A 72,089-nucleotide genomic window follows, 5' to 3' on the forward strand; every position below is an offset into this window, starting at 1 on the left:
CTGTGGCACCACAAGTCTCAGCGCCATGCTGCCTTTTCAACAGGGGAGGCTTTGTAGGGGAGTGTGCAGGGGAAACAGCAGACCTCTTACCTCTATCCACTGGAGAGGGAGTTGACTGCTGCTGGTGATCCCCAGAGTCCTCCATAGCTGCTACAGATTTCTCACTCCGATCCAGAATTGTCTGAGAGGCCTGTGGCATGGGATCTCCGTCCCGGTCGGCGCCATCTTGCGCAAGGGTCCTTGCAGGCTGCATATAAAAGTTTATTAGCTTCCATGCTCCGTGTGTTCCCGCTCTGCCTCGGGTCATGTCCCCAAGAGTGTGGTGGGGGTCAGCGGGTGTAATTAGCGGCGGGGAGAGCAGGTTTTGGGCGCTGGATGCTGCGGGTTGCTGTGTGGATGAGCGGAGCTCCTCACTCAGGCGGCCATCTCCCGTGCGGCCAGGCCACGCCCACCGTGTTTCGACAATTTTTTAGTCCGCAGCCCCAGGTATGATCGGTTCCAGCAACCATCGCCAGCGTCTGATTTACATAGTGCAGGAATACCTAGGGGCAAGGTCAGACTTGGACACCTTTCCCACCGAAAATCCTCTGGGTTACTGGGTCTTGAGGATGAATCACTGGCCAGAGCTTGCACAGTATGCAATTGAGCTACTGGCCGATCCTGCATCCAGTGTTCTTTCGGAACGCACCTTCAGTGCTACTGGTGGCTTTGTAACCGATCACAGGTTGCGCCTGTCCACCGACTTGGTTGATTCATAAAGATGAATCAGTCCTGGATCACCACCAGCTACCAAGCACCTGAAGCTGATGTAACCGAATATTTTTTTTTTTTGAAATGTCACATCCCTTCAAGACTGCCTATGCTGATGCTGGGTGACTGTCCTGTTATGTTGACTGACTATCCGCTTCCTCCCCAATGATCCTGCTGATAGCTTAGAAGAACATTTTTGGTTCTGGGTGATGCCACCAGTGGCTAAGGACCGATTTTTAAGTGCCTGTTTAACAGGGGTGTGTAATTACAATTTTTGATGCAATGCTTTGCAGCAGGGCTCATTCCTGAACTCTAACTAGAGTATCTGGGAGAGGCTGCAGTGTCGTGGCACCAGCACCAGTGGCTAAGGCCCAATTTTTCAGACCCTGTTTAACAGGGGCATGCAATACAATTTTTGATGCAATGCTTTGCAGCAGGGCTCATTCCTGTACTCCAACTAGAGTATTTGGGAGAGGTTGCAGTGTCGTGGCACCAGCACCAGTGCCTAAGGCCCACTTTTTAAGCCCTGTTTAACAGGGGCATGTAATTACAATTTTTGATGCAATGCTTTGCAGCAGGGCTCATTCCTGTACTCCAACTAGAGTATCTGGGAGAGGTTGCAGTGTCGTGGCACCAGCACCAGTGCCTAAGGCCCATTTTTTCAGCCCTTGTTTAACAGGGGCATGTAATTACAATTCTTGATATAATATTTCACAGCAGGGCCCGTTCCTGCGCCCACCGAGAGTAACTGTCAGGACTTATAGTGTTGTGGCACCAGCACCACCACCAGAACTACCAAAGGCCCAATTTGTTTACCACTGTTCAACAATGGCATGTAATTAAAATTCTTGATATAATCGTTCACTTTGAGGGCTTACAGTGTTGTGGTAACCCCAACACCTTAGGCCCACATTTCTATAGAGCATATAGGGCAGGCTCCTACTTTCAAACATCCAACTTACAAACGTCTCCTAATTGCAAACGGAAGGAGACAACAGGAAGTCAGATGAAAAAAGACAAACGGCCAAAGAAATTATACAGGGGTGATAACCCTTCCCTATGTTTTCCAAAAAGCTTTAAAATAGATTTTTTGACTGGAGCTACACTTTAAAAATGTACCAGTTTAAAATTACAAACAGATTCTACTTAACACAACAAACCTACACAGTCCCTGTCTTGTTTGCACCATCTGTATACTGCTGTTCTGAGTATATAGGACCTCTGAGCCCCACGCCTTTCCTTTTTTTAATTTGGGTACGTGGTTCCCCTTAATATCCGTACAAGACCCAAAGGGGCTGGTAATGGGCAGGGGGGCTACCCATGCCATTTTTCTCAATGATTTTCATCTGTATTGCCAGGAACCAGACATTAAAATAAAACAGCAAGCAGTTTTAAATGACTTTTTTTCTGTTAAATGTCATTTTATGCAGGGATGGTTCTAAACATGGGAAACATGTGGTATTTCACAGGCATACTATAGACACACCCCAGGCATGATATTTAAAGGAATATTTCACTTTTTGTTCACTTTAATTGTCATTAAAATCAGTGCTCCCGAAAAAAATGCAGTTTTTAAAAACATTCTAGGCATTGACCCATGTCCCCTGGGGAAGGAGCCTGGTCCTCAAACCCTTTTTAGGACAAGATCTTGCATATTAGCCATTAAAAGTAGCACTTTTTATTTTAAACGTTCGAGTCCCATAGATTTTAATGGGGTTCTAAAGTTCGTACGAATTTTTGGGCCGTTCGAAAGTTCTGGTGCGAACCGAACCGGGGGGTGTTCGGCTCATCCCTAGTGGCTATAGCTGCTGGCAAAACTCAGCATTTATAAATTCGACATGCTGTTTGTACCCAAGTCGATTGATGGATCGATTTGTATACAATCAGCCTGCCCAGAGATTTTTTAATCTTGGCTGGTCCCTGCTGAACCGAATAAAATTCTAACATCTATGTTAAAGTAGAACACAGGTTCCTAGTCCTTATCAGTTACCTGCTATGCTCACCCAAAAGAAACAGGCACAGTATCACTATATATCCTTGTCTTTGGTGTCCGTTTATGAAGCAGTGATCAGTGGAGATCCAGAGGATCACCGCTGATCACAGCCCATAAACAGTTTATAAACCAGAGATAATCAGGGGGAGAAGTGTTTGAACTTGTTCTCCCGCCGATTATCTCCACACACTGAGAATCCTCATAGACCGACACAGCAATGGTCAGTTTATGAAGCTGGGATATCAGCGCTTCACTGGCGATCTGTGTCAGAATTCACACTCCCCGATTTACCAGCTCAGAGGTGGAGAATCTGGGAGTGAAGAGGGAATGTGGGGGGATCTGAGGAGGAAAGAGGAAGATAATTAACTTCCTTATGCCTCGTTCAGACCCCCCAACACTGTAACCATGTCCCCTTGTCATATTTCTGTGTATACATATATATATATATATATATAATGTGTATATGTATATATAATGTGTGTGTGTGTGTATACATGTATATATTATGTAGGGGGACTCTTTATTTTACTAACATTAATCACACCGTGTGTCAGTGTATTGAGCTGTGATAATTTATCACTGCTTAATAAATTGACATCTCTGTGTATCGGTGAAATTCTAGTACTGTAATCTCGTAAAGTCTCACGGGATTCCAGTATTGGGGGCCGTTCTCCAGTGTTAGAAGCGTTTGTAGATCGCTTCACTCCTCCAAGGGTGAAGCGATCTACTCCGCTTTATAAACTGGCATACAGAGGAGAAAGATCTCCTCTGTGAATGCCAGAGAATGAAGCAGTGAATAGATTTCACTGCTTCATAACAGGATACCTTTGTCCATAGTCCTTTTCTTTATTCCTTTATACTCATGATTGTACTGTCATTCATAGCTCTAATGCCCTAATCAAACTTGCAGGTAACACAGCGATAGTGGGGTCGATATCCAATGATATTTAGATAGTGACAAGATTCACTATCCTCTGCCCGATGCTCTGTGTGCCGGGCTCCGTTCCCTGCGAGCGTCACACAGCATGGGGGAGGAGCCCAGCGGCAAATTCAATAAGTATAAAAAACATAATACACTGTAATCTGCAAGATTACATTACTGTATCAAATCATTTCACATCCCTTTTGTCCCTAATGCTTTGTCCAGTGCCCTGCCTGCACTTTTATATTATATATATTGTTCTTTCTGACTGGAAACTTGAGATTGTCCATGGCAACCAAAAAGTGTCCCTTTACTTTAAAAGTGGTTTTAGACCAGCTTGAAAACAGTGATAGTAAATTAGAACACTTACAGAATTGAGCGATAGTGAATCATGGGGAAATTAATTGTATTATTATTATATATTTTTTTTTATAATTATTTAGTGTTATTTATTATATTATAACTTATGATTTCGTGCTTCAAACTTTATCATACCCAGGACGTCTACTAAACTCCTGTTTGGACAGATTTAAGAGAATTATTCCTAAGAATTACAGGCCTACAATATGAAACGCATGAAGCATCACTGGGCTCAGGCACAACAAACAAAAGGTCCAATCTGCTCACAGGTGAGTCGGCTCCAACAGCATGATCTCCTTGCTGCAGGGTGCTCGCACAGTCGCAGCTGAATAATGAAAGGGAAATTCTGATGGGTGCACACCAAACTGAGATCCAAATGCCTTTATTCACATAAAACCATGAAGAACATGAAGAGCACTACATGTACAAGCAAGGGAGGACCGGCTTACATTTTGCACACAAATTTCGCTTTATAGAAGTCCGTTGATAAAGCAGAATTTGCGTGCAAACATGTAAGCCGATCCAGTGGCGTAACTAGCACATCTGGCACCCGGGGCTGGGCATATTTTGCCCCCCCCCTTAATAAAAATGGTATGAATGAATGAATGAATGAAATATTTGTATAGCGCACAACGCGAACTAAATCGCCTCAAGGTGCTGTGACGAGCTTTGGTCGTCAGCTAGAAGAGGAAGGTCTTGAGTTTTTTCCTAAAAGCCAGGTGGTTTTCTTCCAGGCGGATGTTGATTTGTAGAGCATTCCATAGCCGAGGTCCTTGGACAGCGAATCTCCAATCCCCTTAGATTTGTACCGGGCTTTTGGCACGAGGAGGAGGTTTTTGTTCGCTGATCGAAGACTGCGGTTTGGTGTGTAAAGATGTATTTTCTCAGCTAGGTATTGCTCTATGCACGCATTTGTGGGTGAGGCAGAGGGTCTTGAATGTGATCCGATTTTTTAGGGTTAGCCAATGTAGGCTCCTCAGTGAAGGAGAGATTGGTTCCCAGGGTTTTTTTCCTGTTATTAGCCTTGCCGCCGTGTTTTGGATCAGTTATAATCGTGCAAGTTGACATTGTGGTAATCCTATGTAAAGCGAGTTTGCGTAGTCCTGTCGTGAATTAATGATTGTTCCAACTACCACTGCTTTATCATTCTTTGGGATAAAAGGGATGAGTCTGCGAAGCATGCGCAGCAGATGGTGAGATCCACTGACTACTGCTCCTATTTGTGCATCCATTGACATTTGTGAGTCTAAAATAACCCCGAGACTCTTAGCCTTGGTCTTTGGGGAGATGGTCTGCCCAAAGACGGTGGGTGGAGTCCAGGAGGTTTTGGTTACGGAATTATGATTTGGGTGTAAGATAACTACTGTTACTACTGTGGTAACAACAGTGGTAACAACAGTGTGCCAACACTGTGGGTGTGGTCAGATTGTATCAACAGTGAGAGGAGCTTAACGGGCCATATGCTTTAATGACTCTGCCACAAGTGAGTATGTAGCAGGCAGTACAAACCTCAGTACACTAATTTTAATAAAATAAAATCATTTTATTGTATATCCTTTACTACACAGAGCTAACATTAAAGTGATATTTTAAGTCTTGTTTTCTGTTTTTTCTAAATAATAAACATGTTATACTTACCTGCGCTCAGTGTAATGGTTTTGCACAGAGCAGCTTGGATCCTTCTTTTCTTGGTTCCCTCGCCTGCCCTCCTGGCCCCTCCCTCGCAGCTTGCTAAGGGGGCCCCCAAGCAAGCACGCTTCTGAGTTGCGGTTTTGTGTGTCCATTCACACACGTAGCCATGGCTCAATTCCTCTCCCTCCCTGAATAAAGAGAGAAAAAGCACTCACATTGCCTCATCCGCAAATATTGGGAACAAAAAAAAAGGAATTCAAAGAAAACCTGTGGTCGGACTTTAAAATCAACAAACACTAGGAGTACAAAAAACTATTTAACATTTATTGAAAAGTACATATAGTATCATGACCAGAGACATGAAAGAAATACTAAAAATCACATATACAAATAAGAAACATGATACATGATGTGAGCCCTAATGTGTCTACGCGTTTCGTTGTACACTTCTTCAGGACACATTTGGGGTTCAGAAATTGCAAAGAAGAGAAGGATCTCACTATCTTGCAGGAGGATCACGTAAATACATGTTAGTCAATCAGTGATTAGACAGAAAATGGTTTCCAATAAAGAAAAACATATGAAAAAACTCAGGGGCAATGCAGCTCAATACCGCCAAAACCTATAGAGGCCACCTGTGAGCTGATCTTATTGAACAGGGGATATTAGACAGGAGATGTTGTATGCCGTGGATCATGATGAATAGATCAAAAAAGTCATAAAAAAGACCATAGATAGAAGCCTAACTATTTATCCAATATGGTGGATCCAGATCCCAGCTAGTATCATCCCAAATAAGTATATAGTGGTATCACAAAAATCCCCTGGCGGACAGATTGTACACTTTTGGCACTGTTTTGGGACCATTCACATTGTTACAGTGAACACTGTGATTAAAAATGCATTAATTACTGTGTAAATGTGACTGGCAGTGAAGGGGTTAACCAGGAGGGGCGCTGCAGGGGTTAAGTGTGTCCTAGGGAGTGATTCTAACTGTGGGGGGAGGGGCTACAGACACAACAGTTATCACCGCTCCTGATCACAGGGAGCTGTGATCAGTGTCAGTGACTCTAGGCAGAACAGGGAAATGCTTGTTTACATCAGCATTTCCCCATTCTTTCTCTCCGTGAGACGATCGTGGGTATCCCCGCAGACATTGAGTGCGCAGGACCCACGATCACACTAACGGAGCTTGCAGCAGGGGCGCACACATGACCACATGGTGGCAAATTTAAAGAGACGTACCTGAAAATCTATTTGCCTGTCTGTGCCATTCTGCCAATGTAAATGTTTGTGAGGCGGTCGGCAAGCGGTTAAAAAATAATGTGATGAAATTGGAATGCAGTAGTCAGGACTAAGAAATGTAAAACAGAGTAAGGGGAATTTATCAAAATGTGTGTAGTCAGAATCTGAAACAGCTGCTCATGGCAACCCATCAGCTTCTATCTTCAGCTTGTTCAGCTTTAAAAATGAAAGCTATGAGCTGATTGGTTGCCATGCACAGATGTTCCAAATTCTGTCTGCTCTAGTTTTGATGAATTCCCCTAAGGGCTCATTCAGACAGGTGCTGAAACAGGTCCTGCATGCTGTGCGACTTTTTACTGCATCTGCATCTGCATCCACCAGAGAACTTCCCCTATAGAAGTGGTTGCACAGATTCGAATGCAGACACTGCATTTGGACACATGTAGCCCTTCCTGTCTGTATGTCAAATTTTGACATTCGGCTATGCCCATGCAGCTGCTGTGTCCCAATTCACTTTGACTGGACTACCTGCACAGGGATGCACAGGACACCATGCATCACCACGAGGTACACGGCCATCACACTGGGTATGGATATATATGCTCCATGTGAATGAGGCCTTATTGTCTTCATGTGGACCAAATAGCACAAAAGAGAAGATGTCTGGTAATTAAAAGAGAAGTATGGGAATTTTCTTTATGAATCATACTTACCTAGGTAGATGCTGCATCTGTCCGCCACCGGCTCTAAGGCTGAGAACCGAGTAATCAAACAACCGATCACTCAGTTCTCAGTGCTCCCTGAGCAGAGAGCTGCTGGCTGTCAGTCACTAGCTCTCTGTTTTGCCCCCAGGTGCTCACTGAAACACTGGGCTGAGGAGGGGGTGGGAGTGGCCAGCTCAGGCTCTTAGAGGCTTGCTGAGAGGCTGAGCTGGGTGCCAGTGTAGGCATGTAAGTGGATCCCAACCATATTGTTGTGATTTTTCCGCAGCCTGGACCGACTCTGTGACACCCCTTGACAGCAGGCTTAAGCTCGCTGTCAGCTGAAAATGAGTCACAGGAGTGCAAAACACTCTGCACTGCTGTGATCAACAGAAGTACAACCAAAGAGGGCATTGGCTGTACTTCTCCTTTAATAAATCTAGCACACAACTTGTCTCTCTGCTCCTGTTTTCCATTACATGTGACAATTAATAAATGTCCCCATTTATGTTGTGAACTTTAGATACAGGCTCTTTCTCCCGGAAGCTGAAAGGTCCTCCAGTCAACCACTTTCCTAGTCCAGAGGGCCTTTACGATCCCCCTCTCATAGTCCAGGGCCTCCAGACACCTGCTTCCCTAGTCCAGGGCCTCCAGACACCCCCCTCCTAATCCGGGATCTCCAGGGAACCCCTCACCTTGTCCAGTCTCTCCCTTGTACCCCCCTATCCTGGGGCCTTTGCCCCTCCAACCCCCATTTCCTAGTCAATGGCCAGAGTCTCCTTTGCACTCCTCTCCTAGTCCAAGGCCTCCTTTACAGCCTGCCCAAAGTTAAGAGCCTCCTCTGCGCCCTGCTCTCCAAATCCAGGTCCTTCATCAACCCCACTTTTCAAGTCTAGGGCCTCCTCTTCATACCCTAGTCCAGGGCCCTCAGTCTACTCCCCTCCTAGTCCAGGGTCTCCTCTGCACCCCCCCAGTCCAGGGCCTCCTCTGCACCCCTGGTCCAGGGCCTCCTCTGCACTCACCAAGTCCATGGCCTCCTCAGTGTCCCCCCCTGTTCAGGGCCTCCTCTGTACCCCCTCTTAGCCCAGGACCTCCTCTGCACCCCCCGAGTCCAGGGTCTCCTCTGTGCCACCACCAGGTCAGGGCCTCCTCCACACTCCCCAGCCCAAGGCCTCCTCCGCACCCCCTATCTGCCCAACCCTCCAGTCCAGGACCCCCTCTAATCCCCCCTCAACCCAGGGCCTCCTCTTCACCCCACCATCCAGTGCAGGGCCTTCTTTGAAGCCTCCCCTTTTCTGGGATGCCTCATGCAGAAAAGACATAGGCTGTTTGGGCACTGGGCTAGGAGGGAGACTTGTCCAATGCATTTGGTCGGGCAGCGCTGACACCCTGAGAGCAGCGGTTCGCAGTGCAGGTGGGGGCAGTACCCCTAGCGGTGCCCCCCTAGATGCATCACCCGAGGTAGGCGCCCCCTGTTTGGATCTAAGTTTGGTGTGCAGCCTTCTGGATTTTCTTTTCATTACTGGGCTCAGGCAGCTGGGGCTTCCCAATGTCTGAAGTCCTATGAAGCCTTTTACAGAGCATGTCACTCTAATGGTCAAAGCAGCTTGGGCCCTCCTTTGATATTTTGATTCTCATTAGTGTGTCACATACTGTAAGTTTATGTCATAATGTCACTGTCCTATCTGCATTTAAACTGTATGTTCGTGGCCCCAGTTATCATGTACTTCACTGTTTTCTCCAAGTAAATACATCATCAGTGCTACTGGTAAAACAGGGATTAAGATAACCTACACAAAATGCAAGTCTTTCTCCATCCTGAGAACCTGGCCTACATGTTGCTCCCTTTTACTCCCTCTAACAGGTCCTTTCATCTAATTTATCCTCGTAAAGCATCACAGGTTAGATAGCTTATCCATCTATAATTGAATACTCTGATGTTAGCAGTATGTAAACAGATCCACTAATTTGGCAACCATCAGAAAATAGTCAGATGTTCCTAGCCTGGTTTACTGCCTTTACAAAAATCCAATGTCCTACAAAAGAAGTGTTGACTTGCAAGTCTCTTCAGCTGACACAGAAAATTATGATCAAGGAAAGCTGATATCACACACATGAGAGGAGAAAAATGAATAAAACATAACAGACCTAGCAGATGAACTTGATTGGAATATGTACATTTTCACAAAGAAAAAGTTTTTGATTATTAATGACACAATGGATTACATAAAGACTGATAGCTAGTGCTGCACCAGAATTGCTCTAGTACAACTTATTACAGCAAAATATAATTTTGTCATATTGTTGATATGTTGTTATATTATATTATAGTTGTAGCACTTAAAGTAGAATTATGGTTAAACTATAAAATTAGTGATCACATACTGTATGTGATATATAGTGCCCATGCTAGCAAGACCAGGCTAACTAGTTTTTCTAAATACTGCAGCACTGTCACCCTTGTTACTGCCTTAGCTTTCTAGAGGCAAGCACCATTGATAGCCCTATCAGTGAATAGTCACACCTAGTTACACCCACAACTATTTAGAATGACAGCACATTGCTCTATCTGGAAGAGCTTAGGTAAATGATGTAAAACATCTGCACACTCCTTACGCCCCTCCCTCCCTTCCCTCTAAGAATGTCTTTTATTTAATACTTAATTTAAGGTATGCAACAAGATAATGTAGTATGAAATGACAGTCTGTTCTCAATGATAACCGTCAACAGCAACATATTAAGCGTAAACAAACAACGGATTTAAAGATAGCATTAAAGCAATAGACCAGACCAGAATAGACTTCTAATAACATACAATGCCTAAAGGCTTATGGCCGTGTCATCGACAGTAAGTATATCCTGTATTGTGATGGAGGTGACATAGGAGAACATGATGGACATGTGCATACGGAGAACATGGTACAGACTTGTAGGCACATAGCTATGAGGTGGGGGGTTAAACAGAAACCTCATATGGTATAGGACAATCACATCTGGGCCTCAAAGCAGTTGCGCCAAATGGTCGGCACATACCAGGTAGGCCCATGTCTTAGCCTCAATGCAGTTGCACCAAAATGTCAGCGCATACCAGGTACCGAATTTTGAGAGAGAGAACTTGACACACAGGGTGTCTAATAAAAGAGTAGTAGGGGGATAAGAAAAAAGGAATAGGGAAGGGAAGGTGGGGAGCACCAGCTGGGTCGACTGCTCAAGAAGTCTGAGTCCCAAAGGGGAGTAATTTCAGTTTAAATGTAGGTCAAATAGTCATCTGAGAAATAGAACAAATCCGAGTACAGCAACTGTGTGTTGTGTACCTCCAACTTGTCAATAAGGGCAGCGGTCAAGTGTTCCATCTGTTGGATATTGCTCACTCTGGCAAACCATTGAGACACAGTAGGAAGGGATTATTGTTTCTAAATGCTGGTGGCATTCAGAAGATGTTTCAACAAAGACTTACGGTATCTCTTACTGGACATAGGAACAAAGTTAGGGAGCACTGCAGCTGGGTTGTCAAAAAGAGAGATTTCTGTAAGTTTGTCTCGGCCATCCTATAGTACCTATAGAGTTCCAGCAATCTTGGTTTGATCAAGGGATGTGTAGATGAAAGTCAGAAACATCAAACTCCTCTACATGAAAGACCAACTATCACGATCGTGCGTCAGGCTCGAAGACCTGTTGCCAGAAAGGGTGGAGCTTTGGACAGTCCAAGAAGATATGGAGTAATGTGCCAGTCTGAGAACCACATTTAAACACAACAGGCTGTGTCTAAAAAAAAAAAGTGACACTATTACTTTCGGGGTCCGATACCAGCACGTCAAGATTTTAAATCTCAAAGTATTCACTGCAAAGGGAAGACTTGTGAGCAAATTGGAATATCCAGTGCTTTTGGTATTCTGAGAATGTAGTGTTAAGGTCTCTTTCCCATTTGTGTAAATATGGAGTAGGATACCGTAAGAGGAGAGCGCTTTCGGTAAGGGCTCATCTCCTGGAAAAAGGTCTTCAAATGAAGTAGGTTGTCTGCAGAAGCAGGTATGGTCTGAAAGGAAATGAGACAGAGCTCCTGATGGTGTAGATGGATTTAGCTGCATGTAGTACCAGGTCGTGATCCTCAGGATTGCCCCACCAGGAGGTGAGCAATCCGGGGTCCAGTAGCGGACAAGCAGATAAGGATCAAACAGAAGCATGGTCAGTAAACAAGCCAAAAGGTCGGTAGAGAGTAGTTGCAGGTTGGGATCAGGCAGATGTTTAGTCGAAGAACAAGTCATGGGTCAATAAAGAGTGGTAGCAAAATAACAGCAGCAGGGAAGACAAGAGCAAGGCACTGGCTGAGAAAGCACAATAACCTTGCAAAGAGGAAGTGCAGAGGCATGGCTTAAATCAGAAAGATCATGGGAGGAGCAAAGAGTTCAAGGTTCAGCAGAAGTCAAGGCACAAGGCAGGGTTGTCCAATGGATCAGCTTGGGTGCTGTCCAGCATCACAGGTAGCTCAGCCAGAAGATTTGTTGCCAGACACAGCCATGTTCCCAGGTTCAAGTCCAGGCACTGATACCGCGTTAGGGGACTGTTACAGATTACTGCTCCAGGGATACCCATAATGTGTCTTTACCAATTGAACACTCTGGTCATGTAAACCCTCTGAGCTTGGGTTGTTGTATGAGTGCATGTTTAATATGGGAAGGTTTACCCTGCCAAACTTATCTGATAAAAGTTGTCCGGAGCTTGTGAAAGAATACCTGGGATAACTTAACTGGCAAAAGATACAGGAGACGCAGTATAATTTGAGAATGTTGTATCTACCAAGCTAGGAGGTAGCCAGCATTTTCCATTTCTCTCAATCTGCAGAGAAGATGCTAAATAAAGGTTTAGCAAAGTTGGGAGCCTAGTCCCCAGCTAGGCTTCCACAAAAGTATAGGTGCAGTTGAACTATCGCGGTACAGTAAAAGCAATACAATTGAATAATATAACAAAATTATATGAAAATTACAGATGATTTTATTGATGTATTGTTCTAAACACTGGAAACATGCGCCCCTTTACAGGCATACTATAGACACTCCCAAGGTACGAAATTTAAAGGAATATTACACTTTTATTGTTTCACTTTAAGCATCATTAAAATCAATGCTCCCGAAAAAATGGCAGTTTTTAAACCTTTTTTTTGCATTGATACATGTCCCCTGGGGCAGGACCCAGGTCCCCAAACACTTTTTATGACAATACCAAGCATACAAGCCTTTAAAATGAGCACTTTTAATTATTCATGTTCGGGTTCCATAGATTTAACGTCTTTGCGCGTTCAAACAATTTTTTTGCCTGTTCTCATGTTCTCGATGCGAACCAAACAGAAGGGTGTTCGGCTCATCCCTACTCACCAGTAGGGATGAGCCGAACACCCCCCGGTTTGGTTCGCACCAGAACTTTCGAACGGACCCCGAATTCGTACGAACGTTAGAATCCCATTGAAGTCTATGGGACTCGAACGTTTGAAATTAAAAGTGCTAATTTTAACGGCTAATATGCAAGATACTGTCCATAAAAGGGTTTGGGGACCTGGCTCCTGCCCCAGGGGACATGGGTCAATGCAAAAAAAGTTTTAAAAACAGCCGTTTTGGCCGGAGCACTGATTTTAATGATGATTAAAGTGAAAAAAAAGTGAAATATTCCTTTAAATATCGTGCCTGGGGGGTGTCTATAGTATGCCTGTGAAGTGCCACGTGTTTCTCATGTTTAGAACAGTCCCTGCACAAAATGACATTTAACGGAAATAACGTCATTTCAAACTGCTTGCTGTTTTAATGTTATATCTGGTTCCTGCAATATGGTTGAAAATCATTGAGAAAAATGGCATGGGTAGCCCCCCCTGCCCATTACCAGCCCCTTCGGGTCTTGTATGGATATTAAGGGGAACCCCGTACCCATATTAAAAAAAGGAAATGCGTGTGGCCCCCAGGCCCTATATACTCAGAACAGCAGTATACAGGCGGTGCAAACAAGACAGGGACTGTGTAGATTTGTCGTGCTAAGTTGAATCTGTTTGTAATTTTCAACTGGTACATTTTTAAAGTGTAGCTCCAGTCAAAAAAACTATTTTTAAGCTTTTTAAAAAACATAGGGAAGGGTTATCACCCCTGTATAATTTGTTTTGCCGTCTGTCTTTTTTCATCTCACTTGCTGTGGTCTCCTTCTGTTTGCAAGTAGGAGATATTTGTAAGTTGGATGTTTGAAAGTAGGGGTCTGCCCTATATGCTCTGTAGAAATGGCGGAACAATGTGTTGGTTTTGCCACAACATTGTAAGCCCTCAAAGTGACTCTTTGTGGGGGCGCTGGAGCACCCTGCTGTGAACGATTATATCAAGAATTGTAATTACATGCCATTGTTGAACAGTGGTAGAAAAATTTACCTTTTGTGGTTGTGGTGCTGGTGCCACAACACCTTTAAGTCCTCACAGTTACTCTGGGTGGGCACAGGAACGGCCCCTCCTGTGAAATATTATATCAAGAATTGTAATTACATGTCCCTGTTGAAAAATTGGGCTGCTGGCACTGGTGCTGGTGCCACGATACTGCAACCTCTCCCATATATAGTTTTAGTGCAGGAATTAGCCCTGCCACAAAGCATTGCATCAAAAGTTGTAATTAAACGCCCCTGTTAAACGGGGCAGAAAAATTGGGCTGATGGCATCACCCAGAACCAAAAAATGTTCTTCCAACATATCAGCGGAGGAGGAAGAGGATAGACAATCAACATAACAGGACAGTCATTCAGCATCAGCATAGGCAGTCTTGAAGGGATGTGATATTTAAAAAAAAATTATTCGGTTACATCAGCTTCAGGTGCTTGGTAGCTGTGGGTGATCCAAGACTGATTCATCTTGATGAAGGTCAGTCGATCAACTGATTCGGTGGACAGGCGCACCCTGTGATCGGTAACAAAGCCACCAGCAGCACTGAAGGTGCATTCCGAAAGAACGCTGGATGCAGGACAGGCCAGTAGCTCAATTGCATACTGTGCAAGCTCTGGCCAGTGATCCATCCTCAAGACCCAGTAAGCTAGATGATTTTCGGTGGGAAAGGTGTCCAAGTCTGACCTTGCCCCTAGGTATTCCTGCACCATGTAAATCAGACGCTGACGATGGTTGCTGGAGCCGATCATACCTTGGGGCTGCGGACTAAAAAATTGTCTGAAAGCATCGGTCAGACAGCCACCTTCTGACCGATGCCTCAGCAACACGTTGTCCAGGACCAGGAGTTTGTAACCTCCCAGTCTCTGGGAACGCGTTGCACAGACCTTTCTGCAAGGCCTCCCGGAGATGTCTCATCCTCTGCTCCCTCTGCGATGGCAAGATAAGGTCGGCAACCTTACCCTTGTACCGTGGATCAAGGAGAGTGGCCAGCCAGTAATGGTCCCTCTCCTTGATCCGAAGAATACGAGGATCCTTCCGCAGGCTTTGCAGGATCAGGGAGGCCATGCAGCGTAGATTAGCTGAGGCATTCGGTCCGGAGTCCTCTGGGTCACTAAGGACAGCATGATCTGCAGCTACCTCCTCCCAGCCACGTACAAGTCCACGGGTTTCTTGGGATTGTAAATCATCCCTACAAGACTGCTGCTGCTGCTGATGCTGAGTGCCAGCCTCCACCTCCATGCTGATACAATCATCCTCCTCCTCCTCCTCCTCCTCCTCCTCATCCTCTTCCTGTGTTATGGGTGGCACAGCAGGAACACTGTCTGGATAAAGGGGGCCTTGAGAGGCAAGGAAGTCCTCCTCTTCCTGCCTCTGTTCTGCCTCAAGTGCCCTGTCCATTATTCCACGCAGGATATGCTCCAAGAGGTGGACAAGAGGTACAGTGTCACTGATGCATGCACTGTCACTGCTCACCATCCTTGTGGCCTCCTCAAACGGTGGCAGGACAGTGCATGCATCCATGATCATGCCCCACTGGCGTGGTGAGAAAAAACCGAGCTCTCCTGACCCTGTCCTGGTGCCATAGTCGCACAGGTACTCATTGATGGCCCTCTGCTGCATGTGCAGCCGCTGCAGCATGGCCAACGTTGAGTTCCACCTGGTGGGCATGTCAAATATAAGGCGGTTCTTGGGCAGGTTCAACTCCTTTTGGAGCTCAGCCAGCCGAGCACAGGCATTAAATGATCGGCGGAAATTCACACAGACTTTCCTGGGCTGCTTCAGGACATCCTGTAAGCTCGGGTACCTGCCCAAGAACCGCTGCACCACCAGGTTAAGGACGTGAGAGACACAGGGCACATGGGTCAGTTGTCCCTGTCTGAGGGCGGAGAGGAGGTTGGTGCCATTGTCGCAAACCACCATTCCTGGCTTAAGCTGGCGTAGCGTCAACAACCTCTTGGCCTGCCCCTGCAGAGCTGACAAAACATCCACCCCAGTGTGGCTCCTGTCCCCCAAACAAACCAGCACAAGCACGGCATGGCATCGTTTTGCTTGGGTACTTGCGTAGCCCCTGGAACGCCTACGGTTCTGAGGACAGAGCACTGGAAGAGGCCATGGAGGAAGAAGAAGAGGAGGGGGTGGAGGAGAGAGGTATGTCACAACCAATAGTAGCATTTTGGAGGCGTGGTGGCGGAACAACCTCCAACACTACTGCACCTTGTCCTGCATCCTTCCCAGCTGCCAGTAGAGTAACCCAATGGGCCGTGAAAGACAGGTAACGTCCCTGTCCATGCCTGCTGGACCATGAGTCAGCGGTAATATGCACCTTACCGCTGACCGCCCTGTCCAGCGAGGCAAGGACATTGCCTTCCACATGCCGGTAGAGAGCCGGAATCGCCTTCCGTGAGAAAAAGTGGCATTTAGGGACCTGCCACTGAGGAACTGCACATAGTACAAACTCACAGAAGGGGGCCGAGTCTACCAACTCAAAAGGCAGCATGGTCACGTGCTGATGATGACGATGCACCGCGTCCATGACCAGCACTGTTGTCTCTAGACACAGAGCCTGCTTGCCCTCTTTTATCGGCTCGCGCCTGTCTGCCTCTCCTTGCTGGCCTTCCAGACATGGTAATGGCCTGAAGGGAGTTGGGAAAACCAGCAATTGGGTAGTGTATATTGTGCTGGAGGCACACACAACTTCCACTAACTCCTGCAGATGGGCGATGGCTCAAATAGAGAAGAGCTATGTAGGTGGATATTGCGGTGTATACTGGGTTCAGAGCACACAGACAGCACGCACAATCTCCTACTACTGACTGCAAGCTCTATTTAAAACGAGCAAGATAGCTAGCTATATAGATGGATATAGCGGTGTATACTGGGTTCAGAGCACGCAGACAGCATGCACAATCTCCTACCACTGACTGCAAGCTCTATTTAAAACAAGCAAGATAGCTAGCTATATAGGTGGATATTGCGGTGTATACTGGGTTCAGAGCACGCAGACAGCACGCATAATCTCCTACCACTGACTGCAAGCTCTATTTAAAACGAGCAAGATAGTTAGTTATATAGGTGGATATAGCGGTGTATACTGGGTTCAGAGCACGCAGACAGCACGCACAATTTCCTACCACTGACTGCAAGCTTTATTTAAAACGAGCAAGATAGCTAGCTATATAGATGGATATAGTGGTGTATACTGGGTTCAGAGCACGCAGACAGCACGCACAATCTCCTACCACTGACTGCAAGCTCTATTAAAAAAGAGAAATATAGCTAGCTATATAGGTGAATATAGCGGTGTATACTGCGGTCAGGGCACGCAGACAACAACCACTACAGAAGAGCAAGAACGAAAAATCGGCTGATAACGATCGGTGTATACTGTGTTGAAGGTACACAGAGCACCCACTAACTCCTACAGACGCCAACACACTACACAAGGCCGCCGCGCTGGCGGCCTTATATAGTGTGGGGCGTGTACTACACAGCCTGAGCTATGATTGGCCACAGGCATCCTGTGAGCGCCACACGAATTTGGCGCGAACGGCCCATAACGTTCGGAATTCGCCGAACGGGCGAAGAGCCTATGTTCGAGTCGAACGTATGTTCGACTCGAACATGAAGCTCATCCCTACTCACCAGCCTATTTAGGGTAGGTGTTGTCAGGGGTCCACTCTAAGTGTAGTGCTTTAAGGAAACCATCACTCACTTTTATCCGTTTCAGGGCTAGTTTTGCCCACTTTTATTTAAAAGAAAGTTTAAAACAAACACAGAAGTTTCCCTCGCAGGGGTATTCAGTATTTCAGTCCTGCTGCCAAAGTAAACAATTTTCAGCCCTCTTGGTTTGTAAACGCAGCTTTCCAGCTCAGGCCTTACACTTTAGGGCCTTGGTCTGTCTCCCACAGAGTGGACACTCAGCACCTCCATACGTACAGCAAGTAGCCTCCTTCTAAACTGGATCCCACCTCTCTGTCTTAGGTGAAGCCCTACTGACTCCCATGTCGAGACCTCCTGTCTGCAGGGTGGGGTTGTCTCCAACTGGGAGCCTAGAGCCTTGATCTGGTGATTACTTAAAGCCCAGAACACAGCTGATTCATTAGGGAACTGGCTGTTTATTAGACCTGGATCTTAGCTAGGTACCGCCCTGCTACAGTGTTAGCTCATACACTTTAATGTGCAACTAAACTTTCCTGTATAACAGTCTAAACAGGTCACAATGTGAGGCGCAGGCCTAAAAAAAAAGAAGTTTATTTTACCCTCTCTGCCTGAGCCAAATCATCCTTCCTTCATTTGGGTCTCATATGCGCCCCCTCCCAGGCACTGTAGATCAGAGTGCGTAGGATTCAACAACAGCCTTGGTACTCTATTCATCCAGAAAGCAGTGGGCAGAATTGGACATGACCAGGTGTAAAATAACAAGCTACAGACTTGTGAATTAGCAGTAACAATGCTGATATCCATAGTAATAATGGGGGATTTTTGGGACTTTAAATGAAGCACATACAATTATACGTCTCCATCCCTATATCTGGAAATAAAAGAAAGAATAAGTACATATAGTATGCATGAATTTCAGTATGCTTTTTTGTGTGTGTACATAAACTGTACAACACAGACCAGTTAGCCTAACATCAATAGAATGAAAGCTCTTGGAGGGGCACTATATACCTGATTTTAGTAATGAAAATGGTATCATTAGCTGTAATCAGCATGGATTCATGAAGAATCATTGTCAAACCAATCTACTAACCAATCTATTAACTTTCTATGAGGAGGTGAGCTGCCATGTAGATAAAGAAAGGCCCAAAGATGTGGTGTATCTGCATTTTGCAAAGGCATTCGATACTGTTCCCCAAAAATGTTTATTGTACAAAGTAAGGTCTGTTGGCATGGCAAGGGTGAGCACTTGGATAGAAAACTGGCTATGGGGCAAGTTCAGAGGGTAGTGATAAACGGGAGTACTCGGAATGGTCTGGTGTGGAAAGTGGGGTCCCCCAGGGGTCTGTCATGGGACCAATCCTATTTGATCTATTCATAAATGATCTGGAGGATGGTATAAACAGCTCAATCTCAGTATTTTCAGACGATACTAAGTTAAACAGGGCAATAGCTCCTCCACAGGATGTGGAAACCTTACAGGAGGATCTAAACGAATTAATGTGGTGGGCAACCACATGGTAAATTAGGTTTAATGCAGGAAAATGTAAAATAATGCATTTAGGTGTCAAAAACATGAATGCAATCTACTCACTAGGGGGAGAACCTCTGGGGGAATCTAGGATGGAAAAGGACCTGGGGGTCCTAGTAGATGACAGGCTCAGCAATGGCATGCAATGCCAAGCTGCTGCAAGCAAAGCCAATAGAATATTGGCATGCATTAAAAATTGGATTAACTCCAGAGATAAAACGATAATTCTCCCACTCTATAAGACTCTAGTCCGGCCACACCTGGAGTATGCTGTCCAGTTCTGGACTCCAGTCCTCAGGAAGGATGTGCTGGAACTGGAGAGACTCCAGAGAAGGGCAACAAAGTTAATAAAGGGACTGGAAGACCTTAGTTATGATGAAAGAATACAAGCACTTATTCTCTCTAGAGAAGAGATGCTTGAGATGGAATACCATTTCAATGTACAAATACCGTACTGGTGACCCCACAATAGGGATAAAACTTTTCAGAGAAAGGGAATTTAAAAAGATACACTGCTATACACTAAAACTAGAAGAAAAGCAGTTTAACCTAAAACTAGAGTGTTCCTCACTGTAAGAGCCACAATAATGTGGAAATCTCTTCCACAAGCAGTGGTTTCAGCAGGGAGCATAGATGATTTAAAAAAAAATATTATAAAGGCACCTAAACGACCACAACGTATAGGGATATATAATGTAATATTGACATAAAAGCACGCACACACATAGGTTGGACTTCATGGACTTGTGTCTTTTTCAACCTTACCAACTATGTAACTATGTATCTAATATAATCAATATCCATGTATGCACATATTGAAATGTGCTATGTTGTTTGTAAATAATTATGTCATTACAGATTGACGATATACTTAGATGTATGTCACGTGCCTCATATAAAGTCCCAAACTCGTTCTTTCTTTTATTTCCAATGGTGATATCCATACCCCATTTCCACATTTTTTACTTTAACTGTAGTACAGGCAGTCACAGCTTATATAAGAGAGGCAACTCTGCTCTGAATTTAGAGCAGTGCAGCATCATTGAGACATTATCACAGTGGATTTCACTGGCAGGTTTAACAGTTATTTGTGTGAATTTGTAGAGGGAATAAAAGAAAACTGTAAGGGCTCGTGCACCTGGGCATGCAAGATCCTGCTTAGTAGTTTCACACGATCACAGAATATATTTTTAAGAGCATAGTTCTACTTTAGAGTAAACCTGTCATAATCCTGGGAAATCTATAGAGCTGATATTATATGAATATGAATAGCTGGCTTTTCCTGTAGTAGCTCCTTTCAGTGCTTAAAGACATTTTAAAACTTAAAATCTAAAATCACACCCCACTCTGTACTGAAATATTGCCCTATAACAAATCTATAAATATCCTAATAGAAAAAATGTGGAATACTCTCAAAAAGTTATTTTAAACAAATCACATTGCTACTGCAATAAATCCTACAGGTAACCTACAACAATGAATTCAGTGATTACTTAATCCTAATGCAGTGCGGTGTAATAAATAGCAAAAACCAAATATAAAAACAATGAAAATAATAAAACATATAATCCACCCTGTGAAACACCTAAACAATAATCATAAAATGTCAATCAAACCCACAAAGGGAAAACAAAATTACCATAGCACCCAGTGAAGTAAAAATCATTATTACAATACAAGTCCAAATGAAATATTTTTATTTCAGTGCTCGAAGTGCCTCCCCCCTAAATTAGACCATCACTCATCATAATAGAATGTCTCTCTGATTAAAGATAGGCATGTAACTCTATGGATTAAAACTGTTAGTCCGCGTACATACGCGGGGACTGTTCGCCCAACTTTGTCCGCTGAACAGTGTTTCGGCGGACAGTCCGCTCGTGTGTGGGCTTCAGCGGACAGTTTCAGCGGACAGTCTGACGAACAAAGTTTTTCGGAAATTCCGTAAAACTGTCCGCTGAAACTTGGTTTGAGCGGACAGTCCGCCCGTGTGTAGGCTTGTTCGTCAAACTAAGTTCATGCTCAGAAAGGATTTACACGGCGAAGGTTGCATTGCAGTGTATAGGACGTCGTATTTCTAGTCCCGTCGTACGTGCCGTTCACGTCATCGCGCAAGTTTCAGCGGACTGTTCGTTCGTCGTGTGTGGCCAAGTCCGTCCATGCTAATTTTGAGCGGACTGTCCGCTCAAACTGTTTGACGAACAAAGTTGGGCGAACAGTCCCCGCGTGTGTACGCGGCCTTAGATTCTGCAGACCCACTTTGCCCTAGATAAGCTAAAGAGCTTCTTATTCTCCTCAACAACTCCCACAACAAAACATGAAGAAACTCAATTGTATGATAAGCTCAAAACTAGTGTTTTAACAAAAAAGAGATGCAGTCTCAATGAGAAGCACACAATCGGCATTAACATGTAGCTGCCGGTGGTATACCAGCGCCTCCCCCACGTGAGAGACAAAGCAACTCAGTTTACAGACAGTTGCACTGCTAGCCCCACATTGCTAATAGCACCTTGTGTATTTCACCTGCATTAGATGTACCTTAATCATACAGTTTCATGATAACATTTGTTGCCCTGTATGCACAGGCTATTGTAGAGTAAACTTCACATTTCTGTGTCAACAGTTTCTGTTTATGTTGAAACATGATGTATGGTCTGCATAGGTTAATGAATGCCCTCTGGGAGAAAAGCAAGGTGCTCCAAAAAGTGCAGCAGAATAAGTGACGAATGGTATATTTCATTAAAATCAGCCAAATGATAGACATGTGCAGAGTAAAATATTTCGTTTCGGAATTTCGTTTTCGTCTGAAAACTTAATTTATTTAGTTACTCCCGAAATTCGTTTTTATTTATTTCATTTTTCGTTCAAAAATTGCATTCGTCCGAAAATCCACATGAATCACGGTCGAATCTGTCTTTGAAGGCTTATGGTGTCTGTCGAATGTATAAAGAAGATTCGACGGAGCTAGTATATAGCATACTTTAGAACCCTATTAAAGTCTATGGGACTCCAACGTTCAAAATCTAAAGTGCTCATTTTAAAGGCTAATTTGCAAGTTACTGTCCTAAAAAGTGTTTGGGGACCCGGGTCCTGCCCCAGGGGACATGGATCAATGCAAAAAAAAGTTTTAAAAACGGCCGTTTTTTCAGGAGCAGTGATTTTAATAATGATTAAAGTGAAACAATAAAAGTGTAATATTCCTTTAAATTTCGTAGGGGGGGGGTTGTCTATAGTATGCCTGTGAAGGGGCGCATGTTTCTGGTGCTTAGAATTGTCCCTGCACAAAGTGTCATTTATGCAGGAAAAAAAGTCCTTTAAAATCACTCGCAGCTATAATGAATTGTCGGCTCCCGTAATACAGAGAACACTCATTGAAAGTCATTGATAAAAAAATAAATAAAAAAAAAAGCGTGGGGGTCCCCCAAATTCAATTACCAGGCCCTTCAGGTCTGGTATGGATATTAAGGGGAACCCTGCCTCAAATTTAAGAAAAAATTTGACGTGGGGTTCCCCCTAAATATCCATAACCAGACCCTTCAGGTCTGGTATGGATATTAAGGGGAACCCCGCGTCAAATTTAAAAAAAAATTGACGTGGGGTTCCCCCTAAAAATCCATACCAGACCCTTTATCCGAGCACGCAACCTGGCAGGCCGCAGGAAAAGAGGGGGGGACGAGAGAGCGGCCCCCCCTCCCTCCTGAACCGTACCAGGCCACATGCCCTCAACATTGGGAGGATGCTTTGGGGGTCTGTGACCCCTCAAAGCACCTTGTCCCCATGTTGATGAGGACAAGGGCCTCATCCCCACAACCCTGGCCGGTGGTTGTGGAGGTCTGCGGGCGGGGGGCTTATCAGAATCTGGAAGCCCCCTTTAACAAGGGGACCCCCAGATCCCGGCCCCCCCCCTGTTTGAAATGGTAAGGGGGTACAAAAGTACCCCTACCATTTCACAAAGAAAGTGTAAAAAATGTTTAAATAAAACAAACACACTTTTGAAAAATTCCTTTATTAAAAATAAAAAAATAAAAAAAAGATTCCAGCGGCGGTAATCCACTCTTGCTATCCATCGACGGACGGTCATATCTCCAGCGATGTCTCATCTCATCCAGCGCAGCGCAGCATCCTTCTTCTGTCTCCGTGGAGGAGACACTACAGACATTCCGGCGGCTGACGTTTGTTATATACGGAGGGCGGGGCCACCCGTCACCTGACCCCGCCCCCCTCTGACGCAAGGGGAAACCCGGGGTTCCCCGTGACGTAGGGGTGACCCCGCCCCCCTCTGATGTAACGGAAACCTGCCTGTGTTACATCAGAGGGGTGCGGGTCACCCCTACGTCACAGGGAACCCCGGGTTTCCCCTTGCGTCAGAGGGGGGCGGGGTCAGGTGACGGGTGGCCCCGCCCTCCGTATATAACAAACGTCAGCCGCCGGAATGCCTGTAGTGTCTCCTCCACGGAGACAGAAGAAGGATGCTGCGCTGCGCTGGATGATATTAGACATCGCTGGAGATATGACCGTCCGTCGATGGATAGCAAGAGTGGATTACCGCCGCTGGAATCTTTTTTTTATTTTTTTATTTTTAATAAAGGAATTTTTCAAAAGTGTGTTTGTTTTATTTAAACATTTTTTACACTTTCTTTGTGAAATGGTAGGGGTACTTTTGTACCCCCTTACCATTTCAAACAGGGGGGGGGCCGGGATCTGGGGGTCCCCTTATTAAAGGGGGCTTCCAGATTCTGATAAGCCCCCCGCCCGCAGACCTCCACAACCACTGGCCAGGGTTGTGGGGATGAGGCCCTTGTCCTCATCAACATGGGGACAAGGTGCTTTGAGGGGTCACAGACCCCCAAAGCATCCTCCCAATGTTGAGGGCATGTGGCCTGGTACGGTTCAGGAGGGAGGGGGGGCCGCTCTCTCGTCCCCCCCTCTTTTCCTGCGGCCTGCCAGGTTGCGTGCTCGGATAAAGGGTCTGGTATGGATTTTTAGGGGGAACCCCACGTCAATTTTTTTTTAAATTTGACGCGGGGTTCCCCTTAATATCCATACCAGACCTGAAGGGTCTGGTTATGGATATTTAGGGGGAACCCCACGTCAAATTTTTTCTTAAATTTGAGGCAGGGTTCCCCTTAATATCCATACCAGACCTGAAGGGCCTGGTAATTGAATTTGGGGGACCCCCACACTTTTTTTTTTTATTATTTATTTATTTATTTTTTTATCAATGACTTTCAATGAGTGTTCTCTGTATTACGGGAGCCGACAATTCATAATAGCTGCGAGTGATTTTAAAGGACTTTTTTTCCTGCATAAATGACACTTTGTGCAGGGACAATTCTAAGCACGGGAAACATGCGCCCCTTCACAGGCATACTATAGACAACCCCCCCCTACGAAATTTAAAGGAATATTACACTTTTATTGTTTCACTTTAATCATTATTAAAATCACTGCTCCCGAAAAAACGGCCGTTTTTAAAACTTTTTTTTGCATTGATACATGTCCCCTGGGGCAGGACCCGGGTCCCCAAACACTTTTTAGGACAGTATCTTGCAGAATCTTTTCTCTCTGTCAAATCTTTTTTCTCTGTCGAATATTTTCTCTATATAATCTTGGACTAATAGAGGTAAGGTTAGGCACATTCGAACACAGGTTCTATAGACACAGATTGTTGTCAGAGTCATGTCGAATCTCCTATTCTATATCGAACTGTTGTAACAATGAAAACGAAAATAAAGCATTTATTTATGTCGGATCTTTCGTTTTTCGGATTTTGTGCTTTCGTTATCGTTTGTCAAAACGAAAACGAAAATAGCTGAAATTCGGACGAAAATGCATTCGGACGAAAACGAATGCACATGTCTACCAAATGACTACTCACACTTATATAAAGATGAATAGGCATATAACAGTACAGTACAACACAGTATTGTATTCGTATATGCCTATTGATCTTTATACAAGTGAGGGTGACCATTTGGCTGATATTAATTAAATATACAATTTGTTGCATCTTCTGCTGCACTTGACGCACCTTGCTTTTCTCCCATTGTTCTTCAAGAGACTGCTTTGCTCTCAAGGGAGCTGCCACTAATGCTGTATATGTATACTCCCTGGACTTTATAGACTTTTAGTTGTTTTATCAGTGTTTTTTGGTACCCTCTTGTGTGCCATTCTGTTTTGTCCTAATGCATGACCGCTGTTTGCAGTCTAAGCCCTTGTACACACGGTCGGACATTCCGACAACCAAATCCGACGGATTTTGTCCAAAACTGTTGCATACACACGGTCGGACAAAGTTGTCGGAAAATCCGATCGTTCAGAACGTGGTGACATTATTTCATTACGACGGGACTACGTTCAGGCTAGTAGCCAATAGCTTTGGTGTAGGAATTTGATCTGAGCATGCGTGGCACTTTGTGCGATCGGAATTCTGTACTCATGATCGGACAAGGTCCGATCAGATCATGTTGTCGGAAAATTTTATAGACAAGTTGGAAAACTTGGTCCGTCGGATACTCCGACAGAAACAGTGCGATGGAGACCACACACAGTCGGATTATCCGACAACACGGTCTGATCGGACACCTTCCATCGGTCCGACCGTGTGTACAAGGGCTAAGAACTGATACTTCCTATGAAGGATCTGCATATCCCACAACCCATTTGTCTCATAACAAGCCCACAATTGTGATGTAACACAAAAGGAGGAAATAGTGAGGCATGGATTGAACACTGTGGGGGTTATTTATGAAAGGCAAATCCACTTTGCACTACAAGTGCAGTGCAAGTGCACTTGGAAGTGAAGTAGCTGTAAATCTGAGGGTAAGATCGTAAATGAGGGGAAGATCTGCTGATTTTATCATCCAATCATGTGCAAGCTAAAATGCTGTTTTTTATTTTCCTTGCATGTCCCCCTCGGATTTACAGTGACTGCACTTCCAAGTGCACTTGCAGTTCAAAGTGGATTTTCCTTTTTGTAAATAACCCCGTGTGTCCCTGAACAAGAAGCTGCCTGTCCCTGATGAATAGGAACAAGCAAGCTGAAGCACAAGAAAGAAACAACTTCTCCTGCGCTCTGGTGCCAAGGTCCTCAATATGTGGTGTGGGCAGCTTCACAAGGTAGTGTCTAACGTCTTTTCTGTTTTGTTTCCCCAAGTAAGCTGAAGCAACATGTGGACAGAGGGGAATCAATCAGCTATACCACTACAAACTTCAACCACAACATGGGAGCCCATCATTACAAGGTACGGCAAACAAGCAGCACAAGAAATATAACTATGCTAATACCTAGTTAAAACAACAAAAACTTTTGAAAGTGTGCAATGACTTTAAATTCAAATATTTTAACAGTCCCTTTAAGAAAGAATTAAAGACAAGGCAACTGCATATTGTTGTTTGCAGATCCAGATATGCAAAGTATATAGGTGTGACCTGCCCTAAAAGGAACACTTGTTCTAAATTTGCTTTGCATTGAGTCCTGCAATAGCCCTCGCAATAATAAAGTATTGCCCTTTTCTGGGTAGAATTGTGTTCCCTGTATTCACAATTAAGTATAAGCATCTTCTTCAAAACATGTCATACTTATTCTATGTATTTGGATTTTACAACTGACTTCGAAACCCACAAAATATATTAATAATCCAATTCCAAAAGGTGGGAAGCATTTAGCACTGTTGGCATGGCAACATAAGTTATGGAAAATGTGAGTTCCAAATTTAGAACACACCAAATCAATCATGATGCACAATGGAAAATGTCAGGAGTACAAACTGCCTGTCACTGGGCAGGAAATGCCCGTAAGGAAATATATTTAAATAATGTTTAAAAAGAAAAATTATAATGAGCCAGAACTTTTCAGGACTGGCTGTTTGACATTTCTAGAACATGAAATATGTTATAGAAGTGCATGATGTGTGATTTTTGAAAGGTTTAGAGATAATTAAGTAAAGATGATCTCGTATTATGTATGACATTACTGATCTGTGTAGTGTTTGACATGTGCTGATATGATTCCTTTGCAAAATTCTAATATTTTCAAAGGGCACGTCTAAGGATTTACAAAACTATGATTAAGTTGTGTTTCCCGTTAAAAGTTGACGTCCCGAGTCTGTAAAATAAATCGTATTGCAAGCACAGCATTTTTATATACCTGAGTATGTTGTGAACTGGAATATGCCCAATCTTACCAGAATCTATTTAAGGAAATTGCACTCCACTACAGGCTGTGCAGGTTGTGGAAGCTGGCTTTCCGAGGTTGTGAGCTGCTGAACATCCAACGTATAATTCCTTCAGAAAGGGAAATGAGAGCCGGTCACCATAAAAGCAAATATACATTTATTGAAATCAAACGGCTGCTGTTACAAAGTCTATCTGGTGCAGTAGCTACCCTTAGGGTCTATCATTATCTTATTGGTACATTGGCTGCTTTATAACTGAAATAGAACCAACAGAGGTTAAGCCAGGGCCCTGATGGAAAATCTAAACTAAAATATCTAAACTATCTATTCCCTGTCATAATATAGCATCCAATAGCCTTGTTTAGCCTTTTAGCTGCTGATTTGTGCTATAATGTCATATAGAGTTAGAGTCTGGTAAATCCAACATATAAGTCCTTCAAAAAGAAAAAAAAATAGCCACTCACCATAAAAGCAGAAATGTATTTTATTGAAATCAAATGGATGCAGTTGCTTAGGCTAGTTTAGGCCACCTACTGCACCATGTGGACTTTGTAACTGCCTCCATTTGATTTCAATAAATGTACACTATATTATCAAAAGTACTGGAATGGCTTCCCAATCTTAGTCCATAAGGTTCAAAACTGAGTTGGCCCACTCTTTGCAGCTATAACAGCTTCAACTCTTCTGGGAAGGCTGTCCACAAGGTTTAGGAGTGTGTCTATGGGAATGTTTGACCATTCTTCCAGAAGCACATTTGTGAGGTCAGGTACTGATTTTGAACGTGAAGGCCTGGCTCACAGTCTCCTCTTTAATACATCCCACAGGTGTTAAATTCTCTGGGTTGAGGTCAGTATTCTGTGTAGAACAGTCAAGTTCCTTCACCCCAAACTCACTCATCTACAATATATTTCCAAAAGTATTGGGCTACACCTCCAAACCATTTGGTGGAGGGAGGGGGTTATGGTGTGGGGTTGTTTTTCAAGGGTTGGGCTTAGCCCCTTAGCTTTAGTGAAGGGAAGAGTTCCAACCTGTCCCAACATGACTGCACACCAGTGCACAAAGCAAGGTCCATAAAGACATGGATGAGTGAGTTTGGGGTGGAGGAACTTGACTGGCCTGCCCTCAGTCCCATAGAGCACCTTTAGGGAGACTGCGAGCCAGGCATTCTCATCCAACATCAGTGCCTGACCTCACAAATGCGCTTCTGGAGGAATGGTCAAACATTCCCATAGAGACACTCCAAAACCATTGCACCTGGCTTTGTGCACTGGTGCACAGTCATGTTAGGATATGAAGGGGTCATCCCCAAACTGTTCCCACAAAGTTGGGGGCATGAATTTGTCCAAAATGTCTTGGTATGCTGATGCTGAGTTTATGAAGAGTTGAAGCTGTTATATCTGCAAAGGGTGCGCAAACTTAAAATTGAACCCTGCGGCCTAAGACTGGGATGCCACAAGTTCATGTGTGTGTAAAGGCAGGCTTCCCAATACAATATATGTATATCAGCTTGTAAGGCTCTCCCTTGCCTTTTTTAAGGACTAATATGTTGTATTTACTAGAATCTAACTCAATATGACATTATAGCACAGATCAGCAGCTATAAGGGTAAACCATGCTATTGGAGGTTGTTGTGTGAGAGGGAATAAAAGTTCAGAATCTGCACCAGGGCCCTGGCTCAGCCTCTGCTGGTTGTATTTTATTGAGTTGTAAAGCAACCAATGTATCAATAATGAAATGATAGTCTCTTTTAATACACATAGAAAAAAATTGGTATAATCTGAGCCGCTCAATTTAAATAACCTTATTAGCATGGGTTGATGTCTTAAAGTAACCCTGACACCACATGGCTACCATTAGCCAGAGGGTCAAGGAAGCATTTATATATATACCTTTTCCTGCAGCTTGTGCATTGAAAAGCCACAGGTTCCCCACTCTTCAGCCCCTGAAAGTATTCAACCACTGAATAAGTAAAATATGTGGTCTGCCACCGGGCATTGTGATTCCTCCTGCTTATTCCTACATTGCTGCAAGAGCCACAGTGGCCGGAGTGGAAGCAAGTATTTACAGGTGTGGAAGCATGCAATACTTGTAGTGACTGGGAAGCACAGAAGCAGCAGCCTGCAACAAAGGTAAGTATAGCCACGTTTTCTTTACAGATGATCTCTTGCGTAAAAGTGAGTCAGTTTAAAGCAAAATATGTCACTATAATTAAAACACCTTATACCTTTTGCACATTCTAGTTTCCACACCTACTGATACTGGCAAAGGCTGATCCTCCCTTTCACATAGTTGCCAACATTGTAAAAAAAAAAATCGGGACACTTTTTTGGCAGTAGGCGGAGTTGTATTATAATTAGCGGGCGGGGGCATGCGGTTATAGGTGTGGTATATAAAAAAGTGAAAATGTGGCGCGCTCCGCGCACCACGGCAAAATGCGGGCGTGGTTTATGTAAGACAGTGGGCGTGACTTACATGGGGGCGTGGCTCTAAGGGGTGTGGTTAGAATCTGATATGAATGCGGGGGGAGAGGGAAAGGAGGGGGAGAGGGAAAGGAGGGACAGCAGCCCCCCGATCCTACACCACAATAACAATATGTGTTTGCCAGAGTTTGACAATCAGCAGATAACGATACTCCAAATACCTGGTGTTAGCGCTTCAATCATCCCGGCGCCATGATTGTTATGGTGTCAGGATGATTGAAGTGCATTATTTCTATTATTACATTGTAATATGAAATGAAATCATTCAACTCACCATAATGCAGAATCAGTGGGAGCCATGAGTGTGTCACTAGCCACGTTGCCTGCCACCCAATGCCATCAGGTGTCCCAAGCGGAGTCTGTCCTTACATCAGGTACCCTATCAAAGGTACCTTCCTCACATCTGTGTCCATCAGCGGAGCCCCTCCTTACATCTGGTGCCCCTCTGACATCCAGACTGCCCCCCCCACATCTCCAGACCGGCCCCCACATCTCCACCGACTGGCCCCCACATCTCCATGGATTGGCCCCCACATCTCCACAGACTGGGCCCCACATCCACAGACTGGCCCCCACATCCACAGACTAGCCCCCACAAACACAGACTGGCCCCCACATCCACAGACTAGCCCCCACATCCACAGACTGGCCCCCACATACACAGACTGGCCCCCACATCCACAGACGGGCCCCCACATCCCCAGATTGGCCCCCACATACACAGACTGGCCCCCACATACCCAGACTGGCACCCACATACTCACTGCATAGACTCCCCCAACAGGACATTACATCTCCTGGCCTCCAAGCGGCAGCCGTCGTTGCTGCACTGACTTTCAACTGTGGCGCCACAGGTTCTCTATTGAAGACCAGCTTCTGGTCTTCTTAAAAATGACGGCCGGCGGAGACATTGTCTCCGCTGGCCGCGGACCTCTAACGGCCAGTGGCAAAAAACAGGAAATTCAATTTCCCGGGACAAACCGAATTTCCTGGGACATTTCCCAGGACAAAATGTCCTAATCCCGGGAATGTCCCGGGAAATTCGGGACAGTTGGCAACTATGCTTTTATCGCTTGTCTGTTCCTATTGGCAAGTAAAGCCACCAAAATAGTAATAGGCTAAAGAACATCAGAACACATGCATAGCTAGGAAAACCCCTTGCCTAACATTATTATTTATTATTATTATACAGAATTTATATAGCGCCGACAGTTTTTACGCAGCGATTTACAACATTAGGGCAGGCAGTACAATTACAATACAATACAAAAGTCGAAAAGTGGAAACCTAGCCTTACAGTGCATCAGATGGGAAGTCTAAAACCTACGTGCCCTTCACAGCTGACAGAGGTTCCAACCACTGCTATAGGATAGCTATAGGACTTTATCAGCAGAGAAAAGGTGCAGGTACTTCCCTTATCAATCACCCCGATCTCAGAGGGAGACAAGTAAGGTGATAGACTGCCCACCTCCCCGGTACAGAGCTCCCCCCAAAATTATTGAGACCCCCCTACAATACAGATCTCCCCCTCTCAGAACTGAACTCCCCACACGGCACAGAGCCCCCCACACAGTACAGATCTGCCCCCACACAGTACAGAGCTGCCCCCACACAGTACAGATTGCTACCACCACTGACAATGCCAGGGAGAAATTCTGAGGAGCAGCAGAGCTGCTGGCTCAGTAACACCTCGGAGCTGCTGGAAGAGGCACAAGGGTTGATTTACTAAAGGCAAATAGGCTGTGCACTCTGCAAAGTGCAGTTGCTCCAGAGCTTTGCAAAGAATAGCCAATTACGTGCAAAAAAAACAGCATTTTTGCTTGCACATGACTGGATGATGGAAGTCAGCAGAGCTTCTGCTCATTTACTAAGCTCTGGAGCAACTTGCAGTGTTTTTGTCTTTAGTAAATCCACCCTATATACTGACACTATAAACATGAAAGCCAGTACAAGTCAGTAGTGCAAAAGACTTTCTCTACCAGCTTCCGTCACATCCTGGTTGAAAAAAAAAGCCCTGGGTATGCTTTATGGTGTACATGTGAGTCTAGTAGGAGAGACTTTTGGATGTGTGATTATTTACTACTGTGTAACTCCTATGTCTGATTTTACTTGATATGGTCGCTATTACTGGGATGCATATAGACAAATGCGTAGCACAATATGCAGAATTGTTTCAGTGGGCACACACACTCAGTCAATCATTCTCTTCAAGCTGCCCCCATTTGAAATATTAATGGTCTATATTAATGCTACCACCTGTACTGTATTATGGTTCTATGGCACCCGGTGGGTGGCCAGGGTTTCTCTCTTCAGCAGTTCCACTGACTTAGGCCGCGTACACACGGGCGGATTGTCTGCCCAACTAAGTTCGGCAGACAATCCGACAGACAGTCCGTTCAAAATTTGCATGAACGGACTTGACCACACACGATGAGCAGACAGTCCGCTGAAAGCGTGCGTGATGACGTGTACAGCACGTACGACGGGACTAGAAAAACGACGTCTTATACACTGCAATGCAACCTTCGGCCGTGTAAACCCTTTCTGAGCATGCGCCATACTTAGTCCGTCCAACTTGCCTACACACGAGCGGACTGTCCGCTGAAACCAAGTTTGGACGGACAAAACCAAGTTTGAACGGACTGTCTTACAGAAATTCCGTAAGACTTTGTTCGTCAGACTGTCCGCTGAAAAAGTCCGCTGAAGCCCACACACGAGCGGATTGTCCGCTGAAACACTGTTCAGCGGACTAAGTTGGACAGACAATCCGCCCGTGTGTACGCGGCCTTAGTCTTATTACAGGTGTAAACTTACTGTGAAATAATACAATGTAAAAAAAAGTTTATAATTCTAACTTATTTGTTGATTTTCCTTCCTCTTTAATTGTTATCAATCATTATTGAATGTTAAAATCTTGACTTTTTGCTGTAAGATGTATTCCTAGAAGAAACTGTTGTTGGCATTAAAAGATAATGATTTTATGTCATTAGCAGATTGATACTGATTGAGCATAGGTGCTATGCATTCCCCCAAACCATTAGCAAATTTAATCAACTTATCTCAGCAGTCGATTGGGAAATAGTACAGCACGAACATGTTGTCTTATGATATATTGATAAGAAATTAACCAATGGACTGAATTGCTACTGTGTCTGGCGAAACATTTCACTTTTGCTTTCCTAAATTGTGGCATATCTGTGAGATATAAACATTAAAGTGTCCCTACTTTTTTTCATTTTTGGATAGAGTAAGGGAGAGTCATAACCTCTGTCTGTTTTTTGCCATCTGTGTCCCATTAGGGAGATTTTCCTCTACTTCCTGTTTCAAAGTGATAGAATATCCCTCCAAATTGAGGGAATCCCAGTGTGTCAAACAAGCATTCTCCTGAATTCCTTCTTAACGCTGATGGCCTTGCTGCCCTCTCAGGACAATGGGTATCCTGAGACTGAAAAACAACAATAAAAAGAAAAGGGTGCACGACCTAGCGCATTACCTCAATAAAGTTTAATAAAGGATAAAAACAGCAATAAATATACTTACAATATGGATATTGTATAGACGCATATAATAGCAAGTTGGACCACCTGCCTGAAGGTCTAATAAAGTCCATCGGTACTACAGGAAGTCCAGGCGGCATCCAAAATTACTGACGCGTTTCAAGGGTGAACCCTCTTCATCAGAGCCAAGGTAGTGAATGACCCACTGGCATCTTCAATGTTCATATATACATATCCAGCCACAATGTCCACGCACCCGCAGTTAATTAGGATTGTGTTATTCCTCATGGTTATGCAAGAGCATTTACCAGTATTAATGGGGCCAGGGCTCATTTCATACAAAGCGATGATGAATAACAAGATCATCCCTTCATAGTAAGCAATATCAGGTATGGCACTTATGCTGGCATTTTTCCCTTTTAATAATGTGCTATGTTTTATCTACTTTCTACCATAAATTATGTATGTGTATGGGATTATTTCTATTTATCAATCATTTATTGTTTGTGTATCATTTACATCTGTGGTATGCGTATAAGCTAGATCCCACTTCCTAATTAATTGGGGGATGGGGATATTGTGGCTGGATATTTATATATAAATATTGAAGATGACAGTGGGTCATTCAATACTTTTGCTCTGATAAAGAGGGTTCGCCCTTGAAACGTGTCAGCCATTTTGGAGGCTGCCTGGACTTCCTGCAGTACCGATGGACTTTATTAGACCTTCAAGCAGTTGGTCCCACTTGCTATGATATGCATTTATACAATATGTGTTTTGTGAGTATATTTATTGCTGTTTTATCCTATATTAAAGTTTATTGACATAAAGCGCTAGGTCGTGCACAATCCCAGGTTGTCACCAGAATTAGTGCCCCATTGGAAGACCTTTATAACTCACCTGATCTTAATCCAAAATGTGAGATTTTATTTTACTTTCAATTATAACAATAAACATAGACAGCAATAAAACCTGACGGAGGTTCTAATCCCTCTCCACTCTATCCAAATCTAAAAAAAAAAAAAAAGAAAGAAAAAAAGATTTTCCTTTAGAGATACTTCGAAAAAAAAATGTATGGTTTCACCTTTTCCTTAGATTGATTGTAAATAGAACATTCCATTACCATTGACCTTGTCCCCTATGTTCTACTGCCCCTGTGGATAGATTCCAAAACTTTCAGCATCTCTACTGATCTAAAGTTTGTAGAATTTTACAGACCTGGCCTTCACAGCTACTATCATGATCTGGTTGGAGTAATCCTAAGGAAAATTCCTGTTAGAATGGCTGATAAAACAGGAACACAGTACTCATGGCTACACTCTCCACTGCAGTCACTGCATGTTGGCAAATCTTAAGACACAGTTAATTAGTAAAATGAAGGCCACACTCTGCTCTCTCCACTGTTTACCCAGCCAGACTCCCTCCGTTATGTGTTTCACCCTGAAACAGAGTAATGTAAAATGCATAAGAGTAAGGAGTTTTGCAGGACTTCTTCGAACAATGGGCAGACTGATTGACTACATTTTTCTAATATTGATTTGGACTTTAAAATGCTTAAGACTCTAAAGCGGTAGTGTTGATTAAGATCCATAGGCAAAACCGGATAGATAAAGGTTTAACATTATATTTTATTTGAAAAAACATTAAAGGTTAATTATGATCACATTAACTCCTCCTCTTTAACATAAGGGGACTTTTGTCTTTCTGAAGCACCAGGATGCTGAGATACAGGCTCACAATCCAGGCACCAGGTAACCATGGGGCATGGGACATTTCCCCTTTATTAAAAAAGGGACCTGACCACAGTTTCGACACTGTTACTAATGCTTACTAACAAAGTATAAAATACTTAGAACATCCTTTGTTCCATTTGCTCCTACATTAGCCTTTACCTAATTGCCATCATAGTAGGATAAATCAGAGTGACAAGCCCTCTTTCTTTTTATATGCCCAGCTAAGTGTTTGACTCATTGCTTAGAAGCTGCCTACATGTCTTTAAATGAGCTTTTTCATATTTTGCCGCATACATTACAGAATGGCATAGCTTCCATATAGAGGTCTTCCCTGCATCATGCACAAGGATGTCTCATTTATTATAGCCATATCCAGGACTAGATAATGTAGTATTTAATGTCTACATTTCCTTCCCAGTATGAATTCTGCAGGAGCCCTTTAATATGAACGGTTTCTATGGAATATCTGCATATTATGAGCAAGTGACAGACAAATGGATTTCTGATTAATTTTCTGCATTGATTTGGTGAAAGAAGCACCTACTTTTTAATTAATTTGTCTTGTCCAGGACTGCAGTACTGTTTTCAGAACTGTACTTCATAAAATAAAATTGAAACTGTATTTGTGTCTCATAATAGGCTAGGAGCTACACAAATGCCATTATTATATGTACATAATTATATTTACATTGTCCTTTTTCTTAATTTTTCGGCAGCTAAAGGGAATTTATACTTGTTTAGTGTAAATTGTACTTTTTCTTAAATTCTTAAAATTTTTTACATCTGATTTTTTTTCTATACTGTATCTTTGTTGTACAAATAAACATCTAATATAGAGTGCCCCGTGATAAAAAAATGTACAGGACATTGTAGGTCTACCAAAGAGGTGCACAGCAGAAGATGTTTCATTTTAGACACACAGGGGTTTATTTACTAAAGCTGAAGAGCACAAAATCAGCCTCACTTCTCCATATAATCCAATCAGCTTCCAGGTTTTATGGCCAAAGCTTAATTGAACAAGCTGTGGTTAGAAGCTTATTGGTTTCTACACATAAGCGAACCTGATTTTGCACTCTCCATGTTTAGTAAATAGACCCCACAGTCTCTGATTGAATCCCAAATGGTGTTATATGAAAGTGGGAGGGGGTGCATGGGTGGTTAAAGTCATTGTAAACCCTTACAACACACTTTGACCTACAGGTAAGCCTAGATTAAGACTTACCTGTAGGTCCAAGAAATATCTCCTAAATATATACGGTTTAGGAGATATTTGCCCGAAGACAGGCACCGCTGTCTACGGCGCATGCGCTGTAGACAGCGGCGCGCAGGCGCACTGAGCGCGGCATCGTCAACGATAAAGATGCCGCACGTGTCGGCCCCCCGATGCGCATGCGCGGGAGTGACGTAATCGCGGCTTCACCGAATGACAGCGGCGGAGCTAGGGGACCCCACCGAAAAGATGGATGCGCCGGACTACAGGGGACAGCGGTGACTTTGCTGACTCCTGTGTCAGGTAAGTGACACATAATGGACTACTATGCGATGCATAGTAGTCCATTATGCTTTGCCTTTGCAGGGAATGAAAGAGGAAGTAAACTCATCAGGGTTTACTTCCTCTTTAAAAGAAAAGTATCACTATCTAAACAAAAGTTTTACAGGAGGAAAGGATAAAATGGAAGATATGTAAAAGTATATTTGAGAGCTTCAGTTGCTAGATTAATATGAAAATACAAAAATATTAATTTACAATATGTTTTACATTTTTATTTTAGTTAGCCCTGACCATAATAAATACAGAATACATAAGAGTCCATTCACACAGGGGCAACACGGCTTCCAGCGTGACTTTGGGAGGCAACTTGGACACGGCTTGAGTATGAATCACAGCGCGATTTGGGGCAACTTACAATGCAACTTGAAGTTGCCTCCAGGACAGGGGACTTTTCCAGTGGCCAATCACATAATAATCAGCTCTGTGGGAGGGAGGGATTTGCCTAGAAAACTAGTTTTACTTCCTGGAAAGTTGCTTCAGTTAAGACAGGGGGTCCAACTTGGAGGCGACTTCCATTGAAATCAATGGGTACAAGTCACTTAGAAGTCGGATTAAAGTAGTACAGGAACCTTTTCTGAAGTTGGAGTGACTTCAGTAGTGTGCATTAAGATGGCTCTCATTCACATTGATTTTATCATGTCTGGCGGCTTGAGGCGACTAGAGGCTACATCAAGACGGATCCAAAGTCGCCACTGTGTGAATGAACTCTAAACCATTCAATATTTATCTGCCATTATATATCTTTATCATTATTATTCTTTGTAATTCCATAGTGTGAGGCTCTATTTTCCACTTGAACTTGAATCCTTTTAGAACACTGTTACAAGTGACATGTCACCAAGCAAAAAATGGGAAATACTAATTAAAATTTCCAATCTTATTTCAAAACAGATTGGATTTTTGGACCTTATTACTATGGCCTGGAATCTACATAGCCAGTATAGGCCATAACTTTGTCATGACATCATGCCAAGTGTGGTATCCAGTCAACCAAACATCTTGATGCCAACTATTCCTTTTAATAATGTAAGGTTCAAGACTGCCATTCTGCCTTTTGTTAAGTTGTTGCTGTACTGGACAGTTTTGCATTTTATTTAATGGAATAGTGTACTCCTGTAGTAGTGTAAAAATCAACCGTGGTAGGATGGGTGCATCATAAGGCAGTTGGCCTAGTGGGCAGTAATGTAAATCTAGTCTTGGTTGTTACACAACAGGAAATCCTAACTCTTTTTACTGTAGCCAGTATATTATATAGTCTCAGCACTGAAGCTTTCATTTGTGTATTTTTTTTGTTTATTTTACCTTTAAAAGAAGATGTAATTGGTTGCTGTTTATCTGTATCCAAAGAACCTCAAAAGCAGACCTCGTCTATGCAAATCTCAATTGTAACCAATCGTAAACTTTATATAGGACGCTGGTGTTTGGCCTTAATGGGCCAAAAGCCAACTTCTTCAATATAAAATGGAGTTAATTGAAAACACAGAATTGCAAAATACTGTTCCATGGGGTTCCCAGTATTCCATGAAAAAAACAATCCCTACTATTTTCTGGGCATCAATCACCCCGAAGATGAGCAGTGCTGGACCTCAAAAAAAATATTTTGCCCAGAAAAGCACAAAGAAGGAGGTGACTATCGGTATTACAGCAAAAGCTTTTTCTTTTTAAATTATTAATCAAATTGGGCATTTTAATTAACATGTTGAAGTATAAGCTGGCTTTGCACTTTGAACACACAGTCTGATTACTTTTTGTTTTTCGCTATTCCTGATGTTTCTATTATTAATGCTTAGGAAACACTGGCATATTATAATAAGAAGATAAGAAATAATGTACAGCAATTTTCAATGATTTCTTGTTCCGAGTGGTGAGGATGTACAAGTAGTCCAGACTGGGTCACTCTGTTGCCCACTGCATGCAGCAACATGGCAGCGAGTGCAAAGCTTTTGACAGGTAGGCAGGGGAGGGATGGGGGTTCAAGAATGTACCTATTTAAAAGAAAATATGCAACTATAGAAAAAACATGCTTAAGGGGAAAAACAGCTATAGGCTCAATTAAATTATTTATTTCTTTCATGCTGAGAACAAAAAACTCTCTTTAAAGACAGCTTTAACTTAGCAAAGTGTGCATATCTCCCAATCTGGTTATTCTGCAGATACTACAAAACTCCTTTCGCTGCCATTTCATAAATCAAAGGAAACTTTCAATAAAAAGATAAACATTTTACAGTGAATTTCTCAACATGAGCATTGCTCGAAGTAGCATTTAAAACTTGTCATTAACGTCTCCCAGCTGGGATATTTCATTTATAATTGTTATCGTAAAATGGCCCAATTCTTACAAAGTGCCATTGCATATTTCTAAATGTTGTTTACTATATAATTGGTTTATATATTGTCTTGGCACTTTGCAGTTTAATGGGAGTTCATGAATCTTAGTAATGTGCATTTATAAACATTAATTGTCTCCTATCAAGAAGACAGGTCAGGTAAAGTTACTAAATGGAACCAAATAAATGTAACAAAGGCACATAATAAATAAAAATAGTATCATTAATATAAAATCTCCAGACGATAAGAAATGGCAAAAGCCATGTGTGTGATTGATTGCGCAGTGTTATCCTTGAAAGTAATGAATGTGCTCGCTACTTATTTATTTAAATATTGTACACAACAGGAAAACACATTACTTTTTATAGAACAGCTATGCAAATGAAACATTTTAGTGCATTCTAATGTTAATGTGCAGCATATTGACTAGATAATATTGGCATTATCTACTGTGTGGTTTAAAATAATTGCACATTCAGAACAGATCCTTCTGTTTTCTCAATATAGACCTGTTACAATACTCTGTATGTTTTCTGTATGTGGAGTGGAGTGCCTTTTGGAGTGCCTGGAACACTTTTTGAAGTTCACATTTCAGAATTATATGGGTACTGTCCCAACTTTCTTTCAGACATTCTGTCAGCCACAGAAGCATATATATAAAAAAAAAAAAAAGAAAAAAAAAAGGAAATATGTTAAATAAACGAGTAACAACAAAAATGTTTTTATCTAAAAAGAAGGTAATGGAACTCTAAAAATAATGACATTATATTGCTAACTTGTCACATGAACAATTACCTCTGGGTGAGCAGTGTACATTGCAAGGATTTTAACAAACTTTGTTGAAGATTCCTACCTGCTTCTGCTCTGAAGGATAAGGCCACTTTCACACGGGCTTGTTAGCTGATCCCCGCTGAGCAGGCGGATGACAGGTCCGTCTCCAATCACTGTGCAGAGATGGACCTGTCAAAGCCCCGCTGTCCTCTATGGAGATCAGATAAAAATGGACCGCCTGTCTGTTTTCATCTGATCCTATTCGATTCTCCAGACGGATGGAAAATAGGGTTTCCATCCGTCTGGATTTCACAGACCCAAAAAACTGGCGGACCTGATCGGAAAACCTATGTGAAAGGGGCCTTAGCCTTTTGTTAGACAATGTCCTGTGCAGAGTAATTCCAAATGGGAATGACTAAATAATTTCAATCAGCTGATGCACTTTGTGTGCTCTCATGAGAAAAGCTGTAGTGTCTACTTCCTTTAGAAGTGATTAACCAATAGGGAGTATCTTACCAAAAATTAAATTTTTGTTGCAGAAGATGCCTAAAACCTAGCTAATCTTAGTGCAGAGTTTTTTTACCCAAGTAGAAAATTACATTATCAGAGGCGTTCTGTACACCATCAGTGTTCAGAATGCCTCCGGGTTGCAATAGCACATTGAAGTTTACAGAAATTTACTCCATTGCAGTCTTAAAAGGCAAGGTAATTGTATTACATTCAATTACAATATGGCTTGTGTAAAAATGGTAAATGCTATATTATTTTTATTATTTATTTACTATTTTTTTCACAAAAGCGAAGTTACCCTTAAAGTCTTCAACAAGTCTACAGCAGATTTTTAAAAGAAATACCTTAAAATCTTGACATTTTAAATGCAATATGTAGCATCAATATTAGTTTTGTCTATTCAGTGTACTACATGTCTTTGTATTACAAACTATCCTGGACCTGGAGTATGCAGTCCAGCATAGTGAGCAATGGGGAGGCAAAGCAACCATTCAGAAAGTACATACTCTGCAAGGAGCTGACAGAGGCACAGAAATGTACTATCCTGTACATGGCCCACATCCCTTCCACGGCCTCTAAAACGGCGGAAGTGAATTATAAGCTGTTGACGAGATGGCATTACACCCCAGCGATACTACACAAGATGTTTCCACAAATATCACCCCTATGCTGGCGGGGATGTGGAGAACAAGCCACACATGCCCACATTTGGTGGTATTGCCCGCTCATCCGCCCCTACTGGCTAACTATTCTATACTGGGTAAAAGAGATCCTAGGCTATGAGATACCCAATGACCCATGGGTCATACTCTTCCATTGTACAGGCTCACCAGCAGGAACTTATAAAAAATCAATAATACCACATTTACTTAACGCAGCAAAAGCACTTATCCCACGTTATTGGAAACAAGCAACCATACCCTCTTTACATCATTGGTTGTCAGAGGTAGACCGCACATATCATTTGGAAGATCTCACTTACTCCCTTCGGAATAAGTCAGACCTGGTGAAGAAGATGTGGTCCTGCTGGTTCGCCTTTAAATGTACATCTGTATATACGGACATTATGTATCAAACTGGGTGAGATATGGTTCTCGTGGCACTCATAAAGCACTAAAACTGGACCGAGGCAGAAATCAACCCCCTTCTCCTCCCCTCTACCTCCCCAAGCATACCCTCATCCCTTGTCCTCCCTCTCTCTTTCTCTCTTCTACTCCCCCACTTGTCCTCTATTCTATGGTTTTATAAATGTTAACCGTTTTTATGAGAGACCTTGTAATAGCACCTTTGCCGACTGAACTTCACGTTGGCGAACGGCCTTAATGGTCCAGGTTCCTATGATGGGATTCTTAATAGATAGTTTGTGTTAAGTTAATGGCGGATATGTCCTCCACGCCTTGTGAACCGATAGCTGATGTTTTTGTCTCTCACTTTATACTCTGTAAACTATGTTCTGCTTTTTTTTCAATAAAAACTAATTAAACAAAAAAAGAAAGTACATACTGCAGATTTCTTACCCCTTAAGGGGAATGGATGTTCTTTCAAGGATTACTGAGGTTCACATTTTGGAGAAGAAGACCACTGTTTTGCAGGAGGTGTGATAGAGGGCATCTATATCAAGCCGGAACATGCATTCCTAAATAGTGATGGACGAACTTCCGACGGGACGTTTCGCGAACGTCAATGGGAGCGAACTTTGCAAACCTACAGGTCAAATTTGCAGCCACAAAATAATTAATAGCTGTGCAAACATAGTCCCACCACATGGCCAATGACATAACACATGTATGAGGTGAATCTGGGATCGACAACTACAAGCATTCTTTTTTTATATGGGGAATTGTTGTGACAATTCAGGACTGTGGAGCGCATGAAGGCAATGGAGGAGAGAGAAGGTCAGGGACCAGGGTAGGCAAAGAAGAGGGTGTAGGAGATGATCACCAGCAGCGTGACATACAGCAATGACACCTGCACCATGATAGAGTCATCTGACAACAGCACTGTGATAGAGAGCACTGACATCAGCAGCGTGACATACAGCAATGACACCTGCACCGTGATAGAGTGATCTTACAACAGCACCATGATAGAGAGCACTGACATCAGCAGCGTGACATACAACAATGACACCGGCACCGTGATAGAGTCACCTGACAACAGCACCATGATAGAGAGCACTGACATCAGCAGCGTGCCATAAAGCACTAACACCAGCACCGTGATATACAGCACTGACAGCAGCATCGTGATAGAGAGTACTGACATCAGCACCGTGATATACAGCACTGACACCTGCACTGTAAGCAGCCCCAGGAGGAAGTCAGCATAGCCCCTCATATTGGGAGCCCCTCATAATGAGCATAGCACAGGGATGGTGGGAGCCCTTCATAATGAGCATAGCACAGGGATGGCGGGAGCCCCTCATAATGAGCATAGCACAGGGATGGTGGGAGCCCCTCATAATACGCAGCCCCAGGAGGATGTCAGCATAGCACAGGGATGGTGTGAGCCCCTCATAATAAGCAGCCCCAGGAGGATGTCAGCATAGCACAGGGATGGTGGGAGCACCTAATAATAAGCAGCCCCAGGAGGAAGTCAGCACAGCACAGGGATGGTGGGAGCCCCTCATAATGAGCATAGCACAGGGATGGTGGGAGCACCTCAAAATATGCACAGCAGAGGTACAGCCCCAGGAGGAAGTCAACACAGCACAGGGATGGTGGGAGCCCCTCATAATATGCACATCGGAGGTACAGCCCCAGGAGGAAGTCAGCACAGCACAGGGATGGTGGGAGCCCCTCATAATATGCACAGCAGAGGTACAGCCCCAGGAGGATGTCAGCACAGCACAGGGATGGTGGGAGCCCCTCATAATAAGCAGCCCAAGTAGAAATATGACACCGCTCAACCTCTTCAAAGAGGAGGGTACGGGCATATAGTACGGTGTGCTTTTTTTGGACAAGGGAGTGAGCCAAATGAAGAAAGAAGGTCTGTGTACTCGATTTAAAAAATTGTTTATAGACATATACATGGTCTACTGGTCACATGTGTTGAATTCCTCCGAGATCCATGCCTCATTCATTTTTAGAAATGTGAGGTAGTTAACACTGTCGTGAGCTAGGCGAGTACGCTTATCGGTCACGATCCCCCCTGCTGCGCTGAACGTCCTTTCGGACAGGACACTGGATGAGGGGCAAGCCAACAGTTCAATTGCAAATTGGGCAAGCTCTGGCCAGAGGTCAAGCCTGCCCACCCAGTAGTCCAGGGGTTCATCACTCCTCAGAGTGTCCACATCGGCCGTTTACCCGATGTAGTCGGACACCTGACGGTCTAGGCGTTCCCTGATGCTGGATCCGGGTGACACCTGTCGATGGGTCGGCTGAAACAATGACCTCATATCCGAAGTCACCAACACATCTTCAAACCGGCCTCTTCTTGCAGGCGCTGTTGGATTGGTACCCGCAACTCCTTCTCTGGGAGTGGGAATTGCTCCTCTGCCAGCGCACGCAAAGGCAGAATGCAGCATTTCTCGAAGCAAGGCCTGGAAGTGCTCCATTCTGCCAGCCCTCTGTGACGGCGGTAACATTTCCGCTATTTTGTGTTTGTACCGGGGGTCTAAGTACATTGCCACCCAGTACTGGTCCTTGACCCTTATGCTTTTTATACGGGGGTCCCTATTAAAACACTGGAGCATGAAGGCCCCCATTTGCACTAAACTGGAAGTGGTGTGGTGGCCTGGCTCCTGCTCATCATCCAGGATAATGCAGTCCTCTTCATTCTCCTCTCCCCATCCACGCACAACAGGGATCCCAGCAAGGTTTAAAGCATGCTCTTCTTGCTCCTCCTCATCCGCCCCGGCACCATCCTCCTCTGACTCCTCTTCAGACTCCTGTTGTTGACTTGTCTCAGATAGAGTACCCCCCCCCCTGGGAATTCATCCAGCATTGCGACTTCCTCATCTTCCTGCTCCTGCTCCTCCACAGCTTGATCAATGACACGACGCAATGCACACTCCATAAGGAAGGCATAAGGTACCATGTCACTGATGGCGCCATGGCTGCGACTAACCAGTTTGGTGATCTCCTCAAATGGGCGCAGAAGTCTGCATGTGTCGCGCATGAGCAGCCACTGGCGCAGTGAAAAAAAAAACAGCTCCCCAGAACCTGTTCTGATGCAGAGTTCATACAGGTAGACGTTAACTGCACATTTCTGCTGGAGCAGCCTATCAAGCATATAGAAAGTTGAGTTCCATCGCGTCGGGCAATCGCAAATAAGATGTCTGACCGGCAGATTGTGTCGCCGCTGAATGTCAGCAAGGCGAGCCATGGCCGTGTAAGATCTTCTGAAATGGGACGAGATTTTCCTTGCCTGCCGCAAGATGTCCTGGACCCCAGGGTATTTGACAACGAATCGCTGCACGACCAAGTTTAAGACATGTGCCATGCATGGCACGTGCGTGATTTTGCCCTGTTTCAATGCGCTAAGCAGATTGGCACCATTGTCACACACCACTTTACCAACTGTTAAATTGAGCGGTGTTAGCCACTGATCTGCCTGTGAACGCAAAGCTGAAAGGAGTGCCGGGCCAGTGTGGCTCTTGCCTTCCAGGCACAACAGACGCAGCACGGCATGGCAACGTCTCACCTGGCATGTCGAATAGGTTCTGGGGAGCTTGGGCAGCGCAGCGGAAGAGACGCTAGCAGCGGAAAAGGAGGAGTCAGCCAAGGAGGAGAGGGAGGAGGATGGAGTAGAAGGAGGAAGAGGAGAAGAAGAGCCAGGCCTGCATGCAATCCGTGGCGGTAAAACCAAATCTACACGGGTGCCACGGGTTACATGCTTGACGGCCGTCAGAAGGTTCACCCAGTGGGCAGTAAAAGTGATATACCTTCCTTGCCCGTGTTTGCTAGACCACGTGTCTGTGGTCAGATGTATCTTGGCACCGACACTGTTTGCCAGAGATACATTCACTTGCCGCTGAACATGGCCATATAGCTCTGGGATGCCCTTCTCTGAGAAATACTTCCTTCCTGGGACCTTCCATTGTGGTGTTCCAATGGCCACAAATTTGCGAAAGGCCTCCGAGTCCACCAGTTTATATGGCAGTAGTTGGCGGGCTATGAGTTCTGACAAGCCAGCCGTCAACCGTTGGGCAAGAGGGTTAACCCGGCGTCATCATTTTTTTACGCTCGAACATTAGGCTCACGGAAGCCTGCCTTTTTGCAGAAAAACGTGAGCTTGGCGTGATGGAAGGTGGAGTGGAGGACAATTGTGAGGAGAGAGGAGAAGGAGAAGTAGAAGACGAGGCTGGACGGTGAGAGCCTGGAGTGTGGCTTTGTGTGTTCCGTTGCTCCTACTGGGCTCGGTGATGGCTGCTCATGTGCCTTCTTAAGGCGGTCGTCCCTAGGTGAGTGTTGGGCTTACCGCGTCAATGCGTTGACTGCAAAGATTGCAGATGGCAACGCTATTGTCAGCAGCGGACACGTTAAAAAAAGCCCACACTGCGGAGCCATGTGCCGGTGTCCTGGGAGCGCCAGATTTGACCGTACATGGTCGATGACTCGCTCCTGATACATTTGCAGTCTGCTTTGTCCCTCCTGTGCAATGTAAGTTATTCCTGCTTCTCCTCCCTATCTGCTGGTCCATATCTCCCTCTGAACTCCCCTCTTCTTCCTCTCTTGTGGGCACCCACGTGACATCGCTAGACACGTCATCATCGAGGTCACCTTCCCCACCGCTATAAGTAGAGATCTCGGAGTAGGCAGCAACACCGGAGACCAACCTCCTCCTTGGGCTGATCTGGGTACTGTCGTCAGACTGCTGAGTAGCGGTTGTTGCTACCTCCTCTTCCTGATCCAATACCAGAAATGTCTTGATATGGATCGGAAAATAATTCCTGTGATTCAAGTGGAAGGTATGTGGTGGTGGTGGTGTTGTTGGTGGTAGTGTCTTTGGGGGTGCACATAGCAGAGAGTGAAGAAGAGGGTGCAGACCGAGAGGATGAGGAGGGTGCAGAAGAGTAAGGCTGAGTGAGCCACTCAACCAAGTCTGGTGTGTCCTTTAAAGTAATTGAACGCACCTTCTGCAACTTCCCACTTTGGCTCAAGCCTGTTGCTCCTGCCCTACCACCCCTGCGGAAGGGCCTGCCTCTTCCTCTGCCTGTCATTTTTTAAATGACCCTGTGCCAAAACTCTCAGTCCCTATACCGATAAAGGATAGGGCAGAGGTCAGCAGTACTGCACTTCAACCCTATGTATTGTGGACCTATACCAGTCCTTATAGAATGTCAGACTGTACCTCACTCAACCCTATGTACTGTAGTACCCTATACCTTACCAGTCCTTATAAGGACCTTTGTGGAACAAGTAGGTTGTGAATGATTAGCAGACTGTACCTCAGTCCCTATACTGATAAAGGACTACTGCAGCAGTAGGGCAGCAGTCAGCAGTAGTGCACCTCAACCCTATGTATTGTGGACCTATACCAGTCCTTAAGGAATAGCAGACTGTACCTCACTCAACCCTATGTACTGTAGTACCCTAGACCTTACCAGTCCTTATAAGGACCTTTGTGGAACAAGTAGGTTGTGAATGATTAGCAGACTGTACCTCAGTCCCTATACTGATAAAGGACTACTGCAGCAGTAGGGCAGCAGTCAGCAGTAGTGCACCTCAACCCTATGTATTGTGGACCTATACCAGTCCTTAAGGAATAGCAGACTGTACCTCACTCAACCCTATGTACTGTAGTACCCTAGACCTTACCAGTCCTTATAAGGACCTTTGTGGAACAAGTAGGTTGTGAATGATTAGCAGACTGTACCTCAGTCCCTATACTGATAAAGGACTACTGCGGCAATAGGGCAGCAGTCAGCAGTAGTGCACCTCAACCCTATGTATTGTGGACCTATACCAGTCGTTATAGAATGGCAGACTGTACCTCACTCAACCTTATGTACTGTAGCACGCTACACCAGGTTACCAGTCCTTATAAGGACCTTTGTGGAACAAGTAGGTTGTGTGTGACTGATTAGCAGACTGTACATCAGTCCCTATACCAATGAAGGACTGCTGCAGTATAGGGCAGCGGTCAGCAGTAGTGCACCTCAACCCTATGTATTGTGGACCTATACCAGTCCTTATAGAATAGCAGACTGTACCTCACTCAACCCTATGTACTGTATTACCCTATACCTTACCAGTCCTTATAATGACCTTTGTGGAACAAGTAGGTTGTGTGTGACTGATTAGCAGACTGTACGTCAGTCCCTATACCGATGAAGGACTGCTCCAGTATAGGGCAGCGGTCAGCAGTAGTGCACCTCAACCCTATGTATTGTGGACCTATATCAGTCCTTATAGAATGGCAGACTGTACCTCACTCAACCCTATGTACTGTAGTACCCTATACCTTACCAGTCCTTATAAGGACCTTTGTGGAATAAGTAGGTTGTGTGTGACTGATTAGCAGACTGTACGTCAGTCCCTATACTGATGAAGGACTGCTGCAGTATAGGGCAGTGGTCAGCAGTAGTGCACCTCAACCCTATGTATTGTGGACCTATATCAGTCCTTATAGAATAGCAGACTGTACCTCACTCAACCCTATGTACTATAGCACCCTACACCAGGTTATTACCAGTCCTTATAATGACCTTTGTGGAACAAGTAGGTTGTGAATGATTAGCAGACTGCAGCAGAAGGGCAGCAGTCAAGTATAATATTCTTTCTATATTTGGAAGAAAGAATATTATACGTGTACAAGCCTATTACCATACCACTGATACCAGTCCTGAAAAGAACCTTTGTGGACCTAATATAGTAACAGCTACTGATTAAACTGACCCTCACTGCCTCACACACTGCTTCCTACCTGTCCCTATATAAACTGACAAAACAGAGGCTACTGGAACAATAACTGGAATAGCACTTTTGTGGACCTGATAGTAACAGCTAATGACTAAACTGACTGTCCCTACAGCAGACACACCGCCCTGTCCCTTTCTCTAAACTGACAAAAGACACTCAGGTTGCTGCAACAATCAGTAGCACAGCAAACCTATATACACCTAACATCTATACCAGTCCTGAAAAGAACTTTTGCGTACCAAATAGCTAGCGATTTGGGTCACTGCAATCTCTCCCTGCTCCACACAGCAACCTCTCCCTATAGTGACAGAAGAAAGAATGTAAAATGGCCGCCGGATCGGGTGTATTTATAAGTTAGGGGGAATGTCCAAGTGTCCATGTGCTGTAATATCTCAATTAGCTGTCCTGTACCCCATGATGGATGTGTCATCATAGGTCAAAGTTATTTTACACAGAAAACACGGAAGTCCGCCGGGCGAACGGCGCCAATAGTCCGCCGAACGGGCGGAATGTGAACAGCCGAAATTTGCCGCGAAACGACCGCCGGGCGAACCGTTCGGCCATCACTATTCCTAAACACAAATGGGAGCCTTTAACACATATGTCACCTACATGTAATGTTTTAAAGGAAAAGTATAGCCAAAGCTCATTTGGCTGTACTTCTCCTATGGATCACAGGAGTGCAATTCGTTTTGCACTCCTGTAACCCCCATTTTCACCAGAGAGCGGGCATCATCCCTCTACCTCTGACTGATCCCACCCCTCCACCTCTGACTGATCCCACCCCTCCAACCCCACCATCATCCTCCTGCCTTGAATGTTTGAATAAAAACCAAAGACATTAATCATAATGCATTGTGGAATCAAGTCAAATCATTGAAAGGATAATTGTAATCAAATCGAATCATGAGGCCAGTGAAGATGTGCACCCCTAACGAGAATTGGATTAGAGTGGCTGAATATCCCCTGTAGGTATAAATATTAGGGTATGTTCCCAACACCCCTTTGAGCTGAGGAAGCCACTTTGATGAGTGGTGAAATATCTTTAACATTACAGTACAGGTCCAGTTGATGTGACTTATTTGTGCTGTGCTCAAAGTGTTACTAAACCCCCAACAGTAAAATCAGTCTGTATATGCAGTAAAGCATGCTTGTTATACTCACTGTGAAACCTAAGGTGTTAATCCTCCACATTGTGTAAAAGGGCTGTTTGATCCTCCCCTTCTTCCACGATCCCCAATCCATCTGCTGAAATAACAGAGCCTTTTGGGCACTCTGCACATGCTCAGTTTGGTGTGTATTGCTAGAGAGTATTTTTTTATTGGGAAGGTGCATGTGATCGGCACAGGGCAAATCATCACTGTCCAGACAGGAGGTCAGGGGTCCTGCAGCCTCATAGGAAAGTGAGGGGAGAATGAAAAATGAAAAATCGCCCTACAAGCTTTAACTAGATAGAAGTCATACGACTGTTATATAAAGCTGATGAGGAAAGGTATTTAGTAGTTTATATTTACTAAAATAATTGCATTTCCATGTTCTGTGTACTGTAGAAGACCAGATATAGCGAATTGCAGCGTCCTGGGTTTAGTAACAATTTAACTACTACTGGGAAAGCTGTCCACAAGGTTTAGGAGTGTGTCTATGGGAATGCTTGACCATTCTTCCAGAAGGCATTTGTGAGGTCATTCACTGATGTGGCCAAGAAGTCCTGGCTCGTAGTCTCCATTCTAATTCATCCCAAAGGTGTTCTATTGGGTTGAGTTCAGGACTCTGTGCAGGCCGGTTAAGTTCCTCCATCTCAATCTCGCTCATCCATACTATATTGCTAAAAGTATATGAGACACCCCTCCAAATCATTTGGTAGAGGGGGGATTATGGTGTGAGGTTGTTTTTTCTGAGTTTTATCTTGGTCTCTTAGTTCCAGTGAACGGAACTCATAAGGTGTCAGCATACCAAGACATTTTGGACAATTTCATGCTCCTAACTTTGTGGGAACAGTTTGGGGGTGGCCCCTTCCTGTTCCAACATGACTGTGCACCAGTGAACAAAGTAAGGTCAATAAATACATGGATGAGTGAGTTTGGGGTAGAGAAAATTGACTGGCCTGCACAGAGTCCAGACCTCAACCCAAAAGAGCACCTTTGGGATGAATTAGAGGGGAGACTGCGAGCCAGGCCTTCTTGTCCACATCAGTGCCTGACCTCACAAATGCACTTCTGGAAGAATGGTTAAACATTCCCATAGACACACTCCTAAACCTTGTGGACAGCCTTCCCAGAAAAGTTGAAGTTGTTATAGCTGCAAAGGGTGGGCCAACTCAATATTAAACCCTACGGACTTATGCCGCAAACACACGATCGGAATTTCGGCCAGCAAAAGACAGATGAGAGCTTTTCATTGGGAAATGCATGTATATGCTCCATTGGAATTTAGCTGGCTGAATTCACACCAGCAAAAATTTGAGATCATGTTCTCAATTTTTCTGCAGAAAATCTTTCTATCATAAATTCTGATTGTGTGTAGGGATGAGCTTCGAGTTCGAGTCGAACTCATGTTCTACTCGAACATTGCCTGTTCGCCTGTTCTGCGAACAGTGAACAATTTGGGCTGTTCGCAGAAAATTCGAAAAGCCGGAACACACTATACAAGTCTATGGGAGAAATCTAAAGTGCTCATTTTAAAGGGTAATATGCAGGTTACTGTCCTAAAAAGTGTTTGGGGACCCGGGTCCTGCCCCAGGGGACATGGATCAATGCAAAAAAAAGTTTTAAAAACGGCAGTTTTTTCAGGAGCAGTGATTTTAATAAGGATTAAAGTGAAACAATAAAAGTGTAATATTCCTTTAAATTTCGTAGCTGGGGGGTATCTATAGTATGCCTGTGAAGGGGCGCATGTTTCTGGTGCTTAGAACTGTCGCTGCACAAAGTGTCATTTGTGCAGGAAAAAAAGTCTTTTAAAATCACTTGCGGCTAAATTGTCGGGTCTCCGTAATACAGAGAACACTCAATGAGTGTTCTCTGTATTAGCCGACAATTCATTCATTCATTGATAAAAAAAAAAAAAAAAAAAAAAAAAAAAGCGTGGGGGTTCCCCTAAATTCAATCAAAAGGCCCTTCAGGTCTGACATGGATATTAAGGGGAACCCCGTGTCAAATTTTAAAAAAAAATTGACGTGGGGGTCCCCCCAAATATCCATACCAGACCCTTCAGGTCTGATATGGATATTAAGGGGAACCCCGCATCAAATTAAAAAAAAAAATTGACGTGGGGGTCCCCCTAAATATCCATACCAGACCCTTTATCCGAGCACGCAACCTGGCAGGCCGCAGGAAAAGAGGGGGGGACGAGAGAGCGGCCCCCCCTCCCTCCTGAACCGTACCAGGCCACATACCCTCAACATTGGGAGGATGCTTTGGGGGTCTGTGACCCCTCAAAGCACCTTGTCCCCATGTTGATAAGGACAAGGGCCTCATCCTCACAACCCTGGCCGTTGGTTGTGAGGGTCTGCGGGCGGGGGGCTTATCAGAATCTGGAAGCCCCCTTTAACAAGGGGACCCCCAGATCCCGGCCCCCCCCCCCTGTTTGAAATGGTAAGGGGGTACAAAAGTACCCCTACCATTTCACAAAGAAAGTGTCAAAATGGTTAAATAAGACAAACACACTTTTGAAAAATCCCTTTATTAAAAATAAAAAAAATAAAAAAAAAATTCCAGCGGTGCTAATCCACTCTTGCTATCCAGCGACGGGTCTCCGGGGTCCAGCGATGGATGATCATATCCAGCGACGGGGGATCTCTCAGTCCAGCGCTGTCCATACATGCTTCTTCTGTCTCCGCTCCGGAGACACTGCAGAGACCCGAGCGCTGACATTTCTTATATTGGGAGGGCGGGGCCACCCGTCACCTGACCCCGCCCCTCTGACGCAGGAGAGGGAAGCCAGGGGTTCCCCAGTGACGTGTGGGTGACCCCGCCCCCTCTGATGTAACGCAGGTTTCCGTTACATCAGAGGGGGCGGGGTCACCCACACGTCACTGGGGAACCCCTGGCTTCCCTCTCCTGCGTCAGAGGGGCGGGGTCAGGTGACGGGTGGCCCCGTCCCCCCAATATAAGAAATGTCAGCGCTCGGCTCTCTGCAGTGTCTCCGCAGTGGAGCCAGAAGAAGGAGGTATGGACAGCGCTGGACTGAGAGATCCCCCGTCGCTGGATATGATCATCCATCGCTGGACCCCGGAGACCCGTCGCTGGATAGCAAGAGTGGATTAGCACCGCTGGAATTTTTTTTTTATTTTTTTTATTTTTAATAAAGGAATTTTTCAAAAGTGTGTTTGTCTTATTTAACCATTTTGACACTTTCTTTGTGAAATGGTAGGGGTACTTTTGTACCCCCTTACCATTTCAAACAGGGGGGGGGGCCGGGATCTGGGGGTCCCCTTGTTAAAGGGGGCTTCCAGATTCTGATAAGCCCCCCGCCCGCAGACCCTCACAACCAACGGCCAGGGTTGTGAGGATGAGGCCCTTGTCCTTATCAACATGGGGACAAGGTGCTTTGAGGGGTCACAGACCCCCAAAACATCCTCCCAATGTTGAGGGTATGTGGCCTGGTACGGTTCAGGAGGGAGGGGGGGCCGCTCTCTCGTCCCCCCCTCTTTTCCTGCGGCCTGCCAGGTTGCGTGCTCGGATAAAGGGTCTGGTATGGATATTTAGGGGGACCCCCACGTCAATTTTTTTTTTTAATTTGATGCGGGGTTCCCCTTAATATCCATATCAGACCTGAAGGGTCTGGTATGGATATTTGGGGGGACCCCCACGTCAATTTTTTTTTAAAATTTGACACGGGGTTCCCCTTAATATCCATGTCAGACCTGAAGGGCCTTTTGATTGAATTTAGGGGAACCCCCACGCTTTTTTTTTTTTTAATCAATGAATGAATGAATTGTCGGCTAATACAGAGAACACTCATTGAGTGTTCTCTGTATTACGGAGACCCGACAATTTAGCCGCAAGTGATTTTAAAAGACTTTTTTTCCTGCACAAATGACACTTTGTGCAGCGACAGTTCTAAGCACCAGAAACATGCGCCCCTTCACAGGCATACTATAGATACCCCCCAGCTACGAAATTTAAAGGAATATTACACTTTTATTGTTTCACTTTAATCATTATTAAAATCACTGCTCCTGAAAAAACGGCCGTTTTTAAAACTTTTTTTTGCATTGATCCATGTCCCCTGGGGCAGGACCCAGGTCCCCAAACACTTTTTAGGACAGTAACTTTCATATTACCCTTTAAAATGAGCACTTTAGATTGTGAACGTTCGAGTCCCATAGACTTTAATAGGGTTCTAAAGTTCACACGAAGTTTAGGTCTGTTCGCAGGTTCTGGTGCGAACCGAACAGGGGGGTGTTCGGCTCATCCCTAATTGTGTGTATGCAAAAACTACGAGATGGAAGCTATTAGCTATTGGGTATTGAACTTCCTTTTTCTAGTCCTGTCGTAAGTGTTGTACGTCACCGCATTCTTGACGGTCAGGATTTGGTGTGATCATGTGTTTGCAAGACAGCTTGAGTGAAATCCCATCGGAATTCCATAAGGAAAACCATCAGAGCTTTTTCCTACCAAAATTCAGTTTGTGTGTACGCGGCATAAGACTGGGAAGCCATTAAAGTTCATGTGCGTGTAAAAACAGGTGTCCCAATACTTTTGGTAATATAGTGTATGTTCTTCTAGCCTTTAAAACACAAACATCCTTTGCTAAACGTTGACTTGTGAAGTTTTAGTTTGATGCACACAGATCCACAGATACAGATCTGAAAACAGGTAGCTTTATCGGCTGCATGTGGTCACAAGGTATTGCTTTCTGCATGGTTATTCAAGGCTAATTGCAACTACACACAACCTTACTATAAAAGTCAATTGCCACATTGTAAGTTATTCAAAGCAGGATTCAGAGATCAATTTGGGGTGATTAATAGTCGCACAAGCTGAATAATTAAAATGCCTGTGGTATGGCCCACCTTAAATAAGGCCGTTAAATTCAAGTTACTAATAACTTGTATTTGAAGTGTTAACTATTCTGAATCAAAGCAAGTGTACAGTGTAATTCTCTTTTACTGCTAGATAAATATTTAATGCTAATTTCAATACTCATTAGATAGCAATTTCAGTAAATGTGCCCTCACTGCTATTGTGGATTGCAGCAGTAATCTGCTTACAGATAAGTGAATTATTAGTATTTGTATCCAGTAAATAGTTTTAGCTGATATTTAAGACACCTTCATTGAATGTTGCCCTAAATTGTTTTTGCTAGGTCTTTTACACAAATTCTGAACATTCCAAACTGATGATTTCAGTGTCAGTAAGCGTATTGGTATTTATAAATTTAGATGCATGACATATCTGCTTGAAAATAAGAACCTTTTTTTGTGGCATAGATCTGTTAACTTTAAAAAATGTCTGGTTTGTAGATTTTGCAGTTCAGCATATACTGTAGCTTGTGTTATCTCTGATAGAAAAACTTGCCTAAGGATTCTTACCCAGGTGAACCGGGTATATAAAAAGAATAAAACCTTCTCTTTATAAACAGAACATATTTAAGCTGGGATACATAAAATTACATATATTCCTTTTTAAATGAACTAGTGAATGTATGCCTGTTCATAAACAGGTTAATGTAGCCATAATGGTTTTTGACATCTACCCAATACAAAACTACCTGAATAATTAGGATTTGTCAAATGTACAAAAAAACCCTTACACAACAAGTTAAAAAAAAAACAATAATTGTATACCATATAAATGGTTAAAATCTTACTTCACATACAATTAATATAAAAATGCATGAAAGCAACATTACCCTCTTGGCTTTCAAAACCTCATATGTAGATATTGATCCTCATTCCAACCAATTATGGTTGGTAAGCATCAACAATCACATGATGCAACCCTCCATGAGCCTACATTTTCTACCTGTGTGTACCTGTTTCATTTTAATTTCTTCAGGAGTGGAGATGGAGTATTCCTTATTTACAAAAAAGTGCAACAGACAAAGGTGTCAACTGGAGGGGCCCAAATTCCTATAAGACTCAACACTGCCTCCCACAGAGAGGGAACGTCAAGGGGGAGGACAAGAAGCCAATGCAACCAGACAAAAATATCTATTATATTTTGTAAATCCTCATCAAATAAAATACAGGGAGCCATGATAATTACCCTGAAGATGTGATGTGATATCTATCTATGGGTGCATCCTATTCCATAATTCATATTTTTCTGTTTCATTTAGTGGTACCTTAGACCACATGATATATGTGTACTTTATTACTGCAAACATATATATGAAATTTGAAACTTCATCTTTCCAGTTGTCTGTGTAGTTTTGTGAGGTTCTCCCATACCCTGAGCCACAAGTTCACTAGGCAAGCATATATGTTGTTATGTCTATATGTACTTGATTTTTGTGTATATGTACTCCTCCTGGAGAAATTATGTAATAACTATTGTTATACTTACATAGATATATACTACATTAAATACTTATACATCTACTTCTTTGTTTTTAAATATACCAACACCTAACCAGAATTTGTCCTGAGGAAGCTAATATTTTAGCGAAACGCATCAATGAGTGAGTCTTTGGAGGCATTGCTGGATCAAAAATCTCTTTTTCATTTTGATATATTACCAAACCAATCCTTGTACCTTATATCCAGCCCTCGGTAAGTGCATTATTGGGTAACTGGTAACTGTGTCCATACAGGGTGTTGTCTGTACATTGTTTATATGTTTTTTAATTAGGCTGTAATAAAATGTATACCTTTTTATTGGTTTTCCCTCTCATTATGTGCCTACAATGTCCACCATTTTTTTTGACTTGGGCAATCCTTATATATATATTTTGGGTGCTGGCATGGTGAGGGTCTTTCCATCCTTTTTTTTATAAGTGATCACATTTCCTCTGTTCTCAGCTGCATAAGAGCTGAAAGGAGGAGAAGCAGCAGCACACTGAGCTTCTCAGTGAATGGCTGTGCAGCAGGGGGGTGTCAGGACAACTCTAATCATTGGAGGAGAGTGCGCTGAGTTCCCAGCATAGCTAGAGAACTGACCATGGTGTGTTCTCCTGCTTAGCGTGGTCAGTTTTAATAGGAAAGCAGAGGGACTGGCAGGCACACCAGGAATTTCACACAAAGGAAGCAGTGCAAAAAGAACAGGATACATTCTCATACAAGTACCTGGTACAGAAGGTACATATCAGGAATATGAAGTGTTGGGGTGACAAGCGCTTTATGACTGGCAAGCTGCAATATATTACATTCCTGTTCTTGAATCTAAATTCACTTTAACTAATTAATTTAATTCAAGGGTGAATTGTAAAAAGGTATAAGGAGGAAAAAACAATTGTATCAGGTATGTGTTAATTTAAGTAATTATTCCATTAATTGTAATTTCTATGGAGCTTTCTGTTTTGCACGCAGCTTTGCACTGCAGCAATTACACTGGAAGAAGAAGGGATAGCACACCGAGTCACTTCTGAGCCAATCTATTGCTTTGCCAGCAACATACTTTCTGAAGTGCAATCATGATCTTATCAAGTTGCTACTGCTCCTTCATTGCCCAGTCACAAGCTGGAATGGTTCCTGGATCTGACACGCTTCAGTGTAGTTTGTTGAAAAGTCCAGGACCTTGTGATGCTGTCTGGTAGGGGTGCCTGGATCATCAGAAGGAATTATAAATCCTTTGGAATATCAATAGATCACATATACATATTTGAACTATATAGCTGTTTTTTCAGCCTCCGGCATTCAAATAAAAATCATTTCTCTTGTGAATAATGCTTCCATCTCTAGCTAGACAACATAAGTGAAAGGGTAGCATAAATTGTATTACTAAGTAATATAGATTTTATTACTCGTGTGACAATAAACAATTATTACCTAGCCCTTTAGCTATTTACAGTGCAGTGACTATATTCTAAAACAGATGGTACTGGTCACAGATTTATGGAATAGTGATCTGCAGAAATCATTTACATTTACAGTAAAAGCCTCTGAAATGCTGATGCCCTGCTGTGAAAAAGAATATTAAAATGCTATATTAAAAGCTAAATGAGGCAGCACATATTGGAAGTAAATGACTTGTTCTGGTGTGTGTAAATAAATAAAACCAGAGCAAATGGGAGACTTGTGCAATTGGGCAAAAAGGCAAAACCCTGTCAGTACTGCTGCTAAAGTAAATGTAAACCGACCAACATTTTTACATCTGTTCTGAATTTTTTAAAGGCCATTGCCATTGAGTGCACATACTGTGTTAATAATATATTACACACTGATAATATTCCTTATTCTGTATTAAAATGGGTTTAGTACATCACTACAATGAATGCATTGTTCTCTTTCAAATGCCGTTTTATGCTTTAACAAACGTCCTTAGACCCACTCTGTCTGGACAGTGTGATCACGTGTCGACTTGATACCATTCACAGGCAGCTTAACTCTTCATTAAGACACAGAAGTTGAATGCAGCTACTTTGCATGCTCGGACTAAGGCCAGCCATTCGCAATTTGAATCTCAGCCAGTTCAGCAGGACTTGATCGAAAATTTGAACTGTCTATGGGTAGGCTGAATATACCAAGTTGATCGATCGATCGACTTGGGTACAACCAGCATGCTGGGTTGTATCTGCGATTATCGCTAGCGACTGCTATAATCACTGTCTTCTCCTGGTGGGGACAACTTCACCTGCCCCCCTTGCTAGGAGAAGACAATGGCTCACCAGCAGGGATTCTGGTATCACCATTGTCTGTTTTGATGGGGGAATCAAGCAAATTTCTTTCCTGCAACCCAAGGTTGCAGGAAAGAAATTTGCTCCATGTATGGCTGGCCAAGAGGTCTGGCATAGATTTCCTGGGGACCTTTTACTGTTCTTTATTACATGGAGATCCCCTAAAACATCTACAACAGACCCCCCCCCACCAAAAAAAAAGAAGCTGGAAATGAAATGTCATTTGTTGGCAATTTCAAACCCTTTCTTCTTTTGTATGCCCTGTACACACAATAGTATTTTCCGACAACAAAACCATGGATTTTTTTTCCGAAGGATGTTGGCTCAAATTTGTCTTGCATACACACAGTCACACAAATGTTGTCAGAAATTCCGAACGTCAAGAACGCGGTGAGGTACAACACATATGACGAGCTGAGAAAAATTAAGTTCAATAGCCAGTGAGCTCTTCTGCTTGATTCCGAGCATGCGTGGACTTTTGTGCGTCAGACTTATGTACACACATTCGGAATTTCCGACAAGTTTTGTTGTCGTAAAATTTGAGAACCTGCTCTCAAACATTTGTTGGCAGAAATTACGACAACAAATGTTCTATGGAGCATACACAGGGTCGGACATTCTGACAACAAGCTCACATCCAACATTTGTTGTCGGAAAATCCTATCGTGTGTATGGGGCATAAGTGTCAGTGTTGTTGTAACATTTTCTGTACATCACAGAGATGCGCCCTTTCACATAAAGGGTTAGGGTAGCCCCCCAGGTATGTTATTTAAAGGAATTAGGTATTTTTAAAGTTTCACTTCAAGCTGTTCAAAATGACTGACCAAATTTAATCTCCCCACTGGAGACTTCTACTTCTATACATTCTTATGTCTCCGGTCAGTTATGGTCCTAGTTCTACAAGGAAACATTCAAATTCCAAAAGAGATCCTATCATTATATGACAAACCTTTGGCTCATTTTAGAGGAATCACCTTTCTCTACTGCAAACCTTACACTCAATATCTACTTAGGAAAAACATCCTCCATGAAAATATGGGAAGTAGAACCCTCCTGAGACTTTAAAATTATTCAATGGCATAAAGCAACATGGTTACTCCTTAAATCTACAAAATGTGCTACTCACTGGGAGACCTCCCTGAAAATATTACTTTGCTGTACTACACAACGGCCAGGCTGACTAAATTTAATGCATCCATCACTCCTGACTGCTGAAGGGACTGCGTTGTTAGCTCACTACTGCATATCTGGTGGCCCTGCCCCAAAATCCTACCAGTTTGGAATTATGTATTTACTTTTCTTTCTATGGTACTTAATACCCCCATAAAGTGCAACTCAGAAACGGCCCTTTTTCTTCTACAACATGAATCTTAGGACCCCAGTCTAATGCCCTTTCAAAGTTCAAGAATTAATTGCCACCCGGAAGGCCATTGCTATGGCTTGGAAACAAGCTGATCCTCCTTAAAGAACAACCTTTCTCTAAATTCTCAACACCAAAACCCAATATGAGATCATGTTTGGCAAAAAAATGAAGCTCAAGCATTGTCCGAATACAATGGTCTCTTTAGCTGCAATACCTAGCATGTACCATCCACTTATAGCAATAGATTACTATCCTTTATAAAAGTATTAGCATCCCCAAAGTTATCACAAAGAGGTCTCATAATCTTTTTTTTTTTTTTTGGGGGGGGGTTCCATATTAACCCTTATCTAGCTCTATGTACCAGATTGAACACCCCTATATGTTTTTTTCCTTGTATAGGTATTGTTACTCTGTATTACTGACCATGACCATGTGTTTTCCTCCTTCTCTTCACCAGCCAAATTGTAGTACACTCGGGTCAAGATTAACAATTTTTTTAGATAAAGTCTTTTTGGTGTCTCTTTTAAAGACTTTGGATAGAAGTAACAGGTGCAGAAAAATTGGGCTTTGGGTGTTGGTGGTATCTTCACACCATAACCTTCTACAAGTACTCTTGATGAAAGCAAGAATTGGCCTTGCAAAAATTTAAATTTGTTGTCCCCGTCAAACAGATGTGAAAAAAATTGGTCCTTGGGTGTTAATTGTGCCCATGGAACCTATACCAAAAATGTATTTCAGGATAAAATCAACACCCACACAGCTGGGCAGCCTAGGTAGTCTTGCAGAGTTTCCAGATTAAAATAATGCTTATTCATTGACATCGGCATCAGGGGCTTGATAGCTGCTGCAAATCCAGGAATGATTAATTTTGACAAATGTCATTGGTCAACAGAGTCTGTAGACACGCTCCTTTTTCACAAAACCTCCGGCAGCACCGAATGCCCATTCGGAAAGCACGCTGGATGCAGGACAGCCCAGCAGCTCAATTGCATACTGGGCAAGTTCTGGCCAGTGGTCTTCTATTCTCATGACCCACAAACCCAATGGTTTATCTACTAGAAAGCTCTCTATGTCTGTTTTTGACCCTAGATAACCTTCAATCATATGATGCAGACGCTGATGATGGGATGTGGAAGCTGACAGCCCTGGGCACCAAGGACTTAAAAATGTTTGAAATGGATCACTGAAGTGGTCCCCTTCTCCTCTGCTCCTTCTTTGACCAACAGAAGACTTAGAACTAGCTTTTTCATGAGACTGTAACCTACCATAAACTCCTCTTTAAGGTGTCTTCAAGATATTTCATCCTGTGCTCACTCTGCAAGGGCAGATTAAGTTCTGAGACTTTCCCCTTGTAACGGTGGTCAAGGAGGGTTGCCAACCAATAATGATCCTTCTCCTTGAAGTCACAAATTCCTTGGGCCTTTTGCAGGCTTTGAAGAATAAGGAAACCCATGCACCAAAAGTTTGCAGTAGACATGTGTGTCGTCAATAAATTTATTTTGTTTCATTTCGTTCCGTTTCGTATTAGCTGTTAATTTGTATTTATATATTTATATATTCCTGTCCGAAATTCAATTTGGATTCTTACGAAATACGAATATTCGTTAGGTTCGTTAACTTTTTGTAACAATTATGAACAATTGTGCTCATTATGAGGGGCTCCCACCATCCCTGTGCTGTGCTGACTTCCTGGGTTTTTAACTTCATCATAACGAATAGTCATAATTATTATGACTACGAACATTCTTATTTTGTCCGATTCTGAATCTTCCATCGACTACCAGTATCAGTTTCCAACTCCCATATTAAAAAAGGTAATTTCCCAACCCTCACTCAGTAGCAAAAGAAAACCTCAACAATACACCAGTCACGTTTCCGTTGTAATGGAATTTGGATCCAAAATTCGTCAACGAAATTTCATATTTCGTATACAATTCGGAAGCATAGAAATTTTGGAAGTTTCGGAAATTCGTATGAATTTTTGATTCGTACAAAACAAAGCGCACATGTCTAGTTTGCAGAGACATGAGAAACAGAGTCATCTGGGTCACTGAGAATTACAGTATCTGGAGATGATCCTTACAGACACATACTACTCTCAAGGTTTCTAAGGACTGTAAACCATCTTTTAAGGTTTGACATATGTCTTCCACTGCTTTTATGCTTAAAAAACTGCCAGAATCCTTCTCCTTCCTCTCCGCTTGTGTGTTCTGTGGTGTCGCAAGAATGGCATCTGCATAGCAAAATGGGCCTTGAGAGGAAAGGAAGTCCTCCTGTTCCTCCCACTGCTCTGACTCGAGTGCACTGTCTATAATGCCATGCAGAGTATGCTCCAGCAGGAATACAAGAGGGATTGTGTCACTGAGGCAGACATTGTCATGGCTCACCATCCTTGTCGCCTCCTGGTGACAATACAGTGCATGCATCCTTTGCCAGCAGCCATTGGTGTGGGGAAAAAAAGCTGAGCCGCCCTGAGCCTATTGTTGTGCCATAGTCACGCAGGTACTTGTTGATGGCCCTATACTGCATGTGCAGCCACTGCAGCATTGCCAAAGTTGAATTCCAGCTGGTGGGCATTTACAAATCAGGAAGTTTACAGACAGGTGGAATTCCCACTGAATTTCAGCCAACCGAACCGTACACTGGCTGTGTATGACAGCCTGAAATGGCTACAGACTCTTCTGGCCTGCCTTAGAAGATCTTACAAACCTGGGTCACCGACCACAATTAGAATTTTTAACATTTCCTGTGTGCTATACAAAATAAAATAAAATAAAACTTAGCATGAAGTTGGATTTTAAACCAGAAAAGTAAAGATATGCCAAAGGGAAAAGTATTATGTACCTTATGGAGTAGATCATGTTGGGGAGTCTTTCGCACTCTGGATCTTGCAATCTCCTAAGGCCGCGTACACACGCGCGGACTGTTCGCCCAACCTTGTTCGGCAAACAGTTTCATCAAACAGTCCGCTCAAAATTTGCATGAGCGGACTTGCCCACACACGAGCGGACTGTTTGACGAACAAGGTTGGGCAAACAGTTCGCTCAACTTTTGAAATGAACGGACTCGCCCACGTAAGGAGGAGGCAAATCCGCCCATTTCAAGCGCGTGTACAGGTAGGCGGGGCCCGCGAAGGAGACGTCGCGGGCTCCGCCGCCTGGAATGGGCTTAAAGGGGAACCCCAACGCCGAAAAAAATCGGCGTGGGGGTTCCCCCCAAGTCCACACCAGACCCTTGTCCGAGCACGCTACCCGGCTGGCCAGGAAAGGGGGGCGAGCGAGCGCGCCCCCCCTCCTTAGCCGTACCAGGCCGCGTGCCCTCAACATGGGGGGTGCCTTGGGGAAGGGGGGGCCGCGCGGCCCCCCCACCCCAAAGCACCTTGTCCCCATGTTGATGAGGACAAGGGCCTCTTCCCGACAACCCTGGCCGTTGGTTGTCGGGGTCTGCGGGCGGGGGGCTTATCGGAATCCGGGAGCCCCCTTTAAGAAGGGGGCCCCCGGATACCGGCCCCCCACCCTATGTGAATGAGTATGGGGTACAATGTACCCCTACCCATTCACCTGTGAAATAAAGTACAAATAAAAACACAACACGGGAAAAAAATATTTTATTGCACAGCCGGGGGTCTTCCGTCTTCGGGGGTCTTCTCGCCGGACTCCTCCGCTATGTGTGTGTAGCTCTTTTGCCAGCGGAGGAGTCCGGCTTTCTTCCTCCCCGCCGCCGGCCTCTTCTCCCGACTTCGGGGGTCTTGTCCCACTCTTCGGTTCTTCTGCCGGGCCACCGCGCCTGGGCCGGTGGCCCGGTCTTCTGTCGCCGTCTTCCGTTCTTCTGTCGCCGCCTTCGGTTCTTCTGCCGGGCCACCGCGCCTTCTTGTAGCTCTTTTACAGGCGGTGGCCCGGTCTTCTGTCGCCGCTGTCGCCTTCCGTTCTTCTTCTTGTTCTTCTTGTTCTTCTCCAGGAGATGTTGACACGTCGCTCCCTCCGGCCGGAATGCCAGAGCCGCCCTGCGCTGTGACTTATATAGTGACAATGGGGCGGTGTCACATGGTATATGTCACATGGGTTGGTCACATGGGTTGATGTCACATGGGGACTATGACATCGTAAGGGGGCGGGGTCACCATGTGACCAACCCATGTGACATATACCATGTGACACCGCCCCATTGTCACTATATAAGTCACAGCGCAGGGCGGCTCTGGCATTCCGGCCGGAGGGAGCGACGTGTCAACATCTCCTGGAGAAGAACAAGAAGAACAAGAAGAAGAACGGAAGGCGACAGCGGCGACAGCGGCGACAGAAGACCGGGCCACCGCCTGTAAAAGAGCTACAAGAAGGCGCGGTGGCCCGGCAGAAGAACCGAAGGCGGCGACAGAAGAACGGAAGACGGCGACAGAAGACCGGGCCACCGGACCAGGCGCGGTGGCCCGGCAGAAGAACCGAAGAGGGGGACAAGACCCCCGAAGTCGGGAGAAGAGGCCGGCGGCGGGGAGGAAGAAAGCCGGACTCCTCCGCTGGCAAAAGAGCTACACACACATAGCGGAGGAGTCCGGCGAGAAGACCCCCGAAGACGGAAGACCCCCGGCTGTGCAATAAAATATTTTTTTCCCCTGTGTTGTGTTTTTATTTGTACTTTATTTCACAGGTGAATGGGTAGGGGTACATTGTACCCCATACTCATTCACATAGGGTGGGGGGCCGGTATCCGGGGGGCCCCCTTCTTAAAGGGAGCTCCCGGATTCCGATAAGCCCCCCGCCCGCAGACCCCGACAACCAACGGCCAGGGTTGTCGGGAAGAGGCCCTTGTCCTCATCAACATGGGGACAAGGTGCTTTGGGGTGGGGGGGGCCGCGCGGCCCCCCCTTCCCCAAGGCACCCCCCATGTTGAGGGCACGCGGCCTGGTACGGCTCGGCAGGGGGGGCGCGCTCGCTCGCCCCCTTTCCTGGCCGGCCGGGTAGCGTGCTCGGACAAGGGTCTGGTGTGGACTTGGGGGGAACCCCCACGCCGATTTTTTTCGGCGTTGGGGTTCCCCTTTAAGCCCATTCCAGGCGGCGAAGCCTGCGACGTCTCCTTCGCGGGCCCCGCCTACCTGTACACGCGCTCGAAATGGGCGGACTTTCCGAGCGGGAACAGTCCGCTCATTTCGAAAGTACAGCGGACAGGCCCACACACGGGCGGACTGTTCGCTCAAACACAGTTTCAGCGGACAGTTTTTCGGAATTTCCGAAAGACCTTGTCCGTCCAACTGTCCGCTGAAACTGTCCGCTGAAAGCCCACACACGAGCGGACTGTCCGCCCAAACACTGTTCAGCGGACAAGGTTGGGCGAACAGTCCGCCCGTGTGTACGCGGCCTTACACATGAAAAAGGAAAGAACGCTACTGCACATTATGTTTTTATTTAAGTGAATTTACATTTTTCAAGTAGTAGCCCATTATTGGATTGTGCAGCGTAGTTCCAAATTGTCTATGCTGTGCACGTAGAACAGCTCAAATACATTTTTTGTTTGCGCCTGTTCTTTTTAACAGTAACAGGCCAAAACAAGGAGTATAGACAATTAGAGAATAATATTCCCAGATATGGATGGTGTTATGTATGCTGGCTCACACACCTTTTTTCTGTGTTATGAATGCCAATGAATACAGAAGGGATATCATGGTATCATCAGGTGTCTTGCAAATCACAACTGCATGTTAACACAATATTCATGGAAAGTACTAAAATCATTCATTATGTCATTTTTATGCAAGGGGCTGAAAAATGATATGTCATTCAGTATGTTGACAATGTATACAGTAGATTTATTATATAATAGGTGTACATACTAAACATGACTGCAAAAATTCACAGACATCCAAATTTCCTGAGTCTGACATCCATAGGACTTGTCAGTTTTTTTTTCTGAGAACCTATATTGGTTTGTACATATTTTACTTCTTTATCTATTAACGAAAGGTCTTAAAAATGCAATCGTTTTTTGGGGTAATTGTGAAATATTGATTTTAACATAAATTTTTCAAATGCAGCCAGCAGGTGGAGGTTTTGACCCTGTTTGACATGTCGTGCAAACGTCACTGTTGAAAGAGAACTCTGTAGCACAAGCTGAAGTTTATCAAACAGAACTAAAGGGGAGATTTAGGTTTCAATCAGAGAGAGGGGATCCCGAAGGCAAACAGCTTCTGCTGTGCTCTTTCTTTAAAAAAGAAACAAAGTGCTTGCAGAATCCTGTGTTATTGTTGTATTGGAAGTTGATTGTAAAACATAGGCCTTGTGCACACGTGAGCTCAAAAACAGTGTCTTTACAGGTGTTTGAGCTTTTTTTTTTGCCTCTAAATGCCCCTCTGTGTTAACCTATGTGTCTATGCACACATAGGAGTTTAGAGGCATTCAGAGGCAATTGTACGTTCAGGAGTGGAGCTTTTGAGCATGAAAAATTAGTAAATGAGCTTTAACATGAGTCATGTTTAGCAGTGTTCTAATGGCCAGAATTCTGGTCCATCTAATGTATTAACACCAGATACAGGAACGGCGAGAACACACATGCAAAAATGCAACTTTTTACCACGTATTTGCTGCGGCTTAACTCCTGTAGAGGAAAAAAGCAGCAATAGAATACAGTGTGCTTGAAGCCAAAATGTTTAAATAAATATAAATCAAGTAAAACACAGATTAAAAAACATCAGTTTCAAATCTTTCAATTGTAACAGTTGACGCAGAACCATTATACTTACCTCATTAAAAACGTGTCTAATCTAAAGTCCAACTCAATTCCATTTTCTTTTCTCTGTTTTTTAAAAACCCATTACTCAGAATAATGGAGGATGTGAACATAAAACTCACAAGATTGACCATCCCAAATCTCCCCAGTGAGGACTTGGACAGCAATGAATACCTAAAAGAAGTTCTAACCCTTCTCAACTCTGCCCAAAACAAAAAAGGAATTAGTCTGACAAGGGGGCCCCCTTTACAAACAATTTCACCCGCTCTGGCTAATTGCTTCAGCAATTTAAAAGAAAATATTTAAATGTCCCTTTTACTTTCCTATATCTCTGGTCACATGACATGCTGAGTCCCAAGGTTTTTATCTTCTGAATTTCAGAGTAGGAGGTTCTTCCTTTTGGTTACATGGACAGTTCCCATTCTTGGACGCTTGGTTCTTTAAAGTGGATGTAAACCCGAAAAACAATATAAAATTATGTCATAATGTAGAGTATAAGATTTCCTATCATTTGAGCCCAGTCTTGTCACAAAGAGTTAATCCAGCTCTGAGCAATCCTCTTTTATTGTTCAGTGAGATAAATCTTGACAGAGAAAAACTTTGTCAAATCCTCCCCCTTGCTGTTAGTGACAGGTGATTTACATATCTCATGCACTAGCCTAAGAGACATGCATTATTTTTTAATTCCCTCCCACTCCTTTCTTCTGCTGCTCTGCCAGGATTGGATGTTCCACACCTCAGCATAATTGGGCATGCTGAAGTCATGTGGTTACTTTCCTATCTTTTCACTGGATGTTAGAGATCATAGCAGAAGTTCAGTGTAAGAAATACACAGGAGAAATTGCATATTGATAAGGGGAGTGTAGTGGTGGGCGGAGAGTCTATTGGACATCACGACTCCACACACAAGCTCCAGACAACAGACCCACCCACAGAATCTGCAATTTTTTGAGTCTCATAACAGACAGATAGGAGACATTTGACAGGTAAAGATACATGCAGGAGACATATATATCCTTATAGATAACCCCTATGGCAGTAGTTTAGAAAGGATGACATTGGGTTTACATTCACTTTAAGGCTACAGAAGACTGCAGTGCCATGATGACATCACAAAGAGGATCAACAAGACAGTTGGTGGTGGGCCAGGACTGCAATGCTGGATCCACCAGTCCAATTACAGGCTCCCGTGAGGAACATGTGACAGCAGATTTAGATGAATAGAAAACAGCTCCGTAAACTTTTTTTTACAAAACATATTACTCATTGATTGAAATTAGGGGGAGGGAAAGGGAAGTTATATTTGTCAAAAGATAGACTTTAACTAGCATGCTGCCATCATCTGTTTTGCTGTAGTGTCTTGATTGTTGGTGTTTGCATAATAGATATTGACAACATAATAAGTGGTGTGACTTGTATACAAGGGCACTGTTATTTATTTGTGCTTAGGGCAGCAACCTCACTGGTCAACATTACAATATTACGATTTTCTGCTATACTTGTAATAAAAATATGACAAAATACTGTAAAGATATTTAGCTGAAGAAATGAGGGAAACAACTCAATTCCATTCATTTTAAGCCAATACACAACAGTGCACTGCCAAAAGACATAAATACAAAATCGCAATGTTTAATAAATGTCAGCGCTTTGCTTTTTGTATTCATTTTGATTATACAAGATCCCAGTAATGTGATGGGTAGGCAACCTTTGAAGAGAAATCATCCATGAATGATTTATCCTTTCCTCTTTTGTGTTTCCTATTCTAATTATTTCAGTGGGGTACTTCAATTTTTTTTTTAAATGCATATAAACAGATAAAAAACACACATTTATTTAGATGTATTAAAATGTGTGCATGTTCAACTGTGTATAGTGTAAACTAGTCTTCAATTATATTGTGCTAAAAAATAAACATAAATAAGCTATTTTCACATTAATTATTTTGTGGTTTTGTGGTCCATATCTGTTCCCCCACATATGTGCTCAATATGTTGAGATCTCAAACATCTGAAAACATTTCTAAGAGAAAAAAAAAGGCAGGGGGGGGGGGGGGGGGGGGTCAGCGGTACAACCAGCAGAATTGCTACTAACTGAGTTGACGAGTTAAAATGGGAATTTTCTTTGGTTTTGTTTTGCATGCGTTGTCCTTCCATGTGCTACTTGCTGTGAAGGCCAGTTAATAGTAAGGGCAGGGACCATTTGTTGTTACTGAGTTATAGAATTGTGTGAACTTCAAGTTCTTCATTAAGGTCCCCTGGTTTCAGGCTTTGATAAATTCACCCCAGAGGGTTGGGTAGACTGATAAAGGAGAGGGCTTGCTCTCCGAAACGCATCTCCCATTATTCTTTGCACACAGACAGGAGGAGTCCTGAACTGTGTCCCGGTGCAGAGGCACCCAATATAGTTGACAGTGTCAGCATTCCTTTACAGCAGCAGTGGCCAATTACCCAGTGGTGACTGCAGCCAGCTCTGCTTGATCCATTTGAGGAGGGACTTTCTCTAGTACTAGTGATCGCTCGATTAACTTGGGTACATTGGATACAACAGCCTTCCATATTGTACTTGCGACAATCACTTCCCCCACTCCCCACTGGGTGAATACAATGTCTCTGCAAGACAGTCAGCACTGTCTGTGGTGATGGGGGAATCTTGTGGACCTATGGTTGCAGGAAAAAAAAGCACATTTTCTATAGCCTGCCTTAGTCAAGATGATAGAATCTCTTTGAGTAAAACCTCACTGTATACAAGAAATGTTTTTGTGAGTATGTTGAATAGGTTTTATACATGGAGATCCTGTCACTAACCGCACTTCATTGTGCAGGTTTATGTGGAACCACTGCCTCTCAATTACCTGTGTTGTCAGCCTTTATGCTGTCTATCAGATCTAATATGTAGCACCCTCTAATGTGCTAGATTAGGTAGTGATAGGTTTCTTTGTTAGTGTAGGTAAAATGTTTGGCTTGGTTGACAGCCAAGCCTGTGTTTGAATCTGAGTCACTGTGACTGACTCAGCAGTCACCATCTCTGGTACCTCCCCCTACTTTTTGAACTTGCGAGAAACTTCCAGAAAAATGGGAGGGAATTTAGGAGGAGCTGCTTGGAGTACTCATGAGGGCCCTAACCAATCCCTAACAGATTGGTTGGCAGGAGGCAGGCTACCTCATAAATACTCAGGGTCAGCCCAGCAGGGGCAGGAGAGTTTGGGTGGGACCCGGAGATGGAGTGCTAAGGAGACTGTCTGAGACCCTTGAGGGTAGCCCCCTAGTCTAGGGGGGGTGACCTCGGGTCTGGGGCTCTGGTACTGGATAGACCCTCTACAACACATGGAGGAATCCTTCCTGGATGCATGGGAGCAGGTGTGAGGACAGCAGGATCCAGTGAGTACGTCCAGGAGAGGTCCAGGGAGAAGACAACTGGGTGGTTGGTGAGTGTGACAGTTTGGAATGACTATAGGAAGGTTAGCCAGGAGGACTAGTGAAGGGAGCAGCTACAGCCAGGTGGGCTGGCAGTGCCTGAAGAGGTTGTGCTGGGAAAAGTAGCCACAGGAGAATAGCTGGGCAATGGGAGTTTTTATACACATCAAAAAAAGGGGCCTGCGGCCCATGCCTTTAATGGGCAATTGATGGATCTGAGACCTGTGGATTGGGTCTGACAGGACACTGTGGATTGGATCTGACAGTGTCCTGTCAGATCCAATCCAAACAGTGTTCCATCTGGATCTGTGATTTTGTTCTGTAAGCAAGTTTTGTGCAGGAAGCAGAAGAGAAGTGTATATAAAGATTGTATACAGAGACCCTGAAGAAGTTTTGCAAGTCGAGTGGGCATCCTATAATACCCCTATACCCATTAAAGTTTTATCCCCTCAATAAATAAATAAATAAAGCACTGGACTGTTTCCTGACTGCAGTGCACTTGTGAAGATGCGATGTGCCTGGCTGTGCAGGGCGGGGATCCCTTTCTACTTGCAGCTCCTTAGGGGGTGCACTACAAATAGATAGGTAGTCCAATAGTCAATTGAAGGCAGGAGGCTGACATACATATAAATTGTAATAATATCCTATATTTACGTAGGCAGAGGTTTGCTTAAAGCGGAGTTCCACCAAAAAGTGTAACTTTCCCTAATTTCTCCCCCCCCCCCCACCAGTGCCACATTTGGCACTTTTTGGGAGTCTGGGCCGTGACAAATTACCTCAGCTGCTCGGCTCCCTTCTTCTCCCTCCTCCACCACCGGGCCAGTAGGAGAGTGCAGCAGTGCCACTCGTGCATGTGCAGTAGGGACCCGGCATGAAGCCATAATGTTGCACTGCCGGGTTCCCTTACTGGCAATGGCAGTGGCAGCACCTGACAGCTTATGGAAACATCAGCTGTGGTTCCAATAGTGTAAGTGTCCTATCATTAAACTGCAGTATGTGTAGCTGCTAGCTTCTAATTTTTGCCGGGGTGCGCAGGCCTCCTCTTTAATGCATAGTTGGGAGCTTTTTTCTACAACGTATATTTAGCAGTACTGCACATTGGTTGTGACTTGAAATTGAAAAATATCAGACTGAGGCCGCGTACACACGGGCGGACTGTTCGCCCAACCTTGTCCGCTGAACAGTGTTTGGGCGGACAGTCCGCTCGTGTGTGGGCTTTCAGCGGACAGTTTCAGCGGACAGTTGGACGGACAAAGTCTTTCGGAAATTCCGAAAAACTGTCCGCTGAAACTGTGTTTGAGCGAACAGTCCGCCCGTGTGTGGGCTTGTCCGCTGTACTTTCGAAATGAGCGGACTGTTCCCGCTCGGAAAGTCCGCCCATTTCGAGCGCGTGTACAGGTAGGCGGGGCCCGCGAAGGAGACGTCGCGGGCTCCGCCGCCTGGAATGGGCTTAAAGGGGAACCCCAACGCCGAAAAAAATCGGCGTGGGGGTTCCCCCAAAGTCCACACCAGACCCTTGTCCGAGCACGCTACCCGGCCGGCCAGGAAAGGGGGGCGAGCGAGCGCGCCCCCCCTCCTGAGCCGTACCAGGCCGCGTGCCCTCAACATGGGGGGGTGCCTTGGGGAAGGGGGGGCCGCGCGGCCCCCCCACCCCAAAGCACCTTGTCCCCATGTTGATGAGGACAAGGACCTCTTCCCGACAACCCTGGCCGTTGGTTGTCGGGGTCTGCGGGCGGGGGGCTTATCGGAATCCGGGAGCCCCCTTTAAGAAGGGGGCCCCCGGATACCGGCCCCCCACCCTATGTGAATGAGTATGGGGTACAATGTACCCCTACCCATTCACCTGTGAAATAAAGTACAAAAAAAAACACAACACAGGGGAAAAAATATTTTATTGCACAGCTCCGGGGGTCTTCCGTCTTCGGGGGTCTTCTCGCCGGACTCCTCCGCTATCTGTGTGTAGCTCTTTTACTAGCGGAGGAGTCCGGCTTTCTTCCTCCCCGCCGCCGGCCTCTTCTCCCGACTTCGGGGGTCTTGTCCCCCTCTTCGGTTCTTCTGCCGGGCCACCGCGCCTTCTTGTAGCTCTTTTACAGGCGGTGGCCCGGTCTTCTGTCGCCGCTGTCGTCGTCGCCGCCGCCGCCGCCGCCTTCCGTTCTTGTTCTTCTTCTTGTTCTTCTTCTTCTTCTCCTGGAGATGTTGACTCGACGATCTCTCCGGCCGGAATGCCAGGGACACGCTCCGCTGCCACTTATATAGTGACAATGGGGCGGTGTCACATGGTATATGTCACATGGGTTGGTCACATGGGTTGATGTCACATGGGGACTATGACATCGTAAGGGGGCTGGGTCACCATGTGACCAACCCATGTGACATATACCATGTGACACCGCCCCATTGTCACTATATAAGTGACCGCACAGCGCGGCTCTGGCATTCCGGCCGGAGAGATCGTCGAGTCAACATCTCCAGGAGAAGAAGAAGAAGAACAAGAAGAAGAACAAGAACGGAAGGCGGCGGCGGCGGCGGCGACGACGACAGCGGCGACAGAAGACCGGGCCACCGCCTGTAAAAGAGCTACAAGAAGGCGCGGTGGCCCGGCAGAAGAACCGAAGAGGGGGACAAGACCCCCGAAGTCGGGAGAAGAGGCCGGCGGCGGGGAGGAAGAAAGCCGGACTCCTCCGCTAGTAAAAGAGCTACACACAGAT

Source organism: Lithobates pipiens, unplaced genomic scaffold (genome assembly GCF_037356315.1).
Source record: "Lithobates pipiens isolate NorthernLeopardFrog02 unplaced genomic scaffold, aLitPip1_a1.2 Scaffold_19, whole genome shotgun sequence".
Lineage (NCBI taxonomy): Eukaryota > Metazoa > Chordata > Amphibia > Anura > Ranidae > Lithobates > Lithobates pipiens.